This window comes from Mercenaria mercenaria, chromosome 6, assembly GCF_021730395.1.
Source record: "Mercenaria mercenaria strain notata chromosome 6, MADL_Memer_1, whole genome shotgun sequence".
Classification (NCBI taxonomy): Eukaryota; Metazoa; Mollusca; class Bivalvia; order Venerida; family Veneridae; genus Mercenaria; species Mercenaria mercenaria.
In genome coordinates this window covers 47,147,798-47,219,886 of record NC_069366.1, presented here as the reverse complement: position 1 = coordinate 47,219,886, position 72,089 = coordinate 47,147,798, and the positions used below count along the sequence as shown (strand labels likewise).

The 72,089-nt window shown below is 36.0% G+C and overlaps 3 protein-coding genes across 3 annotated transcripts; 2 read left to right on the top strand and 1 right to left on the bottom strand.

The window, feature by feature from the left end:
• Window positions 1-925: 925 nt before the first annotated feature.
• Window positions 926-12,799, bottom strand: LOC123548989 (transmembrane protein 143-like). Its single transcript, XM_053545769.1, has 5 exons — window positions 12,665-12,799; window positions 9,580-9,739; window positions 7,571-7,765; window positions 6,369-6,990; window positions 926-5,260 (listed from the first exon to the last, which is right to left on the bottom strand). Exons 2-5 carry the CDS (start codon window positions 9,691-9,693, stop codon window positions 4,944-4,946), a joined length of 1,248 nt encoding a protein of 415 aa, XP_053401744.1. The 5' UTR covers window positions 9,694-9,739; window positions 12,665-12,799; the 3' UTR covers window positions 926-4,943.
• A 19,387-nt stretch (window positions 12,800-32,186) lies between these two features.
• LOC123548990 (probable malonyl-CoA-acyl carrier protein transacylase, mitochondrial) lies at window positions 32,187-48,370 on the top strand. The gene is made up of 6 exons (XM_053546790.1): window positions 32,187-32,318; window positions 33,877-34,281; window positions 37,749-37,836; window positions 38,589-38,809; window positions 41,966-42,162; window positions 48,126-48,370. Exons 1-6 carry the CDS (start codon window positions 32,187-32,189, stop codon window positions 48,337-48,339), a joined length of 1,257 nt encoding a protein of 418 aa, XP_053402765.1. The 3' UTR covers window positions 48,340-48,370.
• A 12,185-nt stretch (window positions 48,371-60,555) lies between these two features.
• Window positions 60,556-65,692, top strand: LOC123550514 (uncharacterized). Its single transcript, XM_053545768.1, has one exon. The coding sequence runs from the start codon at window positions 60,621-60,623 to the stop codon at window positions 65,622-65,624; it is 5,004 nt and encodes a 1,667-aa protein (XP_053401743.1). The 5' UTR covers window positions 60,556-60,620; the 3' UTR covers window positions 65,625-65,692.
• Window positions 65,693-72,089: the final 6,397 nt, after the last annotated feature.

Sequence of the window (72,089 nt, the reverse complement as noted above, 5' to 3'; positions counted from 1 at the left end):
AGTAATATTTATTTAAAATTGATCATTTGTAATCATATGGTGACAGATATTATTATCATTCGCTGTGACAGTTGTTTAACATAGCACTGACACAATTATAAGCCGTATGGCGGCTTTTCAGCTTTGATGGTGGAATAAGTCCCCAGGTGCCACTCCGTACATTATTTTAGGCACACGAAGAACCCTCTTGTTTGTTTCTTGCAGACATAGTTATATGTGTATTTCAGCAATTTTTCAAATTGGGTCGTCTTGGAATAAATTAAACGATGTCATTGCAACACTTGCGTTTTTTTTTCTTTTCTTTTTTCAACGTATGAAATTGTAAAAGTACTATAGGTAAAATGAAAGATATTGACAAGGATATCGAGTTTCGTTAAGTGTATTCACCAAAGAACTGCAACATAGAAGATATTTGTTTGTTTCGGTGTAAGAACAAAATATCTTTTAGAAAGTGAATACCAGATGCAATATTTTCAAGTGTGCAACATTTAAAATAAGATGAAAAAGTACTTTTTACACATCAATGGATTTGACCAATTTCTACCTGCACAATGTCACTCACAATGTCATCACATCAAAATGTTTATACTGAAAAACTTTAAATAGGTCTTTGAGATCCATAGATTTCTTTGACATTTTTGTGCATAGAGCATACATTTTGCCCTCGATGATGCACTGTACTGTACATATATGACACCACTGGTGTACATTTTTGGTAAGATCTTCCAATTATTTATTATTCTTCTTCTTCCATACTAGGTGTAGTTTCGTACTCTGTGAAAATTATATACAGTATGGTAAACAGTGTAATTTTCATATAACTTGTACATCATCTACCTTTATATTTCAATAAACCACAGCAAATCGACATGTAATAAATTCCCATTATATGCAGCTAGATTAAAACAAAATGAAAGCAAAAACAAATAGTTCATGTATTTTATTAATATAAATAACAATTTAGAATACAAGTCAAATTTTAGCACTTTCAAAACATAAATATTAAGAACAAAATGTCCTTTGATAATAAAGACACATACTCATAGTTCTCTGTTCAAGGTCTATGCCTCTAGAAAAGTACCAATCTGAAAAGTTGTATCCTTTGACTGCTCAGAACATTCTGCACACACTCTAAGTCTATGAAAGGGTAGTGTTCAAGCATGTTTAGATTATGTGCCGACTGTTCCAAATAAAAGCTGGGGCAAACACAAGACACAAGGTAAATATTAATGACCTTGGATCTTATCAACTATGCATCATCCCCATAATAGTGCAGGGTACCAGAGCAGAACAATGTACTATTTTTATTCATTTGACAACAATTACAAGATTACTCTGTTTCTTAGAACACTGTTCCGGGTAGCTGGAGGTATGTGGCTTAAATTTCATCAGCAGTGTCTATTAAATATATTTATCAAATGTTTGACATTGCGGAAGTATAATAAAGCCATTAAATAAAATTGATAATACACTAGTGTAATAAAGCTTTGACGTTGACATCGTTTATAGTATATGATACGTTGGTCAAATTGACTTGTTTAAGAAAAAAGAAAGTAGATTTTTTTTTCATCAGGAAAAGGTAACATGTGATAACAAGAGCTGTCTGATGACAGCGCGCTCGACTATTCGAAAAATTGATTGAACAAGAGCTGTCTCCGTAGGATGACACATGCCCCCGATGGCACTTTGAATGAATAGTAATGGCCGATGTTAGAGTTTAGGACCTTTGACCTATGGAGCTGGGTCTTGCGCGCGACACATCGTCTTACTGTGTCACACATTCATGCATAGTTATTTTAAAATCCATGCATGAATGACAAAGATATGGACCGGACATGCCCATCAATGCACTATCATGAAAAATGATCTTTAACGTCTAAGTGTGACCTTGACCTTTGAGCTACGGACCTGGGTCTTGCGCGTTACACGTCGTCTTACTGTGGTACACATTCATGCCAAGTTATTTGAAAATCCATCCATCGATGACAAAGATATGGACCGGACACGCCCATCAATGCACTATCCTTTAACATCTAAGTGTGACCTTGACCTTTGAACTACGGTCCGGGGTCTTGCGCACTGCACGTCGTCTTTCTGTGGTACACATTCATGCCAAGTTATTTGAAAATCCATCCATCGATGACAAAGATATGGACCGGACACGCCCATCAATGCACTATCCTTTAACGTCTAAGTGTGACCTTGACCTTTGAGCTACGGACCTGGGTCTTGCGCACTGCACGTCGTCTTACTGTGGTACACATTCATGCCAAGTTATTTGAAAATCCATCCATCGATGACAAAGATATGGACCGGACACGCCCATCAATGCACTATCCTTTAACGTCTAAGTGTGACCTTGACCTTTGAGCTACGGACCTGGGTCTTGCGCACTGCACGTCGTCTTACTGTGGTACACATTCATGCCAAGTTATTTGAAAATCCATCCATCGATGACAAAGATATGGACCGGACACGAAAATTGCGGACAGACCGACAGACTGACAGACCGACAGACAGACAGACGGTTCAAAAACTATATGCCTCCCTTCGGGGGCATAAAAATGGGGTCAAAATATTACCATAGATTTTCAGAAAAAAAGAAAAAATGGATTAAACACAAAAATGTTCCTGTACTTGTGAATTTTGATTAGTCTTGCACTAAATGGCAATGTGTGACCATGATGGCAAATATGTTATGTTATATGTTGGCAAAATATGGATTTGTATGAAAACTTTAACAAATTTCCAAGTCCAAAAAGGGCCATAATGCAGTCAAAATAGTTGACAGAGTTATGCACTCTCGCCTAGAGATGGAAATCATGTTGATAAACTAGTGTTGAAAGTTTCAAAGCCACAGCTCAAATAGTTTTGACAAAACGCTGACTTGTAAGAAAACCTGAACAAATTTCAAAGTTCAAAAACGGCCATAATTCAGCCAAAATAGTTGTCAGAGTTATGTACTCTTGCCTACAAATGGAAATCATGATGAAAAACAAGTGTTTAAAGTTAAAAAGCCATATGTCAAATAATTTTGACAAAACGTGGACATGTACGAAAACAGAACCAATTTCCAAATCCAAAAAGGGCCATAATTCAGCCAAAATAGATGACAGAGTTATGTACTCTTGTCTACTGATAGAGACTATTATAATGAACAAGTTATAAAAGTTTCAAAGCCATATGTCAAACACTTTACACAAAATATGAACTGGTACAAAAAACTTAACCAAGATTTCTAAGTCAAAAGGGGCCATAATTCAGCCAAAATCCTTGATGGAGTTATGTACTATTGCCTATAACTGAATATGGTAATGGTTAACAAGTGTTGAAAGTTTCAAAGCTTTATCTCAAAAGTTTTGTCAAAAAGTGGACTGGTACGAAAAACTTAACCAAGATGTCTAAGTCAAAAAGGGGCCATAATTCGGCCAAAATCCTAGATGGAGTTATGTACTCTTGCCTATAACTGGACATGATGATGGTAAACAAGTGTTGAAAGTTTCAAAGCTTTATCTCAAAAGACTTTGTCAAAATATGAACTGGTACGAAAAAACTTAACCAAGATTTCTAAGTCAAAAGGGGCCATAATTCAGTCAAAATGCTTGACATAGTTATGTACTGTTGCCTACAACTGGACATGGTGATGATTAACAAGTGTTGAAAGTTTCAAAGCTTTATCTCAAAAGACTTTGTCAAAAAGTGGACTGGTACGAAAAACTTAACCAGGGTGTGACGCCGACGCCGTGGTGAGTAGGATAGCTCTACTTATTCTTCGAATAGTCGAGCTAAAAATAATATTACATTTGTGACTATCAACATTGACTTTGAATAAAATTGATAAAATGCTCGACAGAGCCTCACATTTTTTATTCAACTTACTAGTATTTAATAAGTTCAATATGAAAAGACACTCATGTAATGTCCTCTATGTAATATCATAAATCAACACAATTAAAGTAGCAAACATTTCAGAAGTATGATATAACGAACCATTAAATTCCTTGTGTTTACATCACAGTGTTATATAGTGTATCCTATACTTTTCAGAACTTTCCTGCATATATTATGGACTGCACACCGATACAAACTAGAATACACAGAACCACTTTAATTTTGCTTTATTTACAATTACTAAATATTGAAATCACCAATTTAAATTTCAAAAATAGTGACATAAATCTAGAGGCATGTGCCTTTAATGGAGAATAAATATTGCAAACAATTATATCTCGACCACATGCCAGTCGTCTTACTTTCTTAACTGTGCTGTCAGACACATTTATTTTTTATTATTATAGCTCTTTCTAAGAGTTGAAGCTGAACTGGAAGTCTTGTATTTTTAGAATTTTAGACATCTGTTTCAACTGTGTGGGCACATTCAACTGTAGTTAGTAACTCCTAAATATCAGTTTGCAAGACATCAATCTAACAGTTAAAGATTAAACGCAATACATCAAATTTACTGCAAATACACTTAAAGGTAACTAAAATGAAATGTTATATAAACATTTAAAAAATATGTACCACAAGAAAAATCTAAAAGACAGGGCAATGATTGGGAAAGTAATTTAGCATTTTAAGACTTACATAAAACTGAGGACATCTTATATCCACAGAAAGTTCAAACATTTACATCTGCAATTAAAATCTACTTAATACATCTGTAAAACAATTTATTTTGTGGTGTAATATGTATTTGAAATGGAAGCATTTTCTGTAAAATAGGCAATTTATAAACATTTTCAAAGTGTACACTGCATAATGGCTGCTCTTACATTCAAACTAGTTTCAGGCATGTCCTCTACACACCTGTTTCTGTCCATTTGTATCACACACTATTTTTTGCCAGCAGCATGTATACCAAACGACATGATGCATATTCTATTAGACCTGATTTGGTGTAAAATTTATCTTTATTTTCTACTAATTATCTTTCACAACTTTCAAAACCATCCTATTCTCTTTTGAACCTTTTCTTCCTCTTGATACTGCTCTTCAGTTTCCATGAAAACGTCTCTATCGTAACCCTCAAATATGTCCGATTCTGTTGTCCTAGCAACCACTGACTGCGGTTGCTGAGGAAGATTGTGCAATGCTGCCATCAGTGGTAGCACGTGCAACTTACTGTCAATTTCACACAGAATTCCGAACTTCTTGAGTAGATTTATAGCTTCCAGTGACTCTACTTCCACCTCTGTGCCTGTCACTTGATAAACCCACTTCTCTATCCTTCCTTCCAATTGAACAGCGGTAAGCCCACCTTAAATAAAATCTTTTTATCAAACAGTGAATATAAATACAAACTTGAAACATTTTTTATCACAACTTTGACGTCGCAAGAGTGAAATAAAGCCATTATATAAATTTGATAATTTGTGAGTGTAAAAAAGCTTTGACGTTATTTTAAGGTTTATAACAGGTAAACCAACAAGAGCTGTCATTAATGGTGACAAATGCCCCCGCAGCACCTTGACCTTTGATCTGGTGACCTTGACCTTTGACCTGGTGACCCCAAAGTCAGTAGGGGTCGTGTACTCAATAAATACTATCAGCAATAATAAATAAAAAAAATGAGCATGTGAAGTTTTAAGGTCCTGGGTGCAGTGGTTCACAAGTAAAGTGCCTTCAGGCAAAAAGTTAAGGCTGGGATGAACGAACGGACGGACAGTTGAAAACTAATATGCCTCCCTTCGGGGGCATAAAAAAAGAAGAAATCTTGATGTCTACACAGGAAAGCTTACATGTGATAAAAAGAATATTACATCCACACTGAATTTATTAAACTCGTTGAATAAAATTGATAAAATGCTCAGCAGAGCCTCGCATTTTATTATTTTATTCAACTTGTTAATAATAAATCCAATATGAAGAGACACTATTAAACGAAATATCCTTTATAAAACAAGAGAAATTACTAAAGGTAATTAAATAATCCCTATGCAACTTTGATACAGGAAAAGCAAGCATTTTGCTCATGTCTAGATGTAGTAAACTGGTGCTAGTTTTACGCAAATCTTTCAAAATGTTTCACGCATTAATACCTTGCTGCAAATTATATAAATAAAATGCTTCTATCTTCATAATAAAGTTTCTCATTATGAATAACAATTCTGATAAAACCAGTGTTCTTTCTATTAATTTAAGATGAGAGATTACAATTTACATTGTAATTAAAATGCAGTACTTTCACTCAAATTAAACCACTTTATCAACTGTGCTTGACATTTCTGAGTAATTATCCATTCAAATCTCTGTGCACTGTGTAATTCTAATGTTAAGTGGTCATTTTCTTTAAAATCAATTCAAAGACCAGGACAACAGGGTTTTACTTAATAAGTTTCTTTCAAATACTACAGAAGAATACGTACCTAACTCAGCAGGTGACATTTCAATACTTCTCTTGTCATACATTGTACTCGGTCTGTTAGCAAGTAGAAATGTGCACACCAATAAAGCCTCCTTGAAGGACTCATCTTCTGCCCTATCCACAAGCAGTGCCAACAAACCACGATTACTGGCCACATTCTTGAAGTACAAAAGCCTTGATAAATCTGCCAGATATCTATTCCTTTTGTTTTTGTATATTGTCCAGCTCTGCACAGCCGCCAGTCCAGTTACACCACTCAGGATAAGCATCCAATCAACATTCATGGATGCTAAGAGTGTTACTATCTTCGCTACAATGCCCATCACGGCAATACTAACGGAAGTTGCAATTATACCTTTGTCCATTTTACTGATTTTGATTTTCCCATCTGGAAGCATCATTTCCAGAGCATTCACAGGAATTTCCTTGAAAGACTTAAGCATGAGTTTTTGGTCTCGTTTAAATCTTAATGCAATCACAACACGTTTGTAGTACAACTTGGGTTTCGGCATGTTTTCTTTCTTCATGAACAAGGCTTTATACCAAGGTACGCTTACTGTAATCTTCTCACGTCCTAAAGCCCAAAATTTCAATACATCGTACTTGTTCTTGTCAACTGATACCTGAAAAAGTCTTCTTCATTAGTTTCAAGCATAAATAGAAGAATTCACATTTGTTTAATTTCTAAATTCTAAAAACATTTACTTTCACTCGACTTTTTTCTCTTCACAGAATTGCTTATGTTACATGTACTGTACATGTAATAAATCTCTACACATAATAATAAGGGTGTGCTAAGACTTGTCATATAAATTTAATCAAGTTGCTCTCTAACATAAAACTACAGGTTTAAGACTTAAGATTTAGGTTTAAGACTTAAGATTTAGAGACAACAAGTATATTTTGAATACGTTAAAGCTAAAATGTATGAAAAATAATTTTGCTCTTAATTCTGACATATCGTATGCAAAACTGAAAAAATGAAATCCTCCTGGTATGTATACACATGCTGAAATTCCAACATCACACACTGAAATCACAACTTTCTATTTTATCAAGTTCATAGGTAAAATGTGTAAAGCTGTCTTTATTCACTAAACCTTTTCTCTTTTTAGCTGAGATATCAAACTGATTAACAATACAAGGTACTTGAGGGAGATTTTAATTCTATTCTGAAAACTGAAAGTAAACAATAATACGTACCCTGACACCATCCGAAACCTCATGTTCCTCTAATGCTTTGTTGACTACATCCTCTGGAAGTTCATGAAAATTGGCCTTCTCCATAATATCTTCCAGTCGCTGTAGCAACCAGAATTCATTGTCCTGACGTTCCCTTGGGTTCCATTTTCGGGTTTCTATTGTGTCTTTGTCTGGGTTGATAGGGTCAAAAAGATTCTATGATAGTTAAAGAAAACAAGTAACTATTTTTCATATAATACAATTTCATATTTTGAAGATATATAGTGGCATTGTTTTGTAAAACACACATCCCCCAAAGATGGCCTTTCAGACGTTATGCTGTTTAGTAATTTTCAGTCTCTTATAAGCTGTGACCTTGACCTTTAACCCAATGACCCGAAAATACAAAACTGGACATCTACTGGCCATAGACAACCTATGCTAAAACGTATGTCTATAGGCCTTAGCATTTTCAAACCATATCCTAAAATATTTTTTGTACAGAAGTCACTGTGCCTTTGACCTTTGACCATTTGACTGACATCCAAAACTGGGGTCATCTACTGACTACAGGCAGTCATCTTATAAAGTTTGACCAATGTAGGCAAAAGCTTTCTCCAACTACAGATCAGGCCAACAAACCAACAGACATTATCAAAGTATGGTTGCTAAATATTCATAAATACTAAAAGTAAATGCTGCAAGAAAACATCTTAAAAGATCTTTCACAAGTAGTTATATTTCAAATTTTGAAAGTCACATAGTTACGGGAATGTAAATAATCAGAAAGAGTTACAAAGAACAAAGACAAAGTTCATAACAATTCATTTTTTTTTTACAAAAAACAAGTAAATAAGAGGGCCATGAAGGCCCTGTATCGCTCACCTGACCTACTGACCTAAAGATCATCAAAATTAACATTCTGACCAAGTTTTATTAAGATATGGTCATAAATGTCGTCTCTAAAGTGATAACTAGCTTTTCCTCTGATTTGACCTGGTGACCTAGTTTTTGACCCCACATGACCCAGATTCGAACTTGACCTAAAGATCATCAAGATTAACATTCTGACTGAGTTTCATGAAGATAAAGTTATAAATGTGGCCTCTAGAGTGTTAACAAGCTTTTCCTTTGATTTGACCTAGTAACCTAGTTTTTGACCTCCCCTGACCCAGATTTAAACTTGACCTAAAGATCATCAAGATTAACATTCTGACCAAGTTTCATTAAGATATGGTCATAAACGGGCCCCTACAGTTTTAACTAGCTTATCCTTTGATTTGACCCAGTGACCTAGTTTTTGATCTTACATGACACAGATTCAAACTGGATCTTGAGACCATCAAGATAAACATTCTGACCAAGATTCATGAAGATACAGTCATAAATGTGGCCTCTACAGTGTTAAGAGGCTTTTCCTTTGATTTGACCTGGTGACCTAGTCTTTGACCCCAGATGACCCAATATCAAACTCGTCCAAGATTTTATTGAGGGTAACATTCTGACCAAATTTCAGTAAGATTGGGCCAAAATTGTGCCCTCTAGAGTGTTAACAAGCTTTTCATTTGATCTGACCTGGTGACCTAGTTTTTTATTCCAGATGACCAAAAATCGAACTCGTCCAAGACTTAATTGTGAATAACATTCTGACCAAGTTTCTTTTAGATTGGGCCAAAATTGTGACCTCTAGACTGTTAACAAGCTTTTCCTTTCATTTGACCTGGTGACCTAGTTTTTGACCCCAGATGACCCAATATCAAGTCGTCCAAGATTTTATTGAGGGTAACATTCTGACCAAGTTTCATTAAGATTGGGCCAAAATTGTGACCTCTAGAGTGTTAACAGTCAAATTGTTGATGACGACTGACGGACGGACGAAGGAAATGACGACTGACGGCGACGGACACAGGGCAGTCACAAAAGCTCACCTTTGAGCACTTCGTGCTCAGGTGAGCTAAAAACATGACAATCAACTACATTTTTCAGTATCCATATTTCTCTCCAACCAGTCTAAAACAAGGATAAAGTACCTTACGCTCTTGAAGAACACCATGGTATTTATTGACAATTGCTGTATCTAAGGCAAGTGCAAAATCTTCATACACTTTCAGCTCTTCTCGTGTGAGAAAATCTTTCTTCTGCATGAGATGGCGAATTATTGACCTACGTGTTATAGGAATAAATCTTTCCCTGCAAAGAAAACATGTTCTATTTCGGTCTCTACAGATACATCATGCCACTGATGCTAATAAAATTACAAGTTAGGTACAGAGAGACAGAGCCCACTCCAGCATGGATGACTTTATTTTTGTTTTTGTGGGGTTTAATATCACACTGACACAATTATAGGTCATATGTCGACTTTCTAGATTCTGATGGGGGAGGAAGATCCAAGGTGCCCCTCTGTGCATTATTTCATCATAGGCAGGCACACCTAGGTAGAACCACTGGCATGCTGAATACCAGCTGCATGGCTTCCTCACATGAGAAGATGGTTTGAACACCCTTGCTCCAGCCATTCATTTGTTCCGTGGCCATTTACCATACATTCTTGGTGTGCATCACTCAAAAGCATTCTATATATCCTATTGTAACCATGACAAATTTGTGTTTCAAATTACTGTCATTTAAAATACTGAATTTCATTTCTAACAAATATATCGTCCATTAAAGCCAGACGGCTTCATCAGCATATGGATAAAGAACGTTGATGGGCCCGTCTGGCTCTCAATGGACGAATTATATATCATATACTTTTAAGGTGGAATGCGCCTATTTTGAAGTTATTGGGTTTCGTTTCAACATTTTGTTTAATGTGCGTATTTTGAAGTTATTGGGTTTCGTTTCAACATTTTGTTTAATATAAAATTCAGCATATTCCTCATATAATGCGTATTTGACATTTTTGATAATTCTGATACTTTTTTCTCTAAAAACCTTAAAACATGACCACGGACGTCCATTTTTGATAAACCATGATTTCATTTCTGTCAGACTGTTTTCGTAAATCATTAGACTATAAAGACATTTTTAAATGAAAATATGATGAGTAACAAGCAAATCGATACTTGTTATTAACTGAATAGAACCATTTACGAAAACAGTCTGACGAAGTGAAATCATCTTCATTTTCTGGAATTGATTTGTATGTTCCCGAGGTAACTGATATTTGACAGCAAAAACTGATTTATAGATGTCATTCATTTATAATATTCATAAAGTTAACATTTCAACATATTGTCAGCTTGGATTGTGTTTTAAAGGTTGTTTCAGTAACCACGTAATTCGTTGCATATCAAAATTTGTTTTAGAGTTTTTCAATAGTATTTCTGTTATATAATGATTGGCAGCTAACCTAAACAGTAGTTCTGGATTCTGTACATTCAAGTACTTTAATGCCCTCTAAAAGTAACTGTCAACTTCCTCATATGAATAACAGATTAAGGACAAAAGGTATTACATACAAAAAGTCAAACTGCTACCAAAATAGGCCTTGTCTGGGGATCAAACTTACAACAATCCATACATCAGGGTTTTCCCTACTGAGCAAAGCAGGCCGGCTCAATTTCCATCAGAAAATGAAACTTTTCAAATTCGCCTTGTCAAAATGTTCATAAAATATCTTAGTGCCCACAGTTCGGGTGAAATTTGTCAACATGTTCATTTCCACTAAGTCTGGCATAGAATGTAAATATGACACTGAAAAATGATAAAGTAGGTGAAAATAAAAGTTAGATATTGATAAAAATGCAAGAAGAATGTAAATTTTCTGCATTATTTCAAAATCGTTGCAACGGCTTCCTATCTTTTGCCCAATATTTTTGGTCATTTATAAGAATATCTTGCAAAAACCTAATGTCAATAAGTTTGTACCACTAGTCATTCTTAGAGTAATCACTTTTTATGGATTTTTGAGATTTTTTTTCCCGCCTAAATGTGTCAGTTAGTCCATTTAACCTATTTCTAAAACTAGACACATCTATGACATTCAAAATCCAATCATGTCAAGTTTACAACATGTACAATATCTGTGCAGTGTTATTCAGAGGCTGGCATTGAGAAAGTTGGAAATCTAATAACTTAGATAGATGCTATGGAGTGAAATCACCTGTTATCAGTCACTATGCTCACACCCGTTGGTTTTTTTAATGCTGGCGGAAATAAGATTTCCCTTCATTATCTCTTTCCTGTACTAAGTAGTAGCCTCACAATGAGTGTTGTGAAAACTTGACTCAAACATAAATAAGGCATACGAAATATCTGTGAGGAATTTTTTGCTAATTTGGCATTTTTGGTCCTTTTAATAGAAAAATATACTTCTAATAAATTCACAACTTTCATAAAGATCAAACCTTATATCAGCCTAACCTATTTTTTTATTTATTGAATAATTCAAACAGCCACCCAATGTTCATCTGTGTGAAATTATTTTAAAATCAGGCCAGCAGTCACTGACTAGAAAATTTCTAAAATTTGCGTTATTTATATACATATGGAGAAATGTGACTGTGCTCTCTGGTGCCCTAGATTTTTTTCATGTCAGAATATTTAGAATAATCTTGGTTGAGGGTCAATTAAGGAACATTTCTACAATTTTATTTTTCAAAATTGGACCAATGGTTGAGGAGGAGATGTCGTCAAAATATATTTCCATTTCTTAGCTTTGGCGGCCCCTATATGCAACCAAGCAGAACCATTTTGGACGAGAAACACCCAAGCAATATTCAGGCGACTCAGGCCACATTTCACCCATTTTCTACTAACGGATTTCACAGGATATGTCATTTGAAGAAAGTACTGATGGATGGATGACAGTCAGATAGATGGACAAACAGACAGACCCACCTCAAGCACTTTGTGCTCTCATAACCTAAAACAAGCAAGAATGATGCATGTCCTATATGTATGTCTGTAGGACACTGGTAAATTCTCTACATTCCTGACACTGTATGGTCATATGTTGGCAATGCAAGAACAAGTGTACTTTCATAATAAATCATTTTAAGCTTTTACATCATTGTGACCTTGGCCTTTGACCAACTGACCAACATAAACTTCTCCATAAAAGTGCTTAGTCATCATGTATAGATGGACAGACGTATAGAAATGGCACACCTGTAGTCATCCTCATCTTGTGGTAGCAGTGCTTGCCCATTTTTCTTCTGTAAGGCTGCTGGAACAATTGACGACAAAGCCGCTTGTGTCTTCTCTAACTGTGGTGTCAGTGTTCATTACAGCATTAGTTGATCTAAAATTACAAATACACAATTGCTAAGTAATCAGATTCCCTCAAACACAAAGAAACTGCTTTTACATCCTATCATATGAATATTATCAGGTTAATAATTAAACAACAAAAAAATCACATTATTTATGGGAAAACTAATCACTATTAAATTTCAGAATTTAGGACTGAAACAATAGTCAGTGCAAGGGTAATGATGTAACTAAGAAAATGAATGGTCACATTAGTGGTTTTTATCCAGAAACAAGAAAACTACAGCCATTTTTAGAATCACACCATTTCTTCCATTTTAAAAGCTTGCTTCCAGCTGAGAGTTTTTACACTTTTAATTTGCATTTAAAAGGCATGAATAATAAAACTGATGCAAATCCCTCCACTTCTCCCTGAATCAGCTTGAGGGCATCCAAAAAGAAAATTGACTTAGCCTAAGCCCTGGAAGCAAGTAGACATTTCGAGGGGTGAATGCAAAAGCATTCTTAGTGTACATAAATAAAGAAGCACTTTTTTCACATTCATCCCTTGCTTTTTGTGTACCTCTGCACATGTGGTTTGGCAACATTCACAAGAAGTCTTGAGGACTTTCTTAATGGTGGACCCATCTTCCGTACTACAAACTTGGAAGATTTCACAACAGGCGGCCCAACACTTGATATCACCATCTTTGTGGTGAGAATTAGCTGAAATAACAAATTAAAAAACAACACATTTTCCTGTGAACATGTTACTGAACGTCACTGTTAAAAGAGGTATTTGTTAAAGCAGCTTATCAATCCATTATTTTCTTTAATAACAGGTAAAAAGTTATTTCTCTAGTATATAGAAAATACATGACATATGAGGGGTAAACAGTTGTGGTCTATACAAACTATTAAGCAGGAAGTTATTATTATGTAGGTAATTATATGTGACATGTTCAAACAAAACTCCCATGTAAAATTTACAAGAGCACCGCAATACAGAGCAATATACGCCCGAAGGTATGACCTTTGACCCCTAAGTGTGACCTTGACCTTGAAGCGAGTCATCCAAAACATGTGCTCTGCTCGTCCTCCTCATGTGGTGAACATTTGTGTCAAGTTTCTTCGAAATCTTTCAAGGGGTTCAAGAGTTACTGTGTGACCTTTGACTCTTAAGTGTGACCTTGACCTCGAAGCAAGCAATACATCCGAAAACATGCGCTCTGCATGTCATCTCGATGTGGTGAGCATTTGTGCCAAGTTCCTTTAAAATCCTGCAAGCCGTTCAAGAGTTACAGAGCGGAATATGACCATTTGGCTCCTAAGTGTGGCCTTGACCTTGAAGCGAGCCATCCAAAACATGTGCTCTGCATGTCGTCTCGATGTGGTGAACATTTGTGTCAAGTTTCTTTGAACTCCTTCAAAGGGTTCAAGAGTTATAGAGCTGACACGAAATTGCTAACGGACGGATGGACAGACGGACACCAGCATCATAACATAATACATCCCTTCGGGTGTATAACAAGGGTATAAACATAAATGCTATTTTGTATCATGTCTATCTCTGCGGCTGCACGGACAGAAAGAAATGACAATAAAAAAATTATCTAACCATATACTTTCTTATTCCTAACCACGATGCAATACAAAAAAGCATACAGATGTAACATAATGACTTTCAGATTTGGTAAAATTTTCAAAATGTGAATTAATAATTATATGATGCATGAAGAAAACCAAGATCAAAAAATTACCAGTTAACAGATTTAAGGTCAGTATTTAGGATGGATGGCAAAGGGATACAAAATCATTATATCATAGGTTTGTTGAACCCTTATGCTGGTCACGATTGGATCCATAATTTTCTTTAATAACAGGTAAAAAGTAATTTCTCTAGTATATAGAAAATACATGACATATGAGGGGTAAACAGTTGTGGTCTATACAAACTATTAAGCAGAAGGTTATTATGTAGGTAATTATATTATGTGACAAGTTCAAACAAAACTCCCTTATATAATTTACAAGAGCACCGCAATGCAGAGCAATATACGCCCGAAGGTATGACCTTTAACCCCTAAGTGTGGCCTTGACCTTGAAGCGAGCCATCTGAAACATGCGATCTACATGTTGTCTCGATGTGGTGAACATTTGTGCCCAGTTTTTTTTTAAAATCCTTCAAGCAGTTCATGAGTTACAGAGTGAAAACGAAACAAAGACATATGACCTTTGACTCCTTTGACTACTAAGTGTAACCTTGACCTTGAAGCGAACCATCCAAAACATGCGCTCTGCATGTCGTCTCGATGTGATGAACATTTGTGTCAAGTTTCTTCGAAATCCTTCAATGGGTTCAAGAGTTATAGAGCTAACGGATAGATGGACAGATGGACACCATAACATAATACATCCCTTTGGGTGTATAACAAGGGTATAAACATAAATGCTATTTCTGTATCAAGCCTATCTCTGCGGCTGCACGGACAGAAAGAAATGACAATAAAATTTTTATCTAAGCATATACTTTCTTATACCTAACCACAAGGCAATACAACAAGAGCTGTCTGATGACAGCGCGCTCGACTATTCGAAGAATTGATTGAAGAATGGGGTCAAAATATTTCCATAGATTTTCAGACAAAAGAAAAAAATGGATTCAACAAAAAAATGTTCCTGTATTTGTGGATTTCGATTAGTCTTGCACTAAATGGCAATGTGTGACCATGATGGCAAATATGTTAAGTTATATGTTAGGCAAAATATGGACTTGTATGAAAAATGTAACTAATTTCTAAGTCCAAAAAGGGCCATAATTCTGTAAAAATAGTTGACAGAGTTATGTACTCTTGCCTACAGATGGAAATCATGTTGATAAACTAGTGTTAAAAGTTTCAAAGCCACAGTTCAAATAGTTTTGACAAAACGCTGACTTGTAAGAAAAACTGAACAAATTTCAAAGTCCAAAAAGGGCCATAATTCAGCCAAAATAGTTGCCAGAGTTATGTACTCTTGCCTACAGATGGAAATCATAATGATAAACAAGTGTTTAAAGTTTAAAAGCCATATGTCAACTAGTCTTGACAAAACATGGACATATACAAAACAGAACCAATTTCCAAGTTCAAAAAGGGCCATAATTCAGCCAAAGAAGATGACAGAGTTATGTACTCTTGCCTATTGATAGAGACTATTATACTGAACAAGTTATAAAAGTTTCAAAGCTATATGTCAAACACTTTACACAAAATATAAACTGGTACGAAAACCTTAACCAAGATTTCTAAGTCAAAAGGGGCCATAATTCAGCCAAAATGCGTGATGGAGTTATGTACTCTTGCCTACAACTGGACATGGTGATGGTAAACAAGCGTTGATAGTTTCAAAGCTTTATCTGAAAAGACTTTGTCAAAATGTAGACTGGTACGAAAAACTTAACCAAGATTTCGAAGTCAAAAAGGGGCCATAATTCAACCAAAATGCTTGATGGAGTTATGTACTCTTGCCTACAACTGGACATGGTGATGGTAAACAAATGTTGAAAGTTTCAAAGCTTTATCTCAAAAGACTTTGTCAAAATATGAACCGGTACGAAAACCTTAACCAAAAATTTCTAAGTCAAAAGGGGCCATAATTCAGTCAAAATGCTTGACAGAGTTATGTACTCTTGTATATAACTGGACATGGTGATGGTAAACAAGTGTTGAAAGTTTCAAAGCTTTATCTCAAAAGACTTTGTCAAAATGTGGACTGGTACGAAAAACTTAACCAGGGTGTGACGCCGACGCCGACGCCGTGGTGAGTAGGATAGCTCTACTTATTCTTCGAATAGTCGAGCTAAAAAGCATACAGATGTAACATAATGACTTTCAGATTTTGTAAAATTTTCAAAATGTGAATTAATAATTATATGATGCATGAAGAAAACCAAGATCAAACAAGAGGACCATGATGGTCCTGAATCGCTCACCTTCTCCACATGACCCAATTTTCATGAAGATCCATTGAAAAATATGGCTTCTAGAGAGGTCACAAGGTTTTTCTATTATTGACCTAATGACCTAGTTTTTGAAGGCACATGACCCAGTTTTGAACTTGACCTAGATATTATCAAGGTGAACATTCTCACCAATTTTCATGAAGATCTCATGAAGAGTATGGCCTCTAGAGAGGTCACAAGGTTTTTCTATTTTTATACCTACTGACCTAGTTTTGACCACACGTGACCCAGTTTCAAATTTTATCTAGATATCATCAAGGTGAACATTCAGACAAATTTTCATGAAGATCCATTGAAAAATATGGCCTCTAAAGTGGTCAAAAGGTTTTTCTATTTTTTAGACCTACTGACCTAGTTTTTGACCGCAGTTGACCCAGTTTCGAACTTGACTTAGATATCATCAAGATGAATATTCAGACCAACTTTCATACAGATCCCATGAAAAATATGGCCTCTCGAGAGGTCACAAGGTTTTTTTATTATTTGACCTACTGACCTAGATTTTGATGGCACGTGACCCAGTTTCGAACTTGACCTAGATATCATCAAGGTAACCATTCTGACCAATTTTTATGAAGATCCATTGAAAAATATGGCCTCTAGAGAGGTCACAAGGTTTTTCTATTTTTAGACCTACTGACCTAGTTTTTGACTGCAGTTGACCCAGTTTCGAAACTGACCTAGATATCATCAAGATGAACATTCAGACCAACTTTCATACAGATCCCATGAAAAATATGGCCTCTAGAGAGGTCACAAGGTTTTTCTATTATTTGACCTACTGACCTAGTCTTTGATGGCACAAGACCCAGTTTCAAACCTGACCTAGATATCATCAAGTTGAACATTCTGACCAATTTTCATGAAGATCCATTGAAAAGTACGGCCTCTAGAGAGGTCACAAGGTTTTCCTATTTTTAGACCTACTGACCTAGTTTTTGACCGCAGTTGACCCAGTTTCGAACTTGACCTAGATATCATCAAGATGAACATTCAAACCAACTTTCATACAGATCCCATGAAAAACATGGCCTCTAGAGAGGTCACAAGGTTTTTCTATTATTTGACCTACTGACCTAGTTTTTGATGGCACGTGACCCAGTATCGAACTTGACCTAGATATCATCAAGGTGAACATTCTGACCAATTTTCATGAACATTCATTGAAAAGTATAGCCTCTAGAGAGGTCACAATGTTTTTCTATTTTTAGATCTATTGACCTAGTTTTTGACTGCAGTTGACCCAGTTTCGAACTTGACCTAGATATTATCAAGATGAACATTCAGACCAACTTTCATACAGATCCCATGAAAAATATGGCCTCTAGAGAGGTCACAAGGTTTTTCTATTATTTGACCTACTGACCTAGTTTTTGATGGCACATGACCCAGTTTCGAACTTGACCTAGATATCATCAAGGTGAACATTCTGACCAACTTTTATGAAGATCCATTGAAAAGTACGGCCTCTAGAGAGGTCACAAGGTTTTTCTATTTTTAGACCTACTGACCTAGTTTTTGAAGGCAGGTGACCCACTTTCGAACTTGACCTAGATATCATGAAAGTGAACATTCTGACCTATTTTCATGAAGATCTTATGAAATATATGGCCTCTAGAGAGGTCACAAGGTTTTTCTATTTTTAGACCTACTGACCTAGTTTTTGACAGCACGTGACCCAGTTTCGAACTTGACCTAGATATCATCAAGATGAACACTCTGACCAATTTTCATGAAGATCTTGTGAAATATATGGCCTCTAAAGAGGTCACAAGGTTTTTCTATTTTTAGACCTACTGACCTTGTTTTTGATAGCACGTGACCCAGTTTCGAACCTGACCTAAATATCATCAAGGTGAACATTCTGACCAATTTTCATGAAGATCTTGTGAAATATATGGTCTCTAGAGAGGTCACAAGGTTTTTCTATTTTTAGACCTACTGACCTAGTTTTTGATGGCACGTGACCCAGTTTCGAACCTGACCTAGATATCATCAAGGTGAACATTCTGACCAACTTTCATAAAGATCCCATGAAAAATGTGACCTCTAGAGTGGTCACAAGCAAAAGTTTACGGACGCACGCACGGACGCACGAACGGACGGACGACGGACGCCGCGCGATCACAAAAGCTCACCTTGTCACTTTGTGACAGGTGAGCTAAAAATTACCTGTCAACAGATTTAAGGTCAGTATTTAGGATGGATGGCAAAGGGGTACAAAATCATTATATCATAGGTTTGTTGAACCCTTATGCTGGTAACGATTGATTCTGCCTTTGCGACCAGTGTAGATCATGATCAGCCTGCACATCCATGCAGTCTGATCATGATCTACACTGTTTGCCATTTAGTCAGTATCTTTTTGGTTAGCACCCCTTTTAACAGTTAATGATACTGTCCAAATTGAAAGATGGACAAGTTCTCTATAGAAATTTAGCACAGCAAAGGTTAATAATGCTCTGTTGTATGTAAGTTCTATAACCATGTATGCATTGCTATTGCAAATAAACATTTCCAAAAATATTCAATAACCATGCAGTGACCTCCTGGATCAATGAACAAGAGACTATTCAAAAGCCTTGTCAATTGAATGAATATAAAGTCGAAAAAGGGGCATAATTTTTTAACAAGAGGGCCATGAAGGCCCTGTATCGCTCACCTGACCGACTGACCTAAAGATCATCAAGATCAACATTCTAACCAAGTTACATTAAGATATGGTCATAAATGTAGCCTCTAAAGTGTTAACTAGCTTTTCCTTTGATTTGACCCGGTGACCTAGTTTTTGACCCCACATGACCCAGATTCAAGCCTGACCTAAAGATCATCAAGATTAACATCCTGATTAAGTTTCATGAAGATACAGTCATAAATGTGGCCTCTAGAGTGTTAACAAGCTGTTCCTTTGATTTGGCCTAGTGACCTAGTTTTTGACCCCACCTGACCCAGATTTGATCAAAATTAACATTCTGTTTCATTAAGATATGGTCATAAATGTGGCCACTACAGTGTTAACAAGCTTTTCCTTTGATTTGACCTGGTGATCTAGTTTTTGACCCCAGATGACCCAATATTGAACTCGTCCAAGATTTTATTGAGGGTAACATTCTGACCAAGTTTCATTAAGATTGGGCCAAAATTGTGATCTATAAGAGTGTTAACAAGCTTTTTCTTTGATTTGACCTGGTGACCTAGTTTTTGACCCCACCTGATCCAGATTTAAACTTGACCTATGGATCATCAAAAATAACATTCTGACCAAGTTTCAATAAGATATGGTCTTAAATGTGGCCTCTAAAGTGTTTACTACCTTTACCTTTGATTTGACCTGGTGACCTAGTTTTTGACCCTACATGACCCAGAATCAAACTGAATCTTGAGATCATCAAGATTAACATTCTGACCAAGTTTCATGAAGATGTGGTCATAAATGTGACAGTCACCTCTACAGTGTTTACAAGCTTTTCCTTTGATTTGACCTGGTGACCTAGTTTTTGACCCTAGATGACTCAATATCGAATTCATCCAAGATTTCATTAAGGTTAACATTCTGACCAAGTTTCATTAAGATTGGGCCAAAATTGTGACCTCTAGAATGTTAACAAGCTTTTCCTCTGATCTGACCTGGTGACCTAGTTTTTGACCCCAGATGACCCAATATCGAACTCATCCAAGATTTTATTGAGGGTAACATTCTGACCAAGTTTCATTAAGACTGGGCCAAAATTGTGACCTGTAGAGTGTTAACAGTCAAATTGTTGACGACGGACGGACGGACGGGCGACAACGGACACAGGGCGATCACAAAAGCTTACCTTGAGCACTTTGTGCTCAGGTGAGCTATAAATGCAAGGCAGAGTTATGGAACCTTTGCATTACATGACAGATCATCACAGCAAACAAGTGTATAAAGTTTCAATCCATTCCAATTATTGTGTACTGAGATACCAGCTTACAAACAAAAACTTACCCTGCCCAAAAAAAAAAAAAGAAGAAGTTGAAAAATGGGCATTATTTTGTAAAAAAAAAAAGCAAAACAGAGTTATGAAAGCTGTTTAATGTAATTCAGATTATCACAGAGAATAAGTGTGTGAAGAGTCAATCCATTCCCATAAGTGGTTACTGAGATACCAGCTTACATACAAAAACAAATCGAGACACTGACAAGTCCAATAGCTCCACCTGTTCTTATATTAGTTGAGCTAAAAAAGGAACAGAGGAATCCTACAGGAATAACTAGCCTTTCAGTTTTACTGCTCTAATATAGGTAGATATATGTAATGAGAAAATATATTAAAAAAATCAACCTACTGTGAACAAATGTGCTGTTGGGACAATCTGAAAATATTGACAAAAAAATTACCTACAAACAAGTATTTATTACAAATAAAAATATAGCAAATTTGTTCAGAATGATGTAAAAGCTACAAAAAACATCCTTAATGAACCCTTAAATGCAATTCTATGTTTGAATACAACTAGTTTAACAACTGATGCTAGTTTCATGAAAAAAATATGGAAACAAAAATTTAAGCTTTTTGGTCTTTGACCCCTAAGTGTGACCTTGATCTTGGACTTTTCACCTGGGTTGTGCACTCTGAAAGTAGTTTTTGGTAAGATTAACAACTGATGCTATTTTTACCCAAAACTTCTAAGCAGTTTAAGAAATATGAAGCAGATATATAGGAAGTTAAATTATTTGACCTTTGACCTCCAAGAGTGAAACTGACCTTGGTCAAAGTGACCTGGGTTGTGTGCTCTACATATTTTACTGATGAACTTAATAATAGATGATAGATTTCTGAAAATCTTCTCAGCAAATTCAAACAAGAGGACCATGATGGTCCTGAATCGCTCACCTGTCCCCACATGACCCAGTTTTAAACAGAGTATGATGTCGTTTTTTTCTATTATTTGACATTGTGACCTAGTTTTTGAGCTCATGTGACCCAGTGTTGAATCTGACCTAGATATCATCAAGATAAAAATTCTAACCAATTTTCATGAAGTTCCATTGAAAAATATGGCCTCTAGAGAGGTCACAAGGTTTTTCTATTTTTAGACCTACTGACCTAGTTTTTGACTGCAGTTGAACCAGTTTCGAACTTGATCTAGATATCATCAAGATGAACATTCAGACCAACTTTCATACAGATCCCATGAAAAATATGGCCTCTAGAGAGGTCACAAGGTTTTTTTTATTATTTGACCTACTGACCTAGTTATTGACAACACGTGACCCAGTTTCGAACTTGACCTAGATATCATCAAGGTGAACATTCTCACTTATTTTTATGAAGATCCATTGAAAAGTATGGCCTCTAGAGAGGTCACAAGGTTTTTCTATTTTTAGACCTACTGACCTAGTTTTTGACCGCAGTTGATCCAGTTTCGAACTTGACCTAGTATCATCAAGATAAAAATTCTAACCAATTTTCATACAGATCCCATGAAAAATATGGCCTCTAGAGAGGTCACAAGGTTTTTTTGTTATTTGACCTACTGACCTAGTTATTGACGGCACGTGACCCAGTTTTGAACTTGACCTAGATATCATTAAGGTGAACATTCTGACCAATTTTTATGAAGATCCATTCAAAAGTATGGCCTCTAGAGAGGTCACAAGGTTTTTCTATTTTTAGACCTACTGACCTAGTTTTTGACCGCAGTTGACCCAGTTTCGAACTTGACCTAGATATCATTAAGGTGAACATTCTGACCAATTTTTATGAAGATCCATTCAAAAGTATGGCCTCTAGAGAGGTCACAAGGTTTTTCTATTTTTAGACCTACTGACCTAGTTTTTGACCGCAGTTGACCCAGTTTCGAACTTGACCTAGATATCATTAAGGTGAACATTCTGACCAATTTTTATGAAGATCCATTCAAAAGTATGGCCTCTAGAGAGGTCACAAGGTTTTTCTATTTTTAGACCTACTGACCTAGTTTTTGACCGCAGTTGACCCAGTTTCGAACTTGACCTAGATATCATCAAGATGAACATTCTAACCAACTTTCATACAGATCCCATGAAAAATATAGCCTCTAGAGAGGTCACAAGGTTTTTTTATCATTTGACCTACTGACCTAGTTTTTGATGGCATGTGACCCAGTTTCTAACTTGACCTAGATATCATCAAGCTGAACATTCTGACCAATTTTCATGAAGATCCATTCACAAGTATGGCCTCTAGAGAGGTCACAAGGTTTTTCTATTTTTAGACCTACTGACCTAGTTTTTGACCGCAGTTGACCCAGTTTCGAACTTGACCTAGATATCATCAAGATGAACATTCTAACCAACTTTCATACAGATCCCATGAAAAATATAGCCTCTAGAGAGGTCACAAGGTTTTTTTATCATTTGACCTACTGACCTAGTTTTTGATGGCACGTGACCCGGTTTCGAACCTGACCTAGATATCATCAAGGTGAACATTCTGAATAACTTTCATGAAAACATCCATTGAAAAGTATGGCCTCTAGAGAGGTCACAAGGTTTTTCTATTTTTAGACCTACTGACCTAGTTTCTGATCGCAGTTGACCCAGTTTCGAACTTGACCTAGATATCATCAAGATAAACATTCTGACCAACTTTCATAAAGATCCCATGAAAAATGTGACCTCTAGAGTGGTCACAAGCAAAAGTTTACGCACGCACAGACGACGGACGCTGCGCGATCACAAAAGCTCACATTGTCACTTTGTGACATGTGAGCTAAAAAAGAGCGCCACCTATGGGTGCCATCGCTCGCCTGCAAGTGCTGGTCAGTATGTAAGAAATGAGTTATTGCTCAGAATTTCTAAGTACAAAAAGGGCCATAATTCCGACAAAATTCAGGTTAGAGTTATCGTTCTTGGCCTACACAGTCAACTTATGATTATAAACAAGTGTGCAAAGTTTCAAAGCTGAAGCTCTTACAGTTTTTGAAAAATGGTGGACCTAAACAAAAATTTTAACTAAGTACAAAAGAGCCATATTTCTCTCAAAATGCGTATCAGAGTTATGGTCCTTATGGTCCTTGGCCAACATAATCACCTAATGATGATAAACAAGTCTGCAAAGTTTCAAAGATGTAGCACTTATAGTTTTTGAGAAAAGGGACCTAAACAAAATTTTTTCCAAGAAACTCAAATTTTCTTAGTACAAAAAGGGCCATAATTCAGACAAAATGCATATCAGAGTTATGGTTCTTGCCTGGCCTACACAATCAACTAATGACGATAAATAAGTGCGCAAAGTTTCAAAGCTGTAGCTCTTATGATTTTTGAGAAAAAGTGGACCTAAACAAAAAGTTTAACCAACAACAACGCCAACTATCAAGTAACAACAATACCTCGGAGATTTTTTCTCAAAAATCAGACGAGCTAAAGATGAACTGGGCATGAATTTAAGCTTTATGATCTGTGACTTTGACCTTGGACTTAGTGACCCAGGTCAATCTTCCCAGCAGTTGAAAGATATACTGCAGACACAAATTTATGGACACATGATATAATAATAACTTAATGAACATGCTACTGGCAGCCAAACCCTGTTGATTTGAACAGAGTGCCAACAGTTCAACACAGCAAATTTCATATGTATTTTAAAATAGTTCACTAAATGAGCAGACAAGATGTCAATTTTCTCAATCTCAACTAATTCAGTTCCATAATTTGAGATACTCATTCAAACTAGCTTGTAATCAAACTGTACATAGATTTTACAGGCATACACATTCTGCATAAGAATGCCTGATATCAAAGAATATATCATAATAAATTATACCTGTTTTTGAGATGACACTGTCAGTAGTATTTTTTTTATAAATTCAAGGGCCGAAACTCTGGCAGTACTAATCTGATGTGGCTGGTTATGGAACTGGGCCTATAGGATTTTTATTTAGTTACACATTCTATGTACATTATTTCATGTTCCAAGGGAAAATACTGTAGTAACTCAGCAGACTGTCAATTTTGTTAATTTTTGAGAAATTCAATGGACGTAACTCAAAGCTATGAGCAGGTCAGGGAGATGGCTTGTTTGCACCAGGCTGGTTCGTTTGAACCAGGCTGATACAATTGACCCATAACAAGACATAGGCCTAAAGAACCATATCATTTAAAATATCAAATTGTGTTGAAAGACTTGTAAAAATATGTGCTTAGAAACACATTCTTAATCTTGTTTTGGCGTGTATGCATGCTTACTTCTGAGCATGTACTTTGTGCTCAGACAAGCTAAATATGTTGCCTTGACGGGATTTTTGCCGCAGAACGAAGAGAATATGGAACGGATTTAAAACTGTTAGTAAAGCAGGAGTTATATGTATCGATTTTACAGTAATTTTCAACTTTTATATGTTATTTTGCTGTGTTTCATCAGTTTGTCGCGATTTTGCAATTTTCCCAGCTGTATTATGATCATGTGATTGAAAGTAGCCAGCTGATGCTGGCAAAAGCAGGAAGATAACTGAAATAGTACAAAGGGAGAAAAATTTTACCAAATTTTAGTTACGGATGCAGGGGAATATGCATATGGGGTTGTATCTCTAATCAGCAGAAGTCAGTATGTTTTCTTCCTCCTTTATCTCTTGGATTTTACAAATGGTCGAAATAAAGATTCTCCAACAGTTACATTATTTTATTTTAAGAATTTGGTAAAATCAATGGCAGTGATCTGCCGAGGATCAAAAAAGGTGGGGACAAATGTCCCAAAGGTATGAAAAATGTGGGGACATTTTCAAAATCTTGGGGACAACAAATTTTGACTAAATGTCAATGATATAAATCAGTAACATTACTACAATAATTACTGAAGTATCTATTGTAATCCAAACATTAGTACTTATTAAACCAACACTCCTGAAATTTCACTTGTAGGCTTCATCCGAAAGTAATTTTCTGTACACTTTGGGGTTTAATTTTGTAATGATTTAAGTATTTGAGATGATAGGGCAGACAACGGATTCGTTTTCAATTTCACCTGCTGAGACATTGGTGGAGAACGGTAAGCAACAGTGGGTGGAGAACGGTAAAAAACATCGGGGTTTCTGTGGTCTATGGAGCTGTTTATGAAGCGACATAAAGTAATAAGACATAAATCATTAGACTGAACGTTTTTCTTGTCTGCAGATACAGAAATATAGCTTAAAATTGTTCATTGTCTTTTTGCTGGCGAGTCAAAGGGACATTTTTGTGGGAAACTCTTCAATTGGGATGCAGAAGAAATGTGAACGATTCGCACTCAGTTCCGGTTCTCCACACGCACATTCGTCCCCAAAATTTTCGTAACGTGACAAGTGGCGCTTCTTGACCAATTTTAGCACGACAATCGTAATTTTTACGCGACATTTTCGTGTCATCGCGGCCTTGGCAGATCACTGAATGGTGACCTAAGCGTACAAAATACCTTACCTGTTTGCAAAGTAATTCGCAGATTGTTGTGTCAAATTCATTGAAATGTAGTTGCATTGCATAAGTGAAAGTTCTGTAAACCATAAAATGTCCTTACCATGATGCGAATATTGACACAATGATTTTCAGTCCACTTAAAAAACGGAAACACCGTGTGTCCCATGATTTATGATTCATTAGACCTATGTATACTTGTCTTATTGGTCAATTGAACTAGCCTGGTTCAAATAGGCCATAGATCTCTATGACCTGATGAGGACTTCTACATCGTACATCGACGCAGTCACACTTGACTAATACGCGACTTATTATGCATAATTATACTTATTAAACATCCAAAAGATTTAAGGTGTTGTTTTTTTACACAACAGAATTTCACGAACTATGTGAAACACAAAGAGACTTTAAGAGTACATACTAGCAGGGGTTTTTTTTATTCTATAGCAGAGGCCGAATATCGGCCTCGTCCCCCAGCCGAGGATTTCCCCCACAGCCAAGGATTTCCCCTACCGCAGTCGAAATTCCCCTACGTCCGAAATTCCCCCCTCCAAAATCGTAAACAAAGCAATGGAGATTACTCCCAGCGATTTTCCCGACCGAATATCGGACCCGTTCACAATTGCAGACGGTCTTTCACAATTTTCAATGGGTGTGAAAACCTTTAGAAATAGTAGAAAAATGTTAGAAGAGCGTTCCGTGGACCCGAGGTTCCGGTTTTGACCAGCGAAAATCGATAAAAACTCGTATCTGACCCGCACATAATATGCCGTGGGCGTCTGCTTGTCTCGCGGTAATACTCTTTGATGCGTAACGAGTTCGAAAGCTCTGCCCCTTGTCAATCAAAATCCCAGTGAACTTCATACTGTTTGTCGACACCAGCGTAAATATGACAGTAGGCGGAGCGTCGTATGTTAATTAGCTACTGACAGATGTCAATCACGCCACGCGCGGACTGACACGTGGTTATCATCAGTATGTAATATAGATGATTGATAAACAATGCAGCGTCAGATAATCGTGTTTGTACCTCTTGTTAATTAGCGGTAACAGCTTATGCTGTATTGTGTAATATGTGGTGTTAATTTAAAGTATTTATTTTATGTGCTTGATTCGATTAAATAAGCCGGTCGGCCGTTACGCAAATCTATTATCTTTGCCGAGGTATTTTGCTAGAGCAAAATAAAATATAAATGTTTTAAGTAATCAGATATTATAAGTATGGAATAGTTCTGGTGAAAAGATGAAATTTTATCAAGAATTTTTAATGCTTGCTTTCGTTTTTTCATATTTGTCACACGTTTTCGCGATCGTGATTTTCGGACTTTTTTATCCTTTCTTACAAGATTTTCTAGTACAATTGAAATAAAAAGCCAACAAAAGTATGCATTCAATAATAATATGATGACTCTTGCAAAAGCAACTCTTATTTTAAAGCATTTTTTGTGAATAAAAGCATGTGATCTTTAAATATTCAATGATTTGAGCATTTCAACTCTCCCCACCCACCTTGTTACAATGATAAGTGAACATTAGTGCAAGTCCATCTATTGCTAAGTGACAGTGTGTATAGTTGCTAAAAGTTGCAAGAATATGTAATAAAAACATAGTTTAAAGTGTTTATTCTGCATAATTGTAAATTCCCCCCTGAAAAAATCCCCCAAAACTGCTTGTCGCGCGTTATTTTCTTCCCCCAATGACAGGCTGGGGCCTCTTCCCCCAGTCGTAAAAAAAACCCCTGACTAGAGAAGAAAAAATGTATCACATACAGTATATACCGTAGACAACGAAATGAATTTACGAAAACGTAACAACAAAATATCCAAGCTTAGTGAAATCCTGTAACGTAATACCAGGAATATCTGATCACAACATGGTTGTAGTTGATATTAAAATTAAAACCCCGTTATAATAGACCTAAACGGAGAGAAAATTTCCAATACAAAAAAGCAAATTGGGATGGGATCAAGACTTTTATAAGTGAAAAAGGGCAATCTATCATTGAAAGTAATGGAGTAGTTGAACAGAAATGGAAAGATCTTAAAAGTGTCATCAATCAAACGGTTAATGCAAATGTACCAAAGAAATAAGCTTTCAAGAGACACAACATAGCATGGCTCGGGAAAACTGAAAAGAAAATGATAAGCAAAAAGCATAAACTCTTTCAACAGGCAAAACAATCTAGAACTAAAGCTTCATGGGATAAATATAAATTACATATAAAAGACAAACACAACGTGCAGTTCGCAAGGCTCATTGGAACTATGTAAATTCGGTGCTAAATGACTCCCTAGAATCTGGAAATAGCAAACCTTTTTGGAATTATGTGAAATCAAAGAGAACGGACAATGTTGGTGTTTCTGGAATTAAGAAAAATGGTATCTTATACCAGGACAGTAAAGATAAGGCAAATATTTTAAATGAACAATTTAAATCTGTGTTCACCAAGGAAAATAGAAATGAAAAACTACCTGAAATGAATACCAAACACAAATATCCTAAAATAAGTGACATTAATATTGAGTCTGCAGGAGTTGAAAAACTATTGAAAAACATTACAAACAAAGCCTGTGGCCCAGATAAAATTACAAATACTATCCTGAAAAAATGTGCACAAGAACTATCACCAGTGCTTTCTCATATATTTCAACTAAGCTTGGACACAGGAACTTTACCATCTGATTGGAGAAACGCCAACGTAAGTCCAATATTCAAAAAAGGTGATCGACATGCAGCGGCCAATTACAGACCAGTCTCTCTAACGTGTGTATGTTGCAAATTATTAGAACATATCATCTGTCGTCATATAATGAACCACCTAGAACAAAATAAGATCTTGACAGAGCTACAACATGGTTTTCGCAGTGGTCATTCATGTGAAAGTCAATTGATAATAACGATGCATGATATTATGAAAAATTTTGACTCTAAAATACAAACTGACATGGCAATTTTGGACTTTAGTAAAGCTTTTGATACAGTGCCCCACCGTAAATTACTTTATAAGCTCAAGAACTATGGTATAAATGGAAAAATTAACAACTGGATACAATCTTTTCTTATGAACAGATTACAACAAGTAGTAGTTGAAGGCGATTTCTCAACTCCATGCTCCGTGGACTCGGGTGTGCCACAAGGCACAGTGTTGGGGCCCCTGCTCTTCTTGTGCCACATAAACGATCTGCCAAGTTGTGTTAAATCCACCGTTAGACTATTCGCAGATGATTGTTTACTGTATCGCAAAATTGAAAGTATCCAAGACCAAATACAAATACAAGAAGACCTGAAAGCCTTAGAGATCTGGGCTAAGAAATGGGGAATGCGATTTAATGCCTCAAAATGTTACATCATGTCCATCCATCGAAGCAAGAAGCCATTTACCTTTAATTATTCATTGGACAACCATATTTTGGAACATGTAAAAGAAAACCCTTATCTTGGAATAACAATTAGTGATAATTTGAAATGGGCTACACACATCAATAAAATATGCAACAGAGCAAACTCAACTCTTGGATTTATACAAAGGAATTTGAAGAACTGTGACAAACAATTCAAAGAAACAGCTTATATTTCACTTGTAAGATCAGTACTGGACTATTCATCCACAGTATGGGATCCATATCTCTCAAAAGATATAACGCGCATAGAAAACATTCAACGTCATGCAGCGCGTTTTGTTCAAAATGACTATCGCCGTACAAGTAGTGTTTCGCAAATGATGAACCAACTTGGCTGGAAACCATTAAAAGAACGAAGACGAGAACAAAGACTCACTCTCCTCTTCAAGATCGTCAACGACCTGGTAGCTATCCCCGCCCATCACTACATCGAGTTCAACCAACACACATCACGTAATAAACATCAGAAACAGATTAAAATCAAAGGAGTGCCAGATACAGACATATTTAAATATTCTTTTTTTCCGCGCACATTTATTGATTGGAATAACTTGCCAGAAAGTGCAGTGAACTGTGACACCATTAATAGTTTCAAAGGGACAATTTCTTATGACTAAATGACCTAAGCGCACACACGTTCCTGGATAATTTTTGCTCAAAGACTGAGTTCCTTTCCAGTATTCAACAGAAACAGAAACAGAAACAACAGCAAGGACAATACAACAAAGGTCTTCTGGAAAAATAGTTTCTTTAAAATATTTTTTTAATTTAAACCAGATTTCTTTGAGCTCGCTTAAAGGTTTTGCCTTATTTCATATTATAACCGAAATATACAAAAAATCATTCTAACATTCCAGTTTGATGCTGAATGAAAGAGTAATACAATTCGGATAGAATCAATCTGTTTTTCTTCAGTTTAAGAGAGCGTTTTCGTAAATGACAGCATATCTAACTCCATTCAAATTAGCAGTATGTGTTCATTTGATGTTTCGTTCAACTGCAAGCATTGCATAACTGATAAATGCACCTTGTATTTAGTGAAATACGTAGTCTTTTGTCGTAGTTCACCGGCTTTTCGTACAAGGGCCGCCATCTTTGTTAACCTTGGCTGCACTTGATTTTCGGCCTCACTTCAGGTTACACACCCCTAAATAGTGTTCCCTATATAGTTCTTCTAGCCTTTAAGCTCATTTTTGCCCTATTTTATTTTATTTATTTTTACCATAATTTGCAAGCAAACTACACACTTACACTTTGAAATATACCAAATGTCACCTCTGAAAGCTACAAATGGGCAAAACTACACCCAAAACAGTGAAAATGTTGGGTTTTTGTTGTTGTTTTTGTATCAATTATTGAAGCAAAATTACAACGAAATGCTCATTGTCTATCAAAATCTAACCAAACTTGTCCATTTATGTAAATATTTTGACAAATCTCAATTTTTGCCCACATCTACTTACATGTCACACACCCGTAGATAGTATTCCCTATATATTCCATATAAAACTGAAATCTTTAAAAGGGCTGCGAAACATAGCTAGACCCATTTCAGAGAACAAATCCTTACCTCATTTTAAAGAATTATGATAAAACTGACCCGATATATATGTCCAGGGCTGACGTCTCATGTACTATCGCATTTGGCCTGAAACTGGATACCTAATCAGTCGCACAAGAACTTGTCTGAAGACTATATGCTATGTTGAATAAAGCTTGCAGTAAACAATACTATTTATTCCTAGGAGCTCCAGTTAAACAAAGCTAAAAATTTAGATACCACTGTATATAGCAATACTTTATACAAAAATAATAGTATGAGACTTATATTAACTTCAGGACTATAAATTTCCACGTGTTAGTGTGGAACGTGTAACAACTCAATGGGTGTTATCATGCAAACGGCTTAAATGAATATAATTAGTATATTACCAATAAATCAACAATTTTTTTTCAGCAATGCTACCGTTATCACCAACTGCAAACATATTTTATTAATGAAATCTATAAGAAGGTCACATGGAACCAAAAAAAACTGTGGAAGTATTTCCCTAAAAGTTACTACTGGAATCCAAAAAGTAGTAACGTTGTGTTTTCTTGACAAACAGGTCCTTCAAAAGGTTCCAATTAATCCTTACCCTGGAGTCACCATATCAGAAGACCTGATATGAGGCACTCATATTAACAAGCAAGCTTACCAAGAAATCCAACTCCACCCTCGTGTTCCCTAAAAGAAACCTTAAGCACTGTCCCAAAACTTGCCGAAGTTTTTCCTGCATTGCATTAGCAAGGTCCACATTATTTGGAAACTCCATCTTAACACAAAGGACACTGTAAAATTGGAAACAGTCATGCAGGTTCACAACAAAGGATTACATCAGTCTTTAGGCAGTATAAATCAACCAGATACTGAAAGAGCTCAACCTTCTATCATAGCCTGAAGGCGAACCATCTGGTGTTTTTCCACAAGGTGGTCGTAGGACTGGGTCCAGCCTTACCTTGTAATAACTATTATATAACTCCTGTCCGAAAGATACGCAGAATTGTACCAAAATCATTCGCAGAGTATAAAACTTAAGCAAATACGGTGTAGAATTGTACCTTCGAAAATCTGTGATTTCCTGGAATTATAACTGGATGACATATACTGTTATATATGCAAAGGCAGTGAACGGCTTCAAAGCAATCGTTTATACCCGAGGCAACTGTTATCCCAGCTGTCTTCCGTTGCGTTACTCTATGGATGCACCATCTACAACTAATTTTAGTGTAATTCTGCCAAGGCATGACTTCGTCCAACAGGTCATAATGAGCTTATATTATGAAGAAGCTTATCATGGTAGATCTGTCCTAAAATAACCTAAGTTCCAAAGCATTTGTGTTTGTAACCTGGGCTACAGGTTACAGTTTTTCTCACTATTTAGGAATTTTTGGTTGCGGGTTTATCCCGCTACCAAAGTTAAGTGTATTTCTGACAATCATGTAGCATCTTTATTTGATTCCAAATCACATCCAAAGGATATGTTCATGTGCTACACAAAGTAGTCCCATTCATGAACAATGCGGATGAATTATCAATGATGAAGCAGTTCTTACTCATCCTCTATCCATTCACACTGGCCATTTAGATTATACAAGACCTGTCAATGATTAGGTATTCCAGCCTATGGTTACATCACTGACTTCCAGCTGTTCATGTAAGGTCAGGCAGAGTTTATCTTAGATATGAGGCACATTAGTATTTGTTTCTTATACATGTATATTTAGAGATTGGTATTTAAAATGAAAATAAATCTAGCAAAACCCGCAACCACCAGACATCTCAAGGCTTTGATTTTACTGTATGTAGCCATGAAACGCTTTTGGATACGGTGTCAGAAGGGTTACACCAGTGAACAGGAGGTCATAGAACGTCAAAATAATTATGAAAACTTAATTTTTGCTACTTTGGTAATTTATTTATTTAACATTGTGGTATTTTTACTATTTTATAATGATCTCAGTTAGTGTATTGTTTGTGAAATGATACAATATATATGCCAAAATCAGGTAACCAGGTTACGTACTTGAAAACAGGATTAAACATTAAGTTTGATTATGATTCTAAATTGCTGTAACCTATGTAACCACTGTAACCAGGTAACAAATAAACCAACCATTGGAAAATAGGTTGTTTTTTGACCATATATAAGATAAGATAATATTTATTTAAAGTCGGTAAGATAGCAAACAAGTACAACATAAGCTCATGTGAGCTTTTGAACCGACTACGATATATGTAAGATTATCATGGTATGTGGACGATATCTAATTCCTTGCTAAAATCCATCCACCCAATATTCTGAGCTTTGGAATATATGAAAATATCGATAGTTTAACATGTCCTAAAATAAAAAAGATTTTCCACACGACAGAGGGACAGAGCTTGTCGAATTCCAATCAAATCTTACACTTTACGACTAAGATCACGAATTGTAGACGCTCATTACTTCGTAAAGAAAAACAAGTTGCGACTACTTTTGATACATCAACACGAGAATTTTTTTTTTTTTTTTTTTGCCAATTGAGCATTTTTTCCTCGGAAAATCAAAACGAAACATGATAAGATCAAATATATTTCATACTTTAAATACTTGTACTTTAAAAAGATGTACATCTTACTGCCTGTCAGTATGTTCGTTTCACAGGCGCTTATTTTGCAGTCGAAATACAAATGATGACGGCGAGGGTAGTTCAACTAATTTACCAGCTGAAGGTCGATATGTTCCGCAAAGAATTAAAAAGCGGCTAAAAAATAAAGGTCTTGATATGATGACCTTGAATATAGAACAGAGGCCATACAACTTCCGATATTGAACTTGAACAGGCTATACAAAACTCCATTGTTGATAAAAATATAGAAATAGACTTCCCATCAGATATTGAGAAAAGGAAATATCTTCGTAATCAAGAGAAACATGCATATAGACCTACTGATATTGATCCTGAACAGACGTCAATATTGTTATTCCCTGGCCAAGGCAGCCAGTTTGTTGGCATGGGCAAGAAACTTTTGGCCTATCCAGGTGTTGAGAATTTATACAACAAAGCCAGTGAGATACTGGGATACGACTTGCTAAGTGTTTGCATAGGTGGACCTAGTGAGTTGTTAAATAAAACAATATATTGTCAACCGGCAGTTGTTGTTACATCGCTTGCAGCTGTTGAAAGATTAAAAGAAGAATATCCTAAGGTTATTTCTTTACTATAAAATTGCATGTTTCATTCTACTTTTGAAAATTATAATACTTCTAAAGCTAAGTTTTCTAAAATTTGAGTATATACAGTGCTATCAGGCTATTGTACATACATATTTCAATTATGATGGAAATGTACCCATTAACACATGATTAACAATCAACACTAAAACAAACTGGAAGGAAGAGACCTGTGTGTTATTTAGCTTGGCTAAAATGATAAGGAAGGCTATTATAATACTGTACTTGACAGGCTGTTGTCTCCATTGCTTTGAAGATTAATTTAGGCTTATAGCAAGCATACAACAGGGCTCGCACAGACCTGGAAATACCATGGAAAATCACACTATCATGGAAATATCATGGAATTTCGAAAAGAGATTTTATCATGGAAATATCATGGAAATCCCAAACAGATCATGGAAAATCTAGAAATTGCCTTGAAAAATTATCTCAATGTATTTCACGAGAATTTTTTTTAGTAAGATTGAGTATCGAAGGTGGTTTGTTGATTACAGACGTCTGAACTTGCGTTTTCGCTAAGTACGAATAGTTTTGAGCACGAACGTGCGACTCACGTGGCGTATTTTACCTCAACACCGGCACCTGCTACGACAACATTTCCGGTAATGGCAGCGCCCACGACAAGCGTGAAATATGAGTAAATCTAAAGGAAACTGCAACTTTAATTACGAATGGTGTCGGAAGGAACACTAATATGAAATAAGGCAAAGCCTCAAAGCGAGCTCAAAGAAATCAGGTTTAGCTAAAAATATATGCATCATTTATATATAGTTCACTACTCGAAAGAATTCGCGAGAACCTATTCACTTGAAAATAAAGAGTCTACATTTAGTGTCATCATACCTGTAACAGCGAATATCATATGTTGCAAAATTTATGGGAAGCCGGTGTCACGGTGACATCATTACCTATTTGTCACGTTCCCATGGCTTTATGCTTATTAATGACATTTTTTCCATTTTCTTGGCGATGCTTGATCTTTTAAATGAAAATAATATTTTTTCAAACAACTGGAAATCTTTCTTGCATTATTTTTGAGTGATGAATAATTTTCAGCAATCAAATGTAGTTCTGTATTCACTGCGGAGAGAAGTATTTCCTGTGAGCACCTGTCCGCTAGGGTGCGCTTTTTAACAATTATATTTTAACTTCCGACGAAACTTTTCAAATCCATCACCAAGTGTGAAAGTATACTTGAGTTACCTTAAAGCTCAATCCTCAAGCTCGCTATAAAGCGTGGTTAAAACCATTCAAGGCCAATCTCAACAAAGCATTGTGCACTGTTTGTGACTCTATCATAAATTTATCAAATATGGGCGAGCCAGCAATAAAGTCACACATGAAAGGCACGAACATAACAAGACGGCCAATTTGAGCTTATTTTTTAAGCCTGTTACCAAAATAGAGACCAGTACTAGTGGTGAATCTATTTAATATTTAGTTATATGCAATAATTTGCCTTAATGTCATGTAAAAGCGATACATTACCGTATCATGGAAAATCACTGAAGATCATGGAAATTAAGTAACAGAATTCTGTATGAACCCTGATACAAGTTTCACTGTTTCTTGATTACTGCCAGTGTTTTGGGGCAGTACATACCAAGGCCATAATTAAAATTCTAGGTTTGTTTGCTGTCTTCCAACTGACCCGCTGAAAACACTGCGCTCCAAATTATTTTATTAGCCCAATGAGCTCTGAGCATAATTTTTTTTTTTGTATATTTAAAGTTCCGATCAACGGCAGAACATTAACCCAGCGACAGAGCAGCATTTCCAATTAACACCCGAACATCTATCACTTTCAATTAACCCCCGAATTTCTATCACTGGCCACAATTACATTAGTCTTCGTGTTTGCATCACAAGGTGTGAAAAATATATAAGATGACAGTTAATAGACTATTAATTGATTGCTGCATTGACAAGCTTACAAAATTATGTTCATGTTGCCGACGAGTGCTAAAGGAAATTTTCAAAGCGCGAAATACCATACTTACGTCAAACCATTATAATATTTTTCTAGATGTAAATGTTATTTTTGCTGATAAATTTCAATAATTATGTTGCAAATAAGAACCTATCTTTTATAGAAAGCATCATAAACAAGAAAGAACTATTCACGTGCACAAAGTCGTCTGCTGCATATTGCTGTCCATTCTAAAGAGAGAAAAAGCGTATTGAACCACAAAAAAATATATATATAAAACTGTAAGAACCTCTTGTTTAACATCAGAGGATCCTTTTGGTAAATTTGAAATGAGGTTGATTGCGCATGCTTGTGAAAATAATTACGTTGTGGACACGCTATTATAATTTTGGTGGGAAAGAAGCACGTGCGTTTCATGACGGATATTGTGTTTGCAGAAGGGCTACTCCAGTCTCTTTTCAGGTCAATATAAATCAAAAGAGAATTTAAAGCGGGAACTAATATTTCCTGTCCATTATGGGTCCTTAGAATAATAGAATTATATGGGTAATCTGTGTTATTCATTCAATAACACCTCTCCCGATTAAACTCATAGGCGCTGCCACTGAAAACGTAATGGATTCCGCCATTTTTATTCGATGTCGCCACACAAAATTCATGAATTAATCGTTGGTTAATATGAAAATAGCTCAGTATCTCACGTTTCAAGACATGAATTACAGAGGTTAAATCAAAAGCAAAATCCTGAACTCTTAGCACTAAAAATGAATTTATTGCTGATGTACTCTGTATTATATTTTGGCAGGAAAACAATACATGTGCGTTTATATGTCGTAAGTTTTCTGTTGTTTTAAATGTGTGCGTATTTTCCTCGTAACATATGCAAATAGATTTCAACATTTAGAGGCTTATGTAAATTACTTTAAGTAAAGTTTCAGAAATGTAGATTGTCTTAGCACACAGTATTTACGGAGGAAATTTTTAGATCGATGTTCGGAGATTGGGAGTGAAACTTTTTTCGGTGAATCCTTTTAAACCACATTACCATAGATCCGTAGCCTCATCAAATATCACTCTCTCTCCCTATTTTAAATTCGTCTGTTAAAAAATCCAGTGAAACTAAACCCTACAGAAAGGAAATCCATTTTACACCACCACACATCCTACCCAGACTGAGGTCCATCTCTCCCAAATAAAATGATAACAACAATTTAGAGTTTTAGTCATTGTTGTAGAAGAGCAGAATTAAGCTTAATTGTGTCATTTAAAATTTAGAATTTTTTTGCAAATATTTACAAAAGTATCAACAAATCAGATATAAAATGACATAAGATATCTTTTCATATTTTATTCATTTATCTCCATGAGAAATATGAAATAATTATAACTAAGGAGCACTGGAAGACAGCAAACAAAGACTTTTTTAAATGTGGCCCAATAATCACATTATTTTTGTCTTGACAACCCAAGTAATATATTGGCATGTATTTTCTCTCTAATTATATACAGGCAATGGAAAGATGTGTTGCAGTAGCAGGTTTCAGTGTTGGAGAATTAACTGCCCTTATAGCAAGTGAAATGATTAGTTTTGAAGATGGTAATTATTTATTCTAAACTCAATAATTGCTGCAGAATCAGATATGTTGTAGCCTGTGGTCTGCTACATGTAATTCATTAACTCAGTTGTTGACTTCACGGGCATGAAATTTTGTGGTTACAGCTGTCAATTTGACCAGCTTATTAGTGGGAATATGAATTATTGGATTCAATTTTTAAAGATAATGGGAAGTCATTCTCATCCATCAGAGGTTTGTCAAAATCTCTGATTTATTTCTTTTGTTTATTTGATGAGCCTGCGCACTTTCATAATTATTACTGGGAGTGGCTTCAGTCAATTCGCCATTGTTCAGCCTGCCAAATTTAAAGTGCAAACAACATATTATTAAAGTACCTACTAAAAATAAATAAAGAGGATATTGCAGGACTGCAATTATTAAAGATTTATTCCTCTTATCGGATGTTAAGAAATTTATCTCGAGAAATGATAATATTCTCCATGCTTTTGCATCGATATCGGAAAGGACACAGTCACGCATTTCACGGCCGGTTTTGATTGGTTTGCAATGATTTGTCGCCAAAGGTCAGTTGGCTGAAACTTTTTACCTGTAATGTAACCAAACAAAATACTGGCAAAATGTGCCAGAGTTTAAATAAGGGAAACATGTTTGACCTCTGGTATTCGAAAATGAATGGAACCATACTTCTATTGTTAAAGAAAGGGAATTTAAAAAATCACAGACAAACTACCGACCTTTTAAAAATATAACTTTATTGTACTTACTGTTACAGGTATTCAAATGATAAAATTGAGGGCTAAAGCAATGCAGTATGCATCAGAGACAGTCTCAAGTGGTATGTTGACTGTGTTCTGTGATCATCAAACTAAACTTCGTTCAGCGATGGTGGCAGCCAGGGAGTACTGTAGAGCACGTATGGATATAGAGGAACCTGTGTGTAAGGTTGCAAACTACCTGTGTACTGATGTCAAAGTGGTCGCTGGTCATGAAGAGGTAAATATTGTGAAATCGTTTCATTCATCGTTTTTGCCAGAACCACTATTTATCTCTCCCATCACACAGTGGTGTGGGAGACATATTGATTTACTCCTCTGTCTGTCTGTGTCTGTCTGCCACAAATCTTGTCCACACTCTTTAAGTCAAACATTTCTCATCTGATCTTCACCAAACTTTAACAAAATGTGCTTGCTAATTAATAAGCCCTCGGCCAAGTTCGATAACTAGCCGTATCGGAAAAAGCCACAGGCTTTTCGGAATTATGGCCCTTGAAACCCTTGCGGGGTGCATATAGTGTTACCCCTGTCCGTGTGTGTGTTTGTTGTTTGTCTGTTTGTGAAAGGGTGGTGTTCGTGTCCGGGCCGTAACTTTGACATGCATGGTCCGATTTCAGAATAATTTGACACAAATGATAAGAATGGATAGACGATACGTCATGCGCAAAACCATTTCACTAGCTCAAAGGTCAAGGTCACAGTCCTTGGTTGAACTTAGCCAATTTTTACTACTACATAAGTGGTCTTCGTGTCCGGGCCATAACTTAGACATGCATGGTCCTATTTCAGAATAATTTGACACAATGATAAGCATGGAACAACCATTTCACTAGCGCAAAGGTCAAGGTCACAGTCCTTGGTTGAATTTAGCCAATTTTCACTACATATGTTCTGATAATGTGGTCTTCGTGTCCGGTCCATAACTTTGACATGCATGGTCCGATTTCAAAATAATTTGACACAAATGATAAGCATGGATAGACGATGTGTAATGCGCAATAACCATTTCACTAGCTCAAAGGTCAAGGTCACAGTCCTTGGTTGAAATGTTTTCGGCCAATTTTCACTACATATACAGATTACTAAATTTTCTGGTTTTCCTACAATATTTCTTTTAAAATTTTGTAAATAAATAGGGCCAAGGGCCCTTCTTTTAGTTTGTGAGCAGTACCATGCCTGTGACCTTTTTCATGTTGCGAGGGCATCTGTGTCTGTGACACATTTCTAGTTTTGATAATCAAAGCACTGAAAGTTGATAAGGCAGTTGAGGTCTTGGTGCATGGTTGACTCATAACACTTTACACTAATGTAGATCATTATAGGAAGGTGGTGCACGGGCAGAATTTGTAAAGATCACTTCAGTGACTGGAGTAATTGCACTATCATTGTTTAATAATCCACGTAATAAAGTAATCCATCAATGATTCTTCATGAAATTTTACACAAATGCACATCACTACAGCTGTTCAGCACATCTTTCCTTAGGTTCTTTTGAGTTACTGCTGTTACTTCCCTTTGTTTGAAAATTCATAAAAATCTAACAAAACTAAGTAACTCATTGATCATTGTTGATGGATCTTCAGGAAGCTTAATACAAATACAGATCACTCTAGGGCAGAGTTTTCCCCCTTGGTTTGGTAAAAAAGTATGAATTAACAAACCATGGCAAAGTTCTATGATACAGAACTTGCGTATACCTGGAAATTAAATATCTTTCTAAAAAATAGTCCTCTCACAAAAATAACCTACTTGGCGGAAGATATTAATTTACTGAATTTGCTTGTTAGGAATTTATTTTATGGGTTTTCATAACCATAACACTGTGTCCAATGTATACATCACATATAGCGCCCCTACATCAGCAATTTATGCCGTGATATATATTTATATTAGTAAATTGTTATACTATTCTCTCGTTAAACAGATGAAAAATCAATAGAATGGTTTTGAGGGCAAGAAAGTGAACTTGCAAGTGAATGTCCGCGTTGGAAACCGACACCAAACGTCTGTTAACTAGAATGTTTGAAGAAACTAGAGAATTACCAGTCAAAATCACATTACCATGGGAAGCGTGAATGATCTGTCGCTCGTACTGAATATATCGCTTCTTTCAACACGTTGAACTTTAATGAAAATAAGTAGTTTTTCTTACCTTGAAGGATGTTGACAAAATCCACAGGAAATGCCGGTAATGAAACATACAATAAACTGTGAATTTAGTGTACCCGCCGTAAATGCGACGTATACGTTAGACACGGTGCATAAGATCCGTGAAAATTAGTCACCAATAGACGTTACTGATTTTGCAGTAGGTTTAGCAAGTTTTGTACTTACATGTATATGTGTACATTTAGTTAATCCCCAATGATAAGCATAGAAAAGTTTGACCTCTAAATGTAATTGAGTTATTTGCTACACTTAAGAGCTCAGATGAAGGATTTACAAGTATAATTTGAACATCTACCACTAAATTGTGTAAAATATATTCCGTCTCGATTTTTGTAACATCACAAGCATATTGAAATTAGATTGAAGTCTTAGGCCTGTGACAGTTTGCAGTGCTTTGCACCCATGTAGGCTTGAAATAGCAGAAGTCAGATGGTGCACTAAAGAATGATCTTGAGTAACATTTATTCTAGCTTAAAACTGCTGTTCTTGTCACTTTTCAGGGTTGTTTTAACAGGAGAGAAAACGTGTGTTAACAGAGAGATTCTCGCGATCGCGTGCTGTTATAATTAACACCTTTTAATATATGCACGTTCTGTGGCAAAGTGTAAACGTCATTTGGCCCCAAAACGGGTAATTCAAAAGGAAATGATGTCAACATAATAAAATCAAGACATTAAGGACGTGGAGTGACATTGTATTCATTTACAAGTTTTTACGCGTTTTATGCTAGAATAGCGTTAGGGCATGGTCATTTCGTGTTACAACATCTGCAGAATCTCTCATGATACGTTGGTACCCTCGCCGTAACGGGCTCGAGCACCAACCAATCCCTCGGGGATTCTGCAGAAATTATAACACGAAAAAACATGCGTTTTCCCAACATACAATTTTTTTTTATTCTTTAATGTTTTTCCCTTATATATGGAATTATAGATTCTATCATACTTACTTTATGCTACAACTGGAAATTCTGGTTGAGTGGATAACTTTGATGTAGGATGTTAGCACTTCATGGTTGTTACTTATTCAACTTTCAAGTTGGCATAACTTCAAAGCCAGTCAAATTTAGTGTTATTGCTCCATGTCTGGAGGCTATGTTTTATTTCCAAAATGATAAATTATTTGAAGTAGAGCAGACCTTCTGCACTCCATTGTTTCTATTTTGGAGAAATTTACTTTTTATCAAGTTATCAATATGTTTTTTCAGGCATTGGATTTTCTGCAGCAGTATGGAAAAGAATGGGGCATTTGCAGGACTAAGAGGTTACCAGTCTCCGGAGCATTCCACACCAATCTGATGTATGGTGGCCGACCGTTCTGGAAATACTGGGATGCCTGGGATAAAGTTACACTGAAAGAACCAAAATACAGAATCCACTCAAACCTGGATGGCAAGCAATACCGGTATGTCACTTTTTCAGTCAAGTGTTTAATTACATCACTGAATGACTTCTTTGAATGTGTTTATAAATATATATATGTAAATATTTTAAGCAGTGAAAGCAAGTTAATGCCCCTGAAAGGCTACTGTGACTGACCTTGACCTTTAAAGTCTAAGAAGTGGAAGAATGTGTACAAATTCTGCATGTATATTTGTATGAAAGCAAATAATTCTTTTGCATTAAAATTAAAAAGTTAATTATATACTTTACTACATCTTTGTTACATTCTTAAGCTATTAAGATTTCAGGTTTTGTGTCTGATATATTTACACTGGTAATTATAGCTGATAAATCACTCGTTGTCATAAAAACAAGAAATATATTGTTTGTAAATGTTTCTAGGATTACAATGTTTAATAATTGTGTAAGCTTTAGGTTATTTCACTGATTTGTAAGGCAAGCAACATGCTGGCAATTGATTGTTGTGAGGGACCTCCGTGGCTGAGTGGTTAAGGTCGCTAACTTCAAATCACTTGCCCCTCATCGATGTGGGTTCGAGCCTCACTCGGGGTGTTGAATTTTCATGTGAGGAAGCCATCCAGCTGGCTTACGGAAGGTCGGTGGTTCTACCCAGGTGCCCGCTCGTGATGAAATAATGCACAGAGGGGCACCTGGGGTCTTCCTCCACCATTAAAGCTGGAAAGTCGCCATATGACCTATCATGTGCCGGTGCGACGTTAAATCCAACAACAACTGATTGTTGTGAACACTATATTATAAGCATATTACAGGATTCTGATTAGTACAGTTTGGTAACTGTTTATGGTAGAGAAAAGAATAAAGTACAGTTGAATCTCTGTATCTGGAATTCCAAAGGATCGAGCTCTACTGTAAAAGCACATATTTTTGCTGGGTCAAAATTTCACGAATTTCAAAATTTTGAGTATGTTCGCAAGGTATAATATTCGCAAAATTGGAAAAATGGTATCATACTTGTGTAACCGCACTTGTAAGGAAAAATAGTAACAAACGAACCTCTGCCCAAATCATTCTTTATACTGGATTAATGACATCTAATCCGTCAAACTATAAACAAGAGGACCATGATGGTCCTGAATCGCTCACCTGTTCCCACATGACCCAGTTTTGAGTATGACATCGTTTTTTTCTATTATTTGACATAGTGACCTAGTTTTTGAGCTCATGTGACCCAGTTTTGAACTTGACCTAGATATCATCAAGATAAAAATTCTGACCAATTTTCGTGAAGATCCATTGAAAAATATGGCCTCTAGAGAGGTCACAAGGTTTTACTATTATTTGACATAGTGACCTAGTTTTCGAAGGTACGTGACCCTGTTTTGAACTTGACCTAGATATCATCAAGGTGAACATTCTCACTAATTTTCATGAAGATCTCATGAAAAATATGACCTCTAGAGAGGTCACAAGGTTTTTCTATTTTTATACCTACTGGCCTAGTTTTTGACCGCACGTGACCCAGTTTCAAAACTGACCTAGATATCATCAAGGTGAACATTCAGACCAATTTTCATGAAGATCCATTGAAAAATATGGCCTATAGAGAGGTCAAAAGATTTTTCTAATTTTAGACCTACTGACCTAGTTTTTAACCGCAGTTGACCCTGTCTCGAACTTGACCTAGATGTCATCAAGATGAACATTCAGACCAACTTTCATACAGATCCCATGAAAAGTATGGCCTCTAGAGAGGTCACAAGGTTTTTTTATTATTTGACCTACTGACCTAGTTTTTGAAGGCATGTGACCCACTTTCGAACTTGACCTAGATATCATCAAGGTGAACATTCTGACCAATTTTCATGAAGATCTTGTGAAATATATGGCCTCTAGAGAGGTCACAAGGTTTTTCTATTATTTGACCTACTGACCTAGTTTTTGACTGCACGTGACCCAGTTTCCAACTTGACCTAGATATCATCAAGGTGAACATTCTGACCAACTTTCATACAGATCCCATGAAAAATATGGCCTTTAGAGAGGTCACAAGGTTTTTCTATTATTTGACCTTCTGACCTAGTTTTAGAAGGCACGTGACCCAGTTATGAACTTGACCTAGATATCATCAAGATGAACATTCTGACCAATTTTCATGAAGATCTTGTGAAATATATGGCCTCTAGAGAGGTCACAAGTTCTTTTTTATTATTTGACCTACTGACCTACTTTTTGATGACACGTGACCCACTTTCGAATTTGACCTAGATATCATCAAGATGAACATTCTGACCAATTTTTATGAAGATCCATTCACAAGTATGGCCTCAGGGTTCTAGCCAGGATTTTCTGAAGGCATGTTGCAGAAGGATATTTTCTGACGAGCAAAGGGGTGGGTGCGGGAGGGGTGTCCCCTCCTGCATGGGGGGTATGGGGGTCACCCCAGGAAATTTTGTGTTACTACAACTCTTTTTGGTGCATTCTGGTGCATTTCAGAGTGAAAAACATAGTGGTATTTTCAGTGATTAATAAGCATCATTTACATGTACAACAAGAAAAGATATTAGGTCATAAAAATCCTATGGAGTTATTTGCTGAATGACAATTAAAAGTTCATCAATTTTAAGTTGCTAAAAATGTTCATTTACTATTTATTGTACATAAAACAACACAATTTTAGCACTGCACACAGATCTATTTGTATTTTAAAGTTTATGTCTTCTATTTCTGCGGAGTTTATTTGCTGAAAACTTATCCATTTTAAGTTTTTGAAAATGTCAACTGTTTGTTGTACATACATGTAAAACAACACAATCTGAGACTGTCATCCAGGGAAACGCTGGTTTCCATTTTGGATCAATGGCCATTTGGCGTGACCGGGGCCTCCGTGGCCGAGTGGTTAAGGTCGCTGGCTTCAAATCACTTGCCCCTCATCGATGTGGGTTCGAGCCTCACTCGGGGCGTTGAATTCTTCATGTGAGGTTCTTCATGTGAGGAAGCCATCCAGCTGGCTTACGGAAGGTCGGTGGTTCTACCAAAGTGTCCGTTCGTGTTGAAATAATGCACGAAGGGTATTTCAAACTTTTCTCTACAAGTTCTATTTTGAAAGTGACGACAGAAAACATTAATTCTTGCATTGTCTTTTCGATATTCCGCCCGAGAAAACACATTTCATACATGTGAAAAACATTAATATTACGGCGATAATTGTTCAAAAGCATTTAACCGTGTTGCACAATTTTTGACTTAATTCCTTACATTGTCTTTCCTTGATTGCGAAAAACATTCGGACGATAATTGTTGAATCATCATTATATCTAATGACATGTATAATCTTAAAACTTGCGAAAACAGTCACTTTCATGTACACATCACAAGATGCCGCCTGTCAAAGGATTTAAAGGCGGAGCTACGATGAAATTTACGTCACACGTTCCACATATAGGAAGCTGTCATTGGTTTATCGGTTATCTTAACTCGCATCGCTTTACCTAAACTATCAGGCAGCACGTGGAAGCTTTTCGAATACACTATCGAATTAATCGGGGTGTTTATTGGGATGATTTTATGACATGTCGCTTCGGCAATTAAGGGGTGACGGGGGAAATAAGGGATGTCGAATATACAACTCAAAGTCTGAAGGCATGTCGCACGCGACAGGCGATAATAGCCTGGCGAGAACCCTGGGCCTCTAGAGAGGTCACAAGGTTTTTTCTATTTTTATACCTACTGACCTAGTTTTTGATGTCATGTGACCCAGTTTCGAACTTGACCTAGATATCATCAAGATGAACATTCTGACCAATTTTCATACAGATCCCATGAAAAATATGGCCTTTAGAGAGGTCACAAGGTTTTTCTATTATTTGACCTACTGACCTAGTTTTTGACTGCACGTGACCCAGTTTCCAACTTGACCTAGATATCATCAAGGTGAACATTCTGACCAACTTTCATACAGATCCCATGAAAAATATGGCCTTTAGAGAGGTCACAAGGTTTTTCTATTATTTGACCTTCTGACCTAGTTTTAGAAGGCACGTGACCCAGTTATGAACTTGACCTAGATATCATCAAGATGAACATTCTGACCAATTTTCATGAAGATCTTGTGAAATATATGGCCTCTAGAGAGGTCACAAGGTTTTCTATTTTTAGACCTACTGACCTTGTTTTTGACTGCACGTGACCCAGTTTCAAACTTGACCTAGATATCATAAAGATGAACATTCTGACCAACTTTCATACAGATCCCATGAAAAATATGGCCTTTAGAGAGGTCACAAGGTTTTTCTATTATTTGACCTACTGACCTAGTTTTTGTAGGCACGTGACCCAGTTATGAACTTGACCTAGATATCATCAAGATGAACATTCTGACCAATTTCCATGAAGATCTTGTGAAAAATATGGCCTCTAGAGAGGTCACAAGGTTTTTCTATTTTTAGACCTACTGACCTAGTTTTTGACCGCACGTGACCCAGTTTCAAACTTGACCTAGATATCATCAAGGTGAACACCCTGACCAATTTTCATAAAGATCCCATGAAAAATGTGACCTCTAGAGTGGTCACAAGGTTTTTCTATTATTTGACCTACTGACCTAGTTTTTGAAGGCACGTGACCCAGTTTCGAACCTGACCTAGATATCATAAAGGTGAACATTCTGACCAATTTTCATGAAGATCTTGTGAAATATATGGCTTCTAGAGAGGTCACAAGGTTTTTCTATTTTTAGACCTACTGACCTAGTTTTTGACCGCACGTGACCCAGTTTCGAACATGACCTAGATATCATCAAGGTGAACATTCCGATCAATTTTCATAAAGATCCCATGAAAAATGTGACCTCTAGAGTGGTCACAAGCAAAAGTTTACGCACGGACGCACGGACTGACGGACGGACGATGGACGACGGACGCTGCGCGATCACAAAAGCTCACCTTGTCACTTTGTGACAGGTGAGCTAAAAAACATGTCAAATCTATATCCTAAAATGAGTCCTCCAAATTTCAGTATTTACGTCAACATTTCAATATTTCGCCAAATTGATAGCGAATAATTGCACTACAATAATTTGCATTGTGTTTAAAACTGCTAAAATATACCTCTATTTGGGCCTTTAATCTTGCTGACATTCTACAGTATAACCAATTTCATAAAAACGTTTACAAAACGCACTTCCAAATGGCAGACGAACGAACCAAGGGAAGTAACCGATAGAAGTTAAGGATAAACTAAGTACTGTACCGTTTCGGCCCGTAGCATCCGTAACACTTGAATTTGAATTATACTAATATTGAATATTTATGTGAGGATTAATTTTTTGGGGGATGTACGGCCTCGCGAATATAACAAAAATTATATTTACAGTACATGTACTTTGAGATAAAATATTTTGTGCATGCGTTTTTAGGACTGAATTAGAAAATGTCTTTGAGGGGGCGTGTAATTTTGAGGTTAGTGAGTTCGAGCTTTTTTAGCTCGACTATTCGAAGAATAGGGAAGCTATCCTACTCGCCCCGGCGTCGGCGTGAGCGTTAGCGTGAGCGTCACACAAATGTTAAAGTTTGCGTACCACCCCAAATATTTTCAAAGTCAGTTGAGATATTGCTTTCGTATTTTGCATTCTTGTTTACCATCATGACCCCAGTCTGTAAAAAGGAGGAGGCAACTCTATCAGGCATTTTGACTGAATTATGGCCCCTTTTCGACTTAGAATAAATGTTAGTTTGTGTACCACCACAAATATTTTCAAAGTCCATTGAGATATTGCTTTCATATTTTGCATACTTGTTTACCATCATGAACCCAGTCTGTAAAAAGGAGGAGGCAACTCTATCAAGCATTTTGACTGAATTATGGCCCCTTTTCGACTTAGAATATGCTTATTGTAATGTTAAAGTTTTACTCATTGCTTATATTATACTATCGAGCACTGAGAATAGTCGAGCGCGCTGTCCACTGACAGCTCTTGTTATTATATATTGTCTCTATTTTTTTCAGGTATGAAGAAGGTCAAGATTCACTAAAATACATATTAAGGAAGCAGATGATGAGACCTGTTGCTTGGGAACAGTTAATGCATATACTGTATACTCGGAAACAGGGATCAAATTTTCCAAAGACATTTGAAGTCGGGCCAGGTAGACAGCTTGGGTACTTACTGCAAAAAACTAATTCAAAGGCTTTTGAAAATTATAAAAATATAGAATGTTGAAATAAACATTCATATAGGTCTTTGTGATTAGTTATAGAAAGATAAAAAGTCATTGATGGAGCATTATAGGCATGTCCACATAGGTGGTCTTATATTTTATTATTTGTCTGATTTGATTATGCATGTTTTTACTGGAGTACTGTTAAAAATATGAAATGAATAAACATTTAAAAACCTCCTTTTTCACTTTGTCAGTATAACAGATGGCTTTTTAAGTTAGACAGAGTTAAAGGCTCTCAGGTGAGCTATTATGATTGTGCTATGTCTGTCATTAACTTTTTATTATCCCATGGCAAAGGCAGAGGGATATTGTTTTAGCAGTGTCCTTCCTGATGTTCATCTGGCCATGCATGTGTGTATCCGTCCGCCCAAAATTAAAAGTGCTTATAAATCAAGAAGTATTTAAGCTAGAATATTAAACCTCACATAATTATTAATTACCCCCATTACCATTGCTCACACATTGTATCATCCCCCTTCACTTAGTAAAAGCAGAGTTGTTCCCTTTGATAAGATTGAGAAAAAAAATGAAAATGCTTATAATTCAGAAAGAATTGCAGCTAGAATTTTCAAACCTCACTTGATTATTTATTAGCACATGACCTTTGCTCACACATAGTATTGTCCCCCTTCACTTAGTAAAAGCAGAGTTGTTCCCTTTGATAAGTTTGAAAAAAAAATGAAAATGCTTATAATTCAGAAAGAATTGCAGCTAGAATTATCAAACCTCACTTGATTATTTATTAGCACATGACCTTTGCTCACACATAGTATTGTCCCCCTTCACTTAGTAAAAGCAGAGTTGTTCCCTTTGATAAGTTTGAAAAAAAAATGAAAATGCTTATAATTCAGAAAGAATTGCAGCTAGAATTATCAAACCTCACTTGATTATTTATTAGCACATGACCTTTGCTCACACATTGTATCATCCCCCTTCACTTAGTAAAAGCAGAGTTGTTCCCTTTGATGTGTTTGGGAAAAAAAATGAAAATGCTTATAATTCAGAAAGAATTGCAGCTAGAATTATCAAACCTCACTTGATTATTTATTAGCAAATGACCTTTGCTCACACATAGTATTGTCCCCCTTGACCCAGTAAAAGCAGAGTTATTCCCCTTTATTTGTTTGGGGAAAAAAATTGAAAATGCTTATAGTTCAAAAACTATTTTGGATAGAATCACCAAACCTCACCTTAAGCTTAATTAGCTCATGAACTTTGCTCAAATATAGTATTATCCCCCTTTACTTGGTAAGAGTTTTTTTAACTTGATTTGGTAAACAAGAGTGCCAGAATGTCACAATATACGCCCGTCACAGCAAATTTCTTTACACTAGCACCTGTATTTGCAAATCAAATTTTAATTTTGTGGTAGTAATTATTGCAATTCTTTTATTTTTCTAAATCCACATAAAAACTCCTTACCAGGTAGAGATACCTTATTTTAAATACACCTAAAATTTGAAAGTAACATCTATGTTGTACCACAGAAAAGTGGACTTGGTTTTTCCCTACGGTCAGTTATAAAAAAGTTACAATATAAGTTATTTATAGTAACAACTAAGGGAAGTTAATCTTTAAAAAAAAAAAAAAAAAAAAAAAAATCCCCCCAAAATAAAAAAAAATTCCCCCCAAAATATTGTAAGTCCACACAAAAATCCTAACCAGATAGAGATAGGTCAAAATACACCTCAGAATCGGATGTAACATGCATGTACTACAGAAAAGTGGTCTCGATTTTTCCCTACGACTAGTAATGAAAAAGTTCTAATACAAGCTATTTATAGTAACAACAAAGGGAAGTAATTCTAAAGAAGGGACCTGCGCATGACACTTCGTCTCATGATGGTGTACAACTGTGCCAAGTTACATCAAAATCCCTCCATGCATGAAGAAGAAATGCTTTGGACAAAGTCATTCTTGTATCTGACATTTGGCCGCTAAGTGTGACCTTGACCTTTGACCTAGGGACCTGGTTCTTGCGCAAGACACTCCATCTCGTGGTGGTGAACATTTGTGCCAAGTTATATCAAAATCCCCCCATGCATGAAGAAGAAATGCTCCGGACAAAGTTTTCATTCTTGTATCCTTTGACCGCTAAGTGTGACCTTGACCTTAAACCTAGGGACCTAGTTCTTGCGCATGACACTCCGTCTCATGATGGTGAACAATTGTGCCAAGTTAAATCAAAATCCCTCCATGCATGAAGAAGATATGCTCCGGACAAAGTCATTCTTGAATTTGACCTTTGATCTCTAAGTGTGAACTTGACCTAGGGACCTGGAGCGCGTTTCATCAAAGTTCCTAGGACAAAATTTGATCTTAAGTCCTAAATTTTGCCCAAAATGCGTTTCATCAAAACTCCTAAAGTTTTTCCTAAGTGCAAAAATGGTCCTAACTTAGGAGTGCTCATTGGTTATCCTAAGTGCAAATTATATCCTAAGTCTGATGCATTGTTGGATGCTAAGTACATCTACACAATAATTACTTGTAATTAGCGCTTTTTTAATTGTCTTCTTCTAATAAAAATGGAATACTATTTAGAGCTTCAGCTTTGTCAGAAATGCTTTAAAAGATGGCGCCTCCAAATTTATCATTTTTCTTATAATCTTGGAAAAACAGAGAAGCAGTAATACACCGTGCGTTAGTGTAGTTACTAGCATTTAGGAGTGACCTGTCGCTTTTATTAATAGATTTGAAAGGTTACTGGAATAAACCACTTCAGTAAAGGGATACCCTACCTTTTTATAACTTATTTCTATAATAAATATTTAAATTACTGCCTCTTCGAGAAGGAGACACAGTGGTGCAGTGATAAGCGTGACGGCTCTAGAATCTAACTTTTGTGAGTTCGAATTCCAATGGAGATCAATATTTTTTTTATTTTTTTTTCATTTTATGTTTTGGTAACATACATTTAAAATGATAATGTTAAAGATGTATTTGAATTGCATTACTTGTATCATTTTGCTATTTTCGCATATAACATAGGTTTTTCAAATATCCTTTTGATTGTGAATTATTCAACATGGTTGACATAGCTCTTTGACAGTTCGGTCATTCGACTAGCTGATGACACTTATTCGGAGGAAACCGACAGCGAGTGTGAGGATGCTCCATTGGGCGCGTGTGTTTGAAATGTATTGAATGTATTGAAATTGTATGAATGAAATTAAAAATGAAATTGAAATGATAAAATAAAATGAAATAAAAAACATGAAAAATATAAATAAAACAAATTCAATCATAAAACAAATCGCCCTGTGTGAGATTTGAACCCACAGCCTCTTAATCGCAAAAGTTGAATCACTAGCAAGATCCCTCAATTCTACCAACTGAGCTATCAATGCGAATTCAATCTGCTTTTTTTAAAAATTTATTGATAGTTTTAAGGAGGTAGGTTACCTTGTTACAAGGGTAATTTCAAATTAGTTGAACCGCAGAATTCTTTTGTATTTCGTGTAATATAAATTTTTATTTGCTATAATCGCAATTTCGTTTGTCTCTGTCCCTTCAAGTTCAATTTTTATCCAGGTTTGAAGAACATGACCCTCCAGAGGTATTTCATATTGAAAGAAGAAGGAAGATACGGATATTTAACACTTTTCAGTGTATTTTAGTTTCATTGATATCCGTAGAAGTCTGCATAAATGATAATTTTACTAATATGCACGTAAGCTTTCTAATATAAGCTTAAAATGTATATGTCGCAGGGCTCGTGTTTCCATGGTAACGCATTTTCTCTCATTTTTAAACAACTATGTATAAAAATAGGGGTTTTCGATGGCTTTAGTGCCATTCTGTTAATGACCAACATGGAATATTTTGGTATATTATTAGCAAAATACCAAGCACTTTACATGGTACCCTATTTTTCTTAAAGTTTAAAGTAACCATGGCAACAGAGATGTTTAAAATAGCTTATATCTTGCTTTTTGTCGTAATTTCTTATAAAAAGTATTGAATAAGATTATCTTTCTAGTTGATGTAGCTTTAAAACATATTATTTCTAACGTAAGTCATATTTTCGTGTTATTTGCATTTTATTCAAACAAATTTCACAGCTTAGAATACTTACAGCAGTACCCCTCATCTGGAATTTTTCATGGAAAAATCGTTCAGCATGCTGCTATTAGTCTCATGGATATTGTTGAAATGAAAATAAAAAGCCGAAGCTGTGTTTCTTAAATAGACCAGTGTCACGGGCTTCGTTTCCATGGTAACATCAGTTCAATTCAAGAAACCACAAATTTCTACTGAAATTTGAACAATTTTAGATCTTAGTTTTAGTACATAAGTAACAAATTATCAACGGAACCTGGAAAATAGGTATTACAAATCAAACTGCTAGATTTTTTATTTGAAAATGGCCGTAACAAGTAACCTTTCACCCAACTATATTCCAAATAGCATTGTTTATCATCATCCATTTTCTTACATTCCGCATAACATTTCAATATAACTACATAAAAGAAGCAAAATATTGATTATTATTCAGAGCAAAAGACTCATAAAAAATATTTCAGCAAATAATGGTTATTTGAAAATGGTTAAAACAAAGAAAATGCACAGAATTACGTACTTTCAAGATAAAAGCTATTAATTTTGTGCGGTAACTGACACGTAAGGTCATGACGTCAATGACGTCATTTTAAGGCAACATTGTTTTGAAGCGTTTCTGCGGCAATTTATTCATTATTTCTGCATTATTAAACCATAAAGCATCAGATCGAAGACAGATTCATGATTTGTTTTCAGAAGAATGAATATACAAACACATTTAGTTTGTCGTAAACGTCGTTGTAAATCATCACGTTAGCTTCCGGTTGGACATGCGCACATACAAATATAAAGGTAACCTACCTCCTTAAATAAGTCAAATATCTTTCAAACCCTTATTTAATAAATGGAACAGTCTGGAAAATCCAAATCTAAAAATAAAAGCGACAGGTCAGTCCTAATGCAGGCCTGGAAAATCGATAAGGAGAGTAACTGTCCAGGGAGATAAATCTGCCGTTGCTAGGATTTTGTAAATAAACAACTCTGTCTAGTCACGAATAAGTGCAACGCCAACGGCAGCATTAATTTTCGAGTAGAGCTACTTATTATTATTTTATCATTATTAAACAATATTTTTGTATAATTTTGGTTGAAAAAAAAAATGAGACTGCATTCCGCCGACACAAAGATATTCTGATAAATATAGAGCTAGTCTAAATTGCCAGAAAAGGCCAAGTTTCCCAATCATAGTAAAAATCTACGTAGAATCTAGATCTACATTTATTGGTAAACTAAAAGTATGTCACCTCAAAATCAGCCATATATTTTTACATACATTTGGGTTAGAGCTATAATCTTAACACTGGATGTTGATTTCAACGGGGTCCCATGATTTTACTTCCTTCGGAAGAGTAGCTCCTAAGTCGGTATTTTGTCTTAGGAACTTTTGTTGAAACGCACTTAAGAAAATCTTAAGAAGGTCCTAGGAGCGGTCCTACAATAAAAATCCTAGGAACTTTGATAAAACGCTCCCCTGGTTCTTGTGCAGGACACTCCGTCTCATGATGGTGAACAACTGTGCCAAGTTTCATGAAAATCCCTCAATGCATGAAGAAGATATGCTCCGGACAAAGTCATTCTTGAATTTGACCTTTAACCTCAAAGTTTGACCTTGACCTTAGACCTAGGGACCTGGTTCTTGCGCATGACACTCCATCTCATGATGGGAACTGTGCCAAGTTTCATTAAAATCCCTCCATGCATGAAGAAGATATGCTCCGGACAAAGTCTGTGGACGCCGCCCGCCAGGGGCATTCCCATAATACGTCCCGTTTTTCAAACGGGCGTATAAAAATGGGGATTTTTTACTTATTTAAGTAACCTGTTGATGGATCTTCATGAAACTTTGCACAAATAGATCACTAAAGGGCAGTAATGCACAAGTAGTTTTGTCAGGATCTCTTCATTAACCATAGTTATTGCCTTTTAATTATTTTAAAATCCATAAATTCCTGCATAACAGTGTAATTCATAGATGGATCTTCATGAAATTAATACAAACTGAGATCACTACAGGGCGATGAGGCATGCATATCTTTTATCTGAAACTGCAGCACTATTGCCCTTTAATTGTTTTGAAATTAATATATTCACAGAAAACAGAATTGTCCATTGATGGATCATTCATGAAACTTATAGATCACTAAGGAGCAGAGTTTTTCCCCTTTATTTTGTGAAAAAGAAGAACCAACAAACCGTTGCACAGTCCTTTTGTGTATAACTTGAGTATATCTTAAAATAAATATCTTTCAAAATATGCTCCTGTCATTCACAAAACAACTTATTGGGTTGGGGATATAAATTCACTGATTTCACTGGTTTTAAATGATTTATTGTAATGCCATGCTTGATTGAAGTTCACACAAGTTGATCAAAGGCATCCTTGCATGGACTTTTCTTGCTTTTCCTTTGATCTGACCTGATGACCTAGTTTTGACCCGACATGACCCAGTTTCGATCCAGGCCTAGAGATCATCAAGATAATCATTCTGTGCAAGTTTTATCAAACCAAAGCATAAATGAAACCTCTATATGGCTGAAATAGCCAAAATAGAAAATTGGGCAGTAACTCTAGAACCAATGATGGAATCAGCCGGTTTTCGAAAGGAACCAAGATCTTATTATGACAAGTTGTGTGTAAGTGTGGTTAAAATCAAATATAAAATGTCACTTCTATCATGTTCACAAAGTAAAAATTACCAAATTTTGGCTTTTTTTAGGGGGCAATCAGGGGCCGCAACTCCGGCTCCTATGACTGGATCTGACAATTTCATCATGGAATCCAAGATTTATTGTTGTTGAAGATATTTTGCAAGTTTGTATCAAATCAAACAATAAATGAAGTCTCTAACTCTATGGCTGCAAAAGCCAAAACTGCAAATTTTGGCCCTTTAAGGGGCCATAACTCTGGAACCCATGAAGGGATCTGGCCAGTTTTCAAAAGGAACCGAGATATTATGTCAATTCAAGTTGTGTGCAAGTTTGATTAAAATCGATTGCAAAATGTTGTCTCTATCGTGTTCCCAAGCCAAAAATAGCAAATTTTGGCTCTTTAATGGGCCATAACTCTGGAACCCATGATGGGATCTGACCAGTTTTCAAAAGGAACCAAGATATTATGCTAATACAAGTTGTGTGCAAGTTTGATTAAAGTTGATTGCAAAATGTGGTCTCTATCGTGTTCACAAGCCAAAAATAGCGTATTTTGGCCCTTTAAAGGGCCATAACTCTGGAACCCATGATGGGATCTGGCCAGTTTTCGAAAGGAACCAAGATATTATGCCAATACAAGTTCTTTGCAAGTCTGATTAAAGTTGATTGCAAAATGTGGTCTGTATCGTGTTCAAAAGCCAAAAATGGCAGATTTTGGCCCTTTAAGGGGCCATAACTCTGAAACCCATAAAGGGATCTGGCCAGTTTTCGAAAGGAACCGAGATATTATGCCCATACAAGTTTTGTGCAAGTTTGATTAAAATCAAATACAAAATGTGGTCTCGATCTTGTTCACAAGGAAATTGTGGATGGACGAAGGGAGATCACAAAAGCTCACCCTGTCACTATGTGACAGGTAAGCTAAAAATGGCCAAGTTTCAAGTTATGGTTCTGTAGAAGAATACAATGTATCTTGAAAAAGTCTTATGTTGTACCACTAATCACATTCACAGTACTAGTTTTTATGGGTTTTTGAAAGAAATTATTTTTTACCTAAAATGTGTGGGTTAGTCTAGTCAGAACGAAAACAGGAAGTTGTATCTCAGAGGTACTGTCAACAGAAATAATTTATTATACTGTACCGCTTCCAGTGACAGCAGTAGTATGGCGAATTAAAACTACCCGCAGTATTCTCTCCTTTTCTGGTTTTGTCCTTTCTTTGAGGCAGGTATTATGCGAACTATTACTGGTGATGATATTGCCAAGCCACAGATTAGTTTTAAATATATTTAATAAAATAAAACCTCTTCTTGGATACAACATGTAATCTCAATACAGATCAACACAGGGCCTGAACATGGAAAACCATTTCCGATCAGTATCTTGAGAACCACTTGACCCAGAATGTTGAAACTTCATAAGATGATTGAGCATGCAGAGTAGATGACCCCTATTGATTTTGGTGTCTCTCTGTTAAAGGTCAAGGTCACAGGGGCCTTCCGATCAATAACTTGAGAAACACTTGACCCAGAATGTTGTAACTTAATAGGGTGATTGGACATGCAGAGTAGATGACCCCTATTGATTTTGGTGTCACTCTGTTAAAGGTCAAGGTCACAGGGGCCTTCCGATCAATAACTTGAGAAACACTTGACCCAGAATGTTGTAACTTAATAGGGTGATTGGACATGCAGAGTAGATGACCCCTATTGATTTTGGGGTCACTCTATTAAAGGTCAAGGTCACAGGGGCCTGAACATCGAAAACCATTTCCGTTCAGTAACTTGAGAACCACTTGAACTTCATAGGATGATTGGTCATACAGAGTAGATGACCCATATCGATTTTGGGGTCACTCTGTTAAAGGTCAAGGTTACAGGGGCCTGAACAGCAACTTGAGAACCACTTGACCCAGAATGTTGAAACTTCATAGGATGATTGGACATATAGAGTGGATGAACCTATTGATTTTGGGGTCACTCTATTAAGGTCAAGGTCACAGGTGCCTGAACATGGAAAACCATTTCCAATCAGTAACATGAAAACCACTTGACCCAGAATGTTGAAACTTCATAGGATGATTGGACATGCAGAGTAGATGACCCCTGTTGATTTTGGGGTCACTCTATTAAGGTTAAGGTCACAGCAGACAGAAAATGGAAATCCATTTCCAGTCAATAACTTGAGAACCATTTGACCTAGAACCTTCAAACCTCATAGGGTGATAGGACTTACCAGAGTGGATGACCTCTATTGTTTTTGGGGTCACTCCTTCAAAGGTCAAGGTCACAGGGGGCTGAACATAGAAAACTCTTTCCAGTCTATAACTTGAGAACCACTTGACCCAGAATGTTGAAACTTAATAGGATGATTGAACATGCAGAGTAGATGACCCCTACTGATTTTGGGGTCACTTGATCAAAGGTCAAGGTCACAGGGGCCTGAACATGGAAAACCATTTCCAGTTCATAATTTGAGAACCGCTAGGCCCAGAATGTTGAAACTTAATGGGATGATTGGACATGCCAAGTAGATGATCCCTATTTCAGCCAGCCATCAGTGTCTCTTTGACTTTCACACATGTCCCCTATTGACTTCTTGCCTATACGAGTATTCATTGGGGGAGACATGCGCTTTTCTACAAAAGCATCTTCTAGTTATAACAGTCTCTATCTGTAGGCAAGAGTATATAGATAACTCTTTCAATTATGGCCCTTTTTGGACTTGGAAATTGGTTCAGTTTTTATAAATGTCCATGTTTTGTCAAAACTATTTTACATGTGGTTTTGAAACTTTGAACAGTTGTTTATTGTAACAGTCTCTACCTGTAGGCAAGAGTGCATAACTAGGACAAGGATTTTGATGATGATATATGGCTTTGAAACTTTGAATATTGTTTTCCATCATGGTCTTTATGTGTAGGCAATATATAATTTTCTACTCACATATTTTTAGCCAGACCATTCAAAAAATAACTAGGAACCCATACTTACACCAATTCTTTGAATAGTCGAGCGCACTGTTAACAGACAGCTCTTGTTTGTGGGATTGGTGGGAAGGGGATTAGTAGGTCAAAGATCTAGGTCATCAATTTCTGATCAATAACTGGAGAATCATGGGCCACAGTGGTCAAACGTTATAGGATGATTGTTTGTGGTCAGTAGATACGCTTTATTGTTATGGGTAGTAGATCAAATGTCATGGTTATATCATAAAAAAATTCTTATCAATACGTGGAGACTGTTCAGGCTTGCGTACAACCTTCTTTTTTTTCCAGAAAAAAAATCAGAAAGTAATGGCAATGTTGTTTTATGATATTTTGATGATATTAATGTGTGACTGGACTGTTATCTGTATCTCAGTTACAGATGCATGTGTCAGATTGAAACTTCATACTGTGGTTCTCAATCATCAAATCTACTGAAATAACAAAGTTAGATAACTCTTGATTGAATTGTAAATTATGGCCTTTTTAGCTCACCTGTCACATAGTGACAAGGTGAGCTTTTGTGATCACCCTTTGTCCGTCGTCAGTCCGTCTGTCCGTGCGTCAACAATTTCTTGTCTGCATGATAGTGGTTTCATTTATGATTTTGTTTTAACCAAACTTGCACACAACTTGTATCACCATAAGATCTCGGTTCCTTTCTTGAACTGGCCAGATCCCATTATGGGTTCCAGAGTTATGGCCCCTGAAAGGGCCAAAATTAGCTATTTTGACCTTGTCTGCACAATAGCAGCTTTATTTATGATTTGATTTTTACCAAACTGGCACACAACTTGTATCACCATAAGATCTTGATTCCTTTCTTAAACTGGCCAGATTCCGTTATGGGTTCCAGAGTTATGGCCCCTGAAAGGGCCAAAATGAGCTTTTTTTACCTTGTCTGCACAATAGCAGCTTCATTAACCAAACTTGCACACAACTTGTATCACCATAAGATCTTGGTTCCTTTCTTGAACTGGCGAGATTCCATTATGGGTTCCAGAGTTATGGCCCCGGAAAGGGCCATAATTAGCTATTTTGACCTTGTCTGCACAATGGCAGCTTCATTTATGATTTGAATTTAATCAAACTTGCACAAAACTTGTGTCACCATAAGATTTTGGTTCTTTTATCGAGCCGGCCAGATCTCATAATGGGTTCCAGAGTTATGGCCCCTTAAAGGTCCAAAATTGGCTATTTTGGTTTTTGCAGCCATATAGAGACTTCATTTATGGTTTTATTTGATACAAACTTCCAAAATATCTTCAACAACAATAAATCTTGGATTCCATGACAAATCAGATCCAATCGTAGGTTCCAGAGTTATTTTATATCTGATTACCTCCCCTGATTGTAATCAAAATGGATTTATATCAGTTAGTACTAATAGGACTTATTTGAAATTTCATTATTGTCATTAGTTGGACTGAGCCAATCAGGGTAGATAACTATGGACTGATTTTATGTCAAATTACCTCCCTTTATTTCAAATTAAAATGGGTATATCTCCGTAACTAATGAAGATACTGATCTGAAATTTCATTTATGTCAACAGATTTATTTGGCAGATCTTTCTTTTGTTCACTTACAAGAATTTTTTTTTTAATTACTTCCCTTTTACGTTACTATAAATAGCTTATTTTTGTAACTTTTTTATTATTGGCCGTAGGGAAAAACCGAGACCACTTTTCTGTGGTACAATATGGATGGTACCTCCAATTTTTAGGTGTATTTTGACATATCTGTACCTTGTAAGTTTTTTTTTTTTTTTTGGTTAAATTTCTTCCCTTTGTTGTTACTGTCCTTTGGACTTAGATATTTTTTCTGAGGACCTTCTTGTCCTCAAGTGCAATGATAACAGGTGAGCGATATAGGGCCATCATGGCTCTCTTGTTTTCAAATATCGATAAAGTTTTGAGTGCAACGAACTATCATGTAATTATGTTGTAGCTTGGCAACATCATGTATTGGATTTAAACTTCACTAGCTTCCTAGTCATCAGATCATCTTTTGTATAACCAAGTTAGATAACTCTTGATTATCTTTGATAGGAATTATTGGCCTTCTTTGATTGACAAAATTTTGTTAAAGTTTTGAAACAAACTTAATACTGTCAAGCTGTACAAGTATCTCAATAACAACTACATAATATTGAACTGAAACTTCACACAACCATTCTTCTCATCAAACTTTATTACATAAGTAAGTTAGAGAACTCTTGGTGGAGATTAATTCAGATAATGGCCCTTATTTGACTTTGAAAAATTGTTTGCAGTTGTCATCATTGTCATAATATAAATTTTATAATTTTTGATTGAGAAATACTTGATACATTTGATTAAAGACTGTGAATTTACTTAAAAGTATTCTGACAGGATTATATTAGTTTATCTGGGGTTGCTTATTATAGCCATATAATGTAATTATCATATACATTGTATATTTACTTGTTTAGCCCTGTTTAGAACTACAATATTCTTGCCTTCTTAATGTGGTATTTTTTGGTATATTTTCAGTTGGGAATATACAACACGGAGAGTGAGAGGGAAATGATGAGCACCCAATTCACTACACAATGACAGAAAAATGACGGACAACCAGCCGGATCTGATCATAGATGAATCAAGGCAGTATGTCGAAAGTGCTGCGGATGAATCTCAAACACACAGCCCCCATAGTAAAGTAGAGGCTATTTCAGGTGACCAAGAACTTTTTCTAAAAGTTTTAGAAAATTTGAAAAATGCTGTTACAAAGCCTGATAGTCATGTTGCATTACCAAAGAAACCGGCGACACATGAGGAAGGAACATATGTGCATTCAGCTGCAGTAACTTCCGCCGCACTCATCTGGGAAAACGAATCTCAAAATTTTCTTGCAAGATCTGATGCTGACGAACCGGGAACTACAACAGTGACCGTATCCGACATAACAAAATCTCGTATCTTGCAAAAGCTTGCTCATGAAAAAGCTTCAGTATCTGCAGAGAATGTGAAAGTACAATCTGGTGAACATGTGACCTTACCTTTGATTACGCCTTTACAGGTGTCTGTTTCAAAAAAAGACATTAATTGTACTTCCGTGCCTAGTTTAGCTGGAAGAGTTGAAAGTGACCTTGTGACTCAGAAAGCACTGTATACGGCCAGACCTGTTTCATTTGTTAAAACAAACTTGACAAAAACAAGTGACAAGTTAGAGCGAATAAATCAAAAACAAAGCAGCCCGTCAGTGCAGTTATATCCGTGTAGTTACTGCGACTACTACAGCGATAACAAAAGCTATCTGAAACAACATGTAGACTTTGTACATATATCTGATCGTCCTTTCAAGTGTCCGTACTGTGAATACGCTGGGAAAAGGAGTCATGCACTTCGTGAACATTTGATTGTGCATACAGATGAACGTCCATTTCAGTGTACAGTTTGTAAAGCGACCTTTAGAAAGAAAGGTCATTTAACCAATCATGTTAAACTTCATAATTCCAAAAGACTGGTAAAATGTCCATTGTGCAAAGCTCTTGTTTATGATACTGGTGAAAATGGACTGGATGCACACTTAAAGAATGACCATGACACAGAACGTTTATATGGTTGTGACCTTTGTGATCATATTGCTGCAAATGAGCCGGATATCTTAAAACATTTAAGACAGACTCACAAAACTCGAATTGTCTCACATAAATGTGAAAAATGCCCATATGAAACGGCTAATGGTGTTGATTTTCAAGCACACATAAATGCACATAAATTGGCTGACACAAATGTCAATATTGGGGAGAATTCACAAGCCAAAATTCTTGGTGTTGCTACATTTGCTAAAGGTTCTGAACAATTGGGAATGCCAAATACTATCGTGAAAATGAAGAATGTAGAATCAAGTTCCACAAATGCATCGAAGCAGCCAGCAGTGATTAAGCCTGTATGGATAAAATGTTCCGAATGTGGGTTTACAGGTCAGGATTCTGAAGTCATCCGAACTCATATGCTTGAACATCTTAAAGAACAAGGTGTAGAGATTCTATCCGAGAACAATATAAACGCAACACCGTCTAGCATTGCTAAGACGCAGCCTGTAACCACAGAGCCAAAACAAACTTTGACACAATTGCCAAACAGGTCTGATAGTATAACCAACTCACAGACACCTATTCTTGTGCCAGTAACTAATATAGACTTCTTGCCAAAACATGCTGGAAAAATTGATATGAACTCTCCGATCCTTGTGCCTGTAACAGATGCCGAAATGCTGAAAAGGTTGCAGCAGTCTGCCATTCAACACATGGGTACCAAATCACTAGCTTCTACGACTGCAGCTCAGAATACCACACAAATGCCAAAGCCTAGTGCAACAGCAGCCAGTGCAAGTGACATTCTAAAGCAGAAAAACAGACTGGCAGTAACTGGAGAGAAAGAGACAGTGCCGACGTCTGGACAGACCCCATCTCTTCAGACTGTATACATTGTCCCGAATGTTGTAAATGTTCCAGCTCAGACAGTAGTTACACTTCCTTCACATGGGACAAACCAGGAAGTACAGAATCCAAGTCGCAATGTGTTACCGCTGTCAAGTAGTGAAAGCTTAACTTCCTCAAGCAGACCACCACAAGTCATTGTTACATCAAGTGTTGCATCTTCTCAGTTTTCATCAGAGGTTCAGGAAATTGGAGCTGGAAGATTACAGGCACTAGGACACAGTCAACCACAGCAACCAGTAACTTTGACACGGATACCTGTACCGAGAACAGATGCACCGACGTCACCACCAAAATTACCTCCAGAAATAATTAAGATTACTTCTCCCATTGAAGAAGACGTCAGTGAAAATGAGAAAAAGACAGAAACAGAAAAAACACAAAGCCAAGAGACTGTGGAACCATCAAATGAAGAGAAACTTTTGTCTTTGAAAGAGAGTTTGGCTAATGTTCAGCGCCTGATTGAACAGCAAGAGAAACTCAGTAAACGTGTCAGTGGAGGGTCTCTTGTGAAAATAGATGCTAAGGATGTCGCTAGTGCAAAATCTGGAGGTAAAAATGTTGTGTTCTATGTTGAACCAGTTCCTAAACAGAATTTGGGTGGAAAAACGCAGGTCATTTCGGACTTCACACACGATAGCGCTGTTGGAAGGTTTAAATGTACACTGTGTGGATACACATGTGAACACCAAAGAACAATAAAAGCCCATATTTGGAAGCACTCCGGTAACAAGAATATTGACTATCCCATGTTTCAAAATGGCCCTCTTAGTGTGTACGATGATGAATTGCCAGCAAGAATTGAACGTAATGAGAATGTTATTGAAATTATTACATCTTCAAGTGAGGTGAACAAAGCAGTCATGACACATGTTCCACCATTGGTAAAGAGTGCTGCAGAAGTTGAGCCGGCTAAAGTACCACCTTTCATTGTGTATGAAAATACAAAAATTAGTAATGTCGCACCAGCTTTAGCTCATCTAATTGCTGCCCGAACTATGGCAGGGATGAAGAAAAAGGATGGTGATATTGATTCAACAACTAGCGAAAATTCTTTGACTGAACAACCATCTGATATAGATTTGCAGGACAGGAATTCTCTTGATCCTGATAAAGACATTGATCATAACAACAAAGAAAATAGACCATTGTCATCAGATTCCACTAGTTGCCAGCTGAATATTACATCATCTTCTGTGAGAGACACTACCCCAGTTGTATCCCAGAATGTAGTTGTTGAATCAATAGCAGATGCTTCAACAAGTGGAGGATATACCGGTTATACAGGCTTGCAGAGTCAGCAGAACAGCCCGCGGGTCGGAGCTAGATCCCCAGACTCCGGTATAACAGAAATGACTGTCAGAACTGCAGATGATACCGCAAGTATGGTTTCCAGTGAGTTGATATCACCTGTTTCAAACTATGAAAACATGAACACTGAGATAGGGGCATTGAGAAGTGGTAGAAAGCGTGGAGTTAGACAACAGTCATTTGGTACTGATATGAATGAAAATGCAGACAACCCAGATGATCCTTATGCTATGTCATCATCAAAAAAGGTCAAGGTTCTTCAGGCACATGAGGATTCTGCTGTGACTCTGCTGTCGCTTTTGAAGAAAGGTCCAAACTATAACCCAGCTTGTCCTCCCATGTCAAGTCAGGTTACGCAGCCACCTTTACCCGAATACTCCAATGTATCTTCCCCAGGCCAGGATGATTCCAACAGCATTGGAGAGTCGGAAATGAGTGGATCAAAACCAAAATCGGGAATATCCACTTCTCTCTTGGCAGTCATAGAACAACTACGCGAACGCTCCAAGTCCGACGCAGACGAGGAAAAACCTCTGCCACCTCCGGCAAAGAAAATATCAAAGCGACGAAGTAGGAAGAGCTCACAAGAAGACAACACACCTGCATCAGGCATAGAAAATGTTGAAGAGTTTTCTATCGATGGTGAAGTAAGATTCAGGTGTAAACTTTGCCACTATACAAATGAGAGCACAGTGTTATTGCGCCAGCATATGAGATTACATAAACCGAAGCAGGAGTTTGAGTGTTCCTTGTGTGATTTAATCGCAGAATCGAGTGAAGCATTGCAAGATCACATGATCCAGCACTGTAAAGTAAGGACATACCAGTGTAAATTATGTAATTCTACGTTCAATTACAAGAGTCAGTTGCGTGCACATATGCGCATGCATAATGACCAGGACATTTTATTTTGCGACTTTTGTGACTTTGAAACACGAAATCTGTCTGGCATGAAACTGCACACTAAAAGTCATCTCACAAAACCTCCATATAAGTGTGACAGTTGCCAGGAAGACTTTATTTCTAGTTATAATCTTAGAATTCACAAACGGGATGGATGTAACACGAGCGCTGAGAAAAGTAACACAAGTTTCAAATGTGACGAATGCGACTTCGTGTTTTTTGGAAGACGTGAAATGAAAAACCATCTTCGCCTTCATATGGGTAGAAGCAAAGCAGCGGCACCAAATCGGTGCCCATATTGTGAACATTCTGATTCAAGTATTGAAAACATTCAAAAGCATGTTGCTGAAGTCCACGGAGAATCAAAACCATTAAAGTGTGACATGTGTGGATTTTTTGCAGTGTCCATAAGAAGCCTAAAGTCTCATATGAAACGTCATGTAAATGATCAAAGGTTTGTTGCACAGCCGCTAGAGCAGTATAAATGTAATCTCTGTGGTTATGTGTGCCACCATTTACCGTCGCTTAAATCACACATGTGGCGTCATGCTGCCGACCAGCATTATAGTTATGAGTTCACAAATGACGTCATTAACGCTGCGATTGATTTTGATGGTCAGACAGATGTTTCAGAAACTACTAAGGCTCATGTTGACAAATTTAAAGCTCTCATATTTGAGAAGATGAAAGCAAAGGGTCTTGAAAATACTCATGGCACACTAGAAGAAAGCGCAATGGCGTGCTGTTGGGTAACTTTCCGATGTTGCCAGTGTGGGTTCGAGACTATAAATAAGGCGGAGCTTAATATGCATATGAGTGATCACAGTGATATCATAAAGATGACACTTGAGATCGGTGACCAAACTGTCATTATTGATAACCAGGGTAACGAAGTAGAGGTTTCATAAATCATCATGACATATTTTGTTAGATATTTTTCTTCCAAGAATTGGAGGAAACAATTTTTTATTCTCTTTTTTTTTATGAATGTAGATGTACATATTCATAAAATTGAGTTTAGAAATTTTTTTTCGTGAATGTAGATGTACATATTCATAAAATTAAGTCTGAAAGAATCTAACGTTGCCTTTAATTTTATTTAGTGTGCGTTTTTGTCATTGATAATACATGTGTAGGTATTAATGTCTATTTAGACTAAAATATCATGTAGAATATATAACACAGCTACTTTGTATGTACTTCAGCAGTTAAAGTTTCTGTGAATTTGAAGTAAAAATGTCTTCTTTTTTTTAAATTAAATTAGATATCTCAGCTGATTGAAATAAACAGTTATTGAAATATTACATTTTTCACAAAATTGTTAGTACACTTTTCATATTGATCATTTTCATTTGGTAAATCTCATAGATCTATATAACTGTTTTAGAATTCATCTTTGAATAAAATATCTTAGTTGCTTTGTTAATGTTCATTACAAATATACAAACAATACCTGAAATCTTATTCACATGATGACTATATGGTTATACCTGACATATTAGAGCATTTCAAGTTATATATACATGTATAGTGTATCATAGATATAGCATAGCTCCCTATCTGGTAGCTGTTTGAATTGAATCTTGTATCATATATGATCTGGGAGCTGTTGATCTGAATATACCTCTCATTGTCAGTTTTGGTGAGATTTTTTGATAGATTTATAAAGGGGGAAAAAAAACAGACTTATAAAGAAAAAACTCCAAATTTATGCCATTTTTTTTTTAATTTATAAAGAAACTTTTTGTTTGCAATAGTAAATATGAAGTAAATGAAAGATGAGTTCTTGCTTAAGGTTTAAAAAGTGTTATGTTGTATGTGAAATATTTAAATATGGAAATGGTATCTACTGTATTGCTATGCAGTACAAATTTAATGTAAAATGGAAGGAAATTAGCTGAACCTTGTGCCATCTTATAAACTGAAATTCCTTAATAATGCAACACCTATATAACATGGAATTACTCCAGTTCAAGACTTAGGTTTGAGCTTAAATAAAATTAGGAACATAGCAATTTATTTCTCACATACTTTAGCAAAGATTTTTGATAAAGAAATGTCTAGGCCGTTCAAAAATTGTATGTGTAGGGTAACACTTCCAAATAAGCTGGTAGGGTAGATGAGCTTCATTTTGATTTACAATGTATTTCATATTTTGTTTGATTAAATGTCATTACTACCTGCACAGGTCAAAAACTAAAACTGTTAGTTTTATCTTAACATTTTATGGAAAATATATCGGATTTTGTGACAAATTTAGTGACTCATTAAAACTCACTTTTTTTTATTAACTTCTGAAAATTTTGCAACGAAACTGGGAAAAAATGTAGGGATGGGGATTTTAGCTAGGTCAGGTCAGATTACCAAAAGCAATGTTTTTTCCGCCCTAGCATAACTGTTCATCAAATTAATATACCCAATGCAAAAATGAAAATCTCAATATGATATAAAATGTATCTATATATAGATTTCTGCCAGATACTATGTCAGAGCCAATTGGCAAATATAAATTTTGTCGTAGAAATGTTTATTTTATTTGCAGATACCTTCTTAAAGATTTTACAGTCAAAAGTTTTGCGATTCATTTTGTAGGAGCTATTTCTCCTAAAGGCTTTTTCGCTGTCAGTGAGGCTAAAATTACACACAAATCAAATAGTTCACCAAAGTGAATTGATTCTTATTTGATATTACAATAAATGTGTATCTAGATCAACCCTTTTGAACTCTGTACTTTAAGATTGTTAAGTTACCCAATATTTGCTTTTATGGCAAAACATGTCATCATTCCTCATAAGTAAATCTTTAAATGAAGCATTTTTTCAGGTCAAACAGTTGATATAAAAGAAATTTTTATCACAGTTCACTCCAGATATTGCATCAAACTGCAGGGTTATCTATCACAAAAAATGATGTTGGCCCTAAAATCATATTGCTTAGTTATCATGCATAATTTCAAAATTAAATTAGAGAAGCATAAGGACAATAATGATTACCAAAAATATACTGCTTTAAGTATTTTTTTAAAAAAGAACGATTTGTGGCGTATTTAAAGTTATTGTGATTTTAAGCATTTTGGTGATATTAATTTTAACAATAAAATCAGTGTGAAGATCCTTTCAACCATGTGTTTTGTACAACTGATAATAATTTTGTAGGTATTTTTGCTTTTTTGTTTTGTTTTAAAGTTAGTTTTTTTTTGTTTTTTGTTTTTTTCAAAAGATGTTTCATCTGGAGGCTTGAAGTAATTATTTCTTGACCTGACAAGACTTTTGCATGCATGTATGTATATACAATGTATTAAGAAATATAAACTTTTTAGCTAGACTTTTCGAAGAAAAAGTGAGCTATTGCACTTGCCTTGGTGTCGCCATTGGTTCAAGTTTTTGATAAAGTCAAATATCTCTGTTACTTTCAACGCTTTTGACTTAAACATTTAAATAGTTATTTACTATCAAAGTCTACACCAGGAGAAACAAGTCCCCATAACTCTAATTTGAATTTTGACAGAGTTAAGCCCCTTTTTAACTTAGAATTTTTTGGTTAAAGTTTTGATAAAGTCAAATATCTCTGTTACTATCAAAGCTTTTGACTTGAAACTTGAAGTAGTTATTTACTCTCAAAGTCTACACCAGGAGAAGCAATCCCCATAACTATGATTTGAATTTTGACAGAGTTATGCCCCTTTTAACTTAGAAATTTTATAAAGTTTTTACTGGCAAAGCTCTTATTCAGAGTCAAGCACTAAGAAATGTTGAGAATGCTGTCTTAAGGACAGCTCTTGTTTTTACTAGATTTGACTTACATGCACAACCATTTTTAGCTCGACTATTCATAGAATAGTAGAGCTATTGGACTCGCCCATGCGTCGGCATCCGCGTCCGCGTCCCGATTTGGTTAAGTTTTTGTATGTAAGCTGGTATCTCAGCAACCACTTGTGGAATGGATTGAAACTTCACACACTTATTCACTGTGATAAACTGACTTACATTGCACAGGTTTCCATAACTCTATTTTGCTTTTTTTACAAAATTATGCCCCATTTTTTGACTTAGAAATTTTTGGGTTTAAGGTTTTGTATGTAAGCTGTATCTCAGTAACCACTTGTGGGAATGGATTGAAACTTCACACACTTATTCACTGTGATAAACTGTCTTACATTGCACAGGTTCCATAACTCTATTTTGCTTTTTTACAAAATTATGCCCCTTTTTCGACTTAGAATTTTTTGGTTAAGGTTTTGTATGTAAGCTGGTATCTCAGTACTCACTAATTGGAATGGATTGAAACTTCACACACTTGTTCACTGTCATGATCTGACATACACAAAGCAGGTTCCATAACTCTGTTTTGCTTTTTTTCAAAATTATGCCCCTTTTTCGACTTAGAATTTTTTGGTTAAGGTTTTGTATGTAAGCTGGTATCTCAGTATCCACTAACGGGAAAGGATTGAAACTTCACACACTTGTTCACTGTCATGATATGACATTGCAGTGCAAAGGGTCAATAACTCACCTTTGCAATTTACAAAAATATGCCCCTTTTTAAACTTAGGAGTTTTGGGTTAAATTCTTATATGTAAGCTGGTATCTCAGTACCCACTAATGGGAATGGATTGAAACTTCACACACTTGTCCACTGTCATGAGCTGATAAGCACTATGCAGGTTCCATAACCCTATTTTACTTTTTTACTAAATTATGCCCCTTTTTCGACTTTCTTATTCATTCAAGCGACAAGGCTGTTAAATAGTCGAGCGTTGCTGTCCTCCGACAGCTCTTGTTAGAAAAATAATATGCAGAGATATGTTGGAAAACTTTTTTTCTTGTTAAAATATGTTGCTTTTTTCTGCAAGAAATAAGGTGTTTCCCAGAAAACTATTGTTTTCCTGTATCATATCATTTGATTTATGACTTTATATTGATTAAATTTGTTCTTTTTATGCCCCAGAAGGTGGGCATATTAAAATCGCACTGTACGTCCATCCGTGCGTCTGTGTAAATTCTTGTCCGGGCTGTAACTCTGCCATCCATAAAGGGATTTTGAAATAATTTGGCATAAATGTTCACCATAATGAGATAACATGTCATGCGCAAGACACAGACCCCTGGCTCCAAGGTCAAGGTCACACTTAGAGGTCAAAGGTTAACATGGTCTGTTTCATGTCTGGTCCATAGCTCTGGCCATCCATGAAGGGATTTTAAAATAACTTGGCATAAATGTTCACCATAATGAGACCATGTGTCCTGCGCAAGATCCAGACCCCTAGATCTAAGGTCAAGGTCACACTTAGAGGTTAAAGGTTAACATGGTCTGTTTCTTGTCCAGTCCATAACTCTGACATCAATGAAGGAATTTTAAAATTACTTGGCATAAATGCTCGCGGGCATTTGTCACTAATAGTGACGGCTCTTGTTTTCCTTTAAGAAATGTTTGATTTTTTTTGTGCTTAAATGTAACCCATTTTTGCCCTCTGTATTTGTTTCTACTTCATTGTTAAAATCCTTAGAAATCAGGGTATCCCAGTTGCAAAAGATGTGTTTAAGATTTTGTTAAGTTGTCATTTTATTTTACTAGTGAAACAGGGTAGTAAGTCAAACATTTGGATAAACTGCTTACACAGAATGTCTTTTTCTTCTGTTGTAGTGGTGTTGTACTTTAACCTTTAGCCTTCTAAATTTCTAAAATGGACTGGTCATCATTCAGTTTGGACAATACCATTTATTATTCAAAGGGGTGTTCACTGAAAATTTACTGACTGAATAGCGAACAGTGCAGCCAATGATCAGCCTGCACGGATGTGCAGGCTGATCTTGGTCTGCACTGGTCGCAGAGGCAAAACCAATTGCTGCCAGCAGGATAAAGGTTTATATGGCATTTCAATAATTTATATTTTGATTAGAAGACTTGTATTGATACAACTTTCATTGGACTTTGACAACATTTGACAAAACAGTTGTTTGATGTCTAGGTGCTCAATTGCAAGGTCATTAGACTTTATTATGAGTTTATCTTCATAAGACTTCCAGAATCTCTTCATTCAAATACTGCTAGGCATTGAAAAATAACACATTGGCTTTATAATCAAAAATACATTTATACTGTTTAGATATACATGTATGTACATGCATCTTAAAAGATCATCACATTTTAAACGCACCACTTTCTACACACTAAAAGAACTTTTAAATGGTTAAGGATTTACATTTTGATCATTGCAAGATAAAGAAAACTGGGAAAACCCATGCTAGTCAGTATGTGAGTCAGTCAAAGTTTTTATCTAAAATGAAAAGTACCTTTTATTGTTTTTTTTTTTTTTTTTTAGTTTCTTTAATTTTCAGACTGTGAAGTATAAATTGTTTTTTTTTCTTCAGGACAGCTGACTGTAGATTATCATACCATGACTTGACAAGATATAATTATTATTATAGCTTAATGTAAAGGATGGCCTTTTTTTTTTAAAGTATATTTAGTTTACTTTAATTGTTCTAGAAACAAATGAAAATGATGCAACAATTCTTTGGCCTACAACCTGAATTGTAACTGTTCTTAGCACCTTAGATTTTTTAGACTTTATATCCAGTAGACTTAACAGACCAGACACTATATAGTTCTGTTGGTTGTGAGTAGCATTTTAAGCTTACCTGAATCAAAGGCTCAGTGTGAGCTGTTAGTATAGGTGGATTGTTTGGCACCCTGCATTAGCATTTAACTTATACATCTTCTCTTCTAATTCCATTGGTCCAGTTTACACCAGACTTTCACTTTTATGGACATGTGTCTCAAGTACATTCAGATAGTTCTGCTTGACTGCATTTAGTGGCCACCAAAGCAGAATTTCTAAAGACCTTTGAAATATTTCTTATGAATCTTCCCCAAACTTGATCAGAAGAATTCTTGGATAGACCTTTTATGAACTTTGTTCAAATAGTTCTGCTTGGCTGCACTTAGAGCTAAAAAAGAAAAAAATCTTGAAACAACTTTTGTATGAACATCCTGTTGAATCTTCACCAAACGTGGTATGTAACCTCCTATGAAGAACTTTAATCAAGTATTTCTGCATTGTTCTGCTTGATTGTACTTGATGTCTGCCAAAGCTATAAATAGAAAACCCTTTTAACAACGTCTGCTCAGTAACAGCTGAATATATATGCAACAGATAAGTTGAGCTGAAATAGAAAAATTTAAACAGCTTCTTCTCATGAACAACTTGATTGAACTTCACCAAACTTTTTCTGTAGCATCCTAGGATAAAATATTTCTCAACTTCTTTTATTCAAACAGTTCTGTTTGACTGCCTCTCTTGCCTAGCTAAATATTTACAATGTTTGGGATAAAGGTTTTTCATACTTAGAACAATAGTTGCCTTTCATGAT

Excerpts from the sequence above, each read along its gene's own strand:
- LOC123548989 (XM_053545769.1), bottom strand. The coding sequence starts at position 9,693 with ATGCAGAAGAAAGATTTTCTCACACGAGAAGAGCTGAAAGTGTATGAA. Across the intron at positions 6,991-7,570 it reads AGGTTTCGGATGGTGTCAGG|GTATCAGTTGACAAGAACAA; the intron begins GTACGTATTATT and ends AGACTTTTTCAG. Across the intron at positions 5,261-6,368 it reads AATGTCACCTGCTGAGTTAG|GTGGGCTTACCGCTGTTCAA; the intron begins GTACGTATTCTT and ends ATTTTATTTAAG.
- LOC123548990 (XM_053546790.1), top strand. The coding sequence starts at position 32,187 with ATGACATATACTGTTATATATGCAAAGGCAGTGAACGGCTTCAAAGCA. Across the intron at positions 34,282-37,748 it reads TAAAAGAAGAATATCCTAAG|GCAATGGAAAGATGTGTTGC; the intron begins GTTATTTCTTTA and ends AATTATATACAG. Across the intron at positions 38,810-41,965 it reads TGGTCGCTGGTCATGAAGAG|GCATTGGATTTTCTGCAGCA; the intron begins GTAAATATTGTG and ends ATGTTTTTTCAG.
- LOC123550514 (XM_053545768.1), top strand. The coding sequence starts at position 60,621 with ATGACGGACAACCAGCCGGATCTGATCATAGATGAATCAAGGCAGTAT.